Here is a 55,294-nt window from a genome sequence, read left to right on the forward strand (position 1 = left end):
ATGCATATATTAATAAATATTTCCTGATACTGAACAATAAATACACCATACCCACAAAACCCCACTGTATTAGGTTCAGCTATGAAACACAAACATATAAGGATCATGTTCCCAAAGGTTTTAAATACACTACACAAGCCACACCAGATCTTAGTTATCATCTACATCTCCCAGAAACAATTCTAAATCAACAAGTAGAACTTGATACTGACTGCACAGACACGCTTCTTGACCTTGCAATTTTACCCGGTTTAGTTCAATTCCAACATTTATTCAGATCATCTGCTGGTTAAGATTAAATAATTCCATGTAAATCCTACAAACATTTAAAAACCATTATCCAGGAGAGATCACAAAAGACATGCTCTCAGGCAGAAAACACACCAACACCACCTAGTGGTCTATTGTTAGGCTCACTTCATGTCAATGGAGGTGATTTTTTGACCAAGGCAAATCTACCAGTGAATCTCTACAAACCAGAAGATGAACCCAATGTGTTGTAACAAATTATCCACTCAATGCTACAAGTGAAGGAATTCAAGCCTCTCATTCACTTATATTCCAAACAAAAAGAAGGAATTCAAAAGCCATTTGATAGAATAAAATCTTTAGGTTTTTCATAGAATTAAGATTTTAGGGCAAGGGGAAAAAAGGCAGACAGACTAGATAGAAAATACAACAAAATTTTATTTTGCCTTACAAACGGTAAAGATTAGAGTAAAAGCATGCAAGTGACATGAAAGACAACCCACAAATCTACTCAAGGTTAAAATGAAAGCAAAATATAGGCATACAACTATTCATTCAGAGTTAGATAAGAGGGACAAACTGGAATAAAATAAGAAGCAAGCTCACCCAAGACTAATTCTTAAGAGGTAATTAAATATAAATGACACCGATACAATCTACTGCTTTAGTGTCTTGTGAGATAGTGTAGCCAATTTAGACTCCTTACATACACTGCTGGCAAAGATTAGCTCAAGAACATTATGCTAGTCTCCATGTTTCTTCTCAAACTTCTCAATTACTTGTATCTGCTAGGGAGTAATTCCATGGATCAAGTTAGCATGCTGGCACAGTCAAGAGTAGAAAAAAAAAAACTGGCCCAGTCTACATCACCTAATCAGTATTCAAAAGGAGAGAGAGAAAAAAAAAAAAAAAAGACACCAATAACAAATTTGACTCTAGACTGACACCTTATGGTGCACTGCATTTCAAAGAGTCCTTGAGTTTAAGAACCAGCAGTTTTATTATATCCAGCAACTTGCTCTTTAAAACTGATGATAATCAGCCTGGTTTTACCTTCAAATGTGTAAATTTAGTCTACATTCCATTATACACAAGACGTGACTGACTAAAAACTACAAAACTAGTATAAAATTATAACTTTTCTATAAAGAGACCCTTAAAATGCCATGTTTGAAGATCCACAAATTAAGGTAAGATCACAGCACCTGAAGGACTTGGTAATTATGCAAAAGCTGCCTACTTCTCACAGAGCTCTCAGTCTCACTACAGTCCTCCACTGATCGCTAGATTTTGGTTCATAGAAAGAAAGTTGTGAAGCATTTGTGAATTCACATATAAAATTGAAATAGAAATGTAGCAAAAAGGTTTACAATCCATTAAAACCAAAGAGAAATAAAAAAAAATTTAAAAAAAACTTCACTTGGTTTATTATACAGAAGTGATACAAAAATAGTTCTGAGGTGGTTGTAGAGTTGGCAGCTGAACCTGGCTGTAGTGGAAGAGTTGGGTGATGTGTAGTGTTACCGCTCTCACATGATCAAGCAGCCTCTCTTGGCACCCTCTCTTTGTGGTTCTCCCTGTCAAAGCATTAGTGCAAATCATCAGTACACTGAAGAGGAGGACCAACATTTCTTCAGATATGCAAAAATTTGAATCGATCCCGAATTCAAGAGGAAATTGTAGAATTGTGTGAATCTACACAACCAACCACAACTTTCCAAAGAAAGCTTCTTAAGTTAATTTCAGAACACCGAAAATAAGATTATTTTTTGCATTCAGGAGACAAGTTACAATACAAAAAAGGACAAACATACATAGAATCTAAATCATTTCAGGAAAGTACTAAACTAGGATTGCCCATCAAAAATCCTAATGGACTGCTCACATTTTCTTTCTACACAAATCATATTTTTGGCAAATAATTAATCGTTTTATAAATAATTATCTTTCAGGGAGTTATGAGAGTCAAGAATGTGAATACAAAGCCTATCCTGGGAACTCTGCACTGATAAGAATACACCCAGGACAGGCCACGATTTATACCCAGACACATTAAGAAACAGTAAAATGCAGAAGAAACAGATGGACATGAGAATACCGAAAACTCCACCATACTCAAAGGAAACGAAGTTACAAAAATGTTTGTGAACATGACCATGCTTTGCCATCATTCTAACATGTTATATATGGTCATAAAGCAAGACACTGCATCTTACGTGCTGAAGGAAGAGTTCTTCCTCAATGGCCTCCATTCCCTCATCATCCTCTTCCTCTGTTACTGTGGCAGTTTTGAACACTGTACTCCTTACAGCAACTTCCTGCAAACAGCATGACAGACTGGTTTGTAAAGTCTAATTCCAAGAGAAGACAATGTGGAGCCCATAACAGTGGCAGGCAAAGTGGTTTTTTGGGAATGTAATTTCTCACCTCTCCTTCTGGGTTGGTCAAGACAACCTTGATGTTCTCGCCAGTGCCCCACGAGTTCTGGTTCTTCCAGACGAGGTCATTGGGAGGGCTGGAGCTCACACCTGCATTAGATGCCCAAATCTACCACAGACAGTAATGCACTTTAACAGCAAGTCAATTCCATAAAATGACAACTGCATAAACTACAACAAACTACAAAATCATTACAAGAAAAATCTAGGAACTTACTGTGACTTTCTGTCCTGCCTTCAGGACATATTTGGGAGTAAACTTGTAGGTAGCAGAAGTTTCTCCAATAATTCTGGTCAGCTCAAACCCTACCATTGCCTGGTCCTACAAAACCCAAAATCTTACATTAGTATCACAAAATGTATGAATAATTATGAATAAATGTCCGTGTGGTCTCGGACCTGATCGGAGTTGTTGTGCAGACGGATGAACTTGCCATCCACATCCAGTTCATCGATGCTGACATTGCCAGTGGCAGAGGCTGAGTGGGCGATGCTGACACTGCTGCTGGCCTCTGACTCCTCCACATCCACACGCTTCCTCTTCCCACGTGTAGTGCGAACGCTACGGCTAGACGAGGCTCGAGACACGGTCACACGAGACGATGGGCTAGGAGAAAGCTTCAATCTAAAGAAAAGAGCATAAAAGGAAGGAAAATAATTATTCATGTTCAGTGGAGGTGAGCCTACCACACTCCATCAGCTCTGAAACATTCTGCATAAACAAAGGACATGAGAATTTTACCTCTCCTCCTCGCCCTCCAGTAGCTTCCTATAAGCATTGATCTCCATGTCCAAGGCCAGTTTGACATCCAGCAGCTGCTCATACTCTTCAAGCTGCTGCTGCATCTTGGCTCGGATCTCCGCGATCTCACGCTCTTTATCAGCCAGTATCTTGCGGCTCAGATCCTTCTCATGGGCCAGAGCAGCCTCCAGGTCATTGATGCGATCCTGCCAGCCACGTGTCTATTCGAATAAACACAGAAGACATGAGAGAAGAAAGGAGAAAGGAAAGAGAAACAGACAAGAAATTGTCAACTTAAATTCATACTCTAGGAGTAGTGATCACATGCAGCCTGCCTGTAAACACATTCACAACTTTTCCATCTATCATCTACCTCCCTTGTCCACACTGCTCTTCTTTCCACTCGTTTACCTGCTCCTGTTTCACTCCTCCTACTGTGCAGCTGCTGTCACTCCTGTCTCTCTTTCCTGGCTAATACAATAAGTCCTACACTGCTGAAGCACATTACAGACATCACAGTGATGTTCAAATATTTATCTACTCATGTGTCAATCAAGTTCTGAAAAACATTTAATAGAACCATTTAGCTTTTCTTCTTTATTCCCAGCAAGAATACAAATATTCTGTTGAATGGCTTGCAAGTTGATTTTTTATGAAAAAGAGGCAGCTCTGTTTTGCTCTGGTCAGCAAAAAGTATAAATGCAGACTAATTTAATATCTGATCCACTACATTAAAATATGATGGTAGTTTTCTTGTTTAGGCATCTTTAAACTGCCCAGTAACACTTATTTTGAAGGCCACACCTTTAAAACCGATCAAGCATAAAAAAAAAAAAACATTCTAAACATATCTGGAAATAAGAGAATAACACCAAATAAAAATATATTTTTTTGAAAACAATGAAGAATGATGTTAGACAGACCGCTCTTTGAAGACTAACAAACCTTTTTAAATCTTATGGTGCCTTGAAGCAGCTGTACATAAACAGGAAATTCATTCTAGCTGCAGAACACCGACACACTGTTTTGCACATTGCAACTTAAACCATCAGAACTTTCACAACCTTTGTTTTACCAATCAATAAAACATCATAAAAGGTTTTACAGCCCACTCCATCAATATAATGAAAGTATCCCAGCAGCAACAGCAGAAGTGCATTTAAATGAATATGTACCTCCTTCTGCAAGCTGGCCAGCTGAGCTGACAGACTCTCAACTCTCATAATAGATTCCTTCAGCTCTTCTCGTGCCATGCTTGCTGAACTGCTGTTCATCTCTGAAGACAGTCGTACGTTCTCCAGCTGAAAACACAAAGGATAGCTCAATACAACCAGCACATGGAAAGAAAGCTTAAACTTTAAGTAAAGAGGAACTAAAAACAGCATCTTATGAGAGGCTGGAAGGAAGTGCGACACATTCACAGGAGGTGTGAAGAAAAGGAAGAAAGAAAAAAAAAAAAGTGTGTATACACACACACAGTCACAGTTTACTGGCAAAAAAATTAAATAAATAAGACCCCCATAAATAGTCATCTTCAATACTTGCAGATATCTGCAATGTTTCCAGTAACTTTTGACTTTGTAAATTAGTCTTAAAGTATTTTAATCAATTATTTTAAGACATTATAACCATTCTAGCGTTTAATGATAATCACTGTAGGACCAGATTTAACACACGTTTGCAAAAATCAGGGGTTAGAGGGATGGCAAAAAACCTGAGTTGAGAAAGACTCTTGCAAGCTGAAATGCTTTAAGAACTCATCACTTCTACTACATGCGAGCACATTGCAACACAAGGTGTGACATCCTTTATTGCATTCAACAAATTAAAAAGTCATGATACTTGCTCTAATAATTCCTATACACAACTCTATACACAAAATTAAAAAATACTTATGAAAACAGTGACAGACATCCGTTCAGATTAATCGAGCGGATGAGTTATAAATTCATGAGAAATTATTGAGCCTCACCTTGGCCACATAAGTCTGCTCCATCTCTTCCTTGTACAGTTTTACTTGATCATCATGCTGCTGCCTCATGTCTGCCAGGGCCTGAGCAAGCTTGAACTCGTACTCACTCTGGCGACCGGAGTCCACTTCAACCAGACGGGTCTCATGCCTGCGCCGGGTGTCCTTAATTTCCTGTGAGCCAGGCAAGGAACACAGTGCAGCATATTTTACAATAGCCATACATGTCCATATATGACTAATCCTTTATTTTGTCAGAACATGATCAACTGTTTTTGGAAACATGCATACACCTTATATGAGTAATAGTCTATTGGGCAAGGATTTGAGCTTGATTTCTCAGGTTGTGTTGCTGGAACATTTCATTGAAAACAAATTCACTTTTGCTTCATTGAAACTTCTTCTAAAGGATGCGAGACCGTATTTCCTATGTATTCCGACTAGATGACTACCCAAGGAAAGGAATTTATCCCACCCAAGGAAGGAAACCGTATCTTCAACGTTTTTAAAATCATCCAACACTTTTCACTAGTGTAAGCTCATCTCCGGCAGCAAAAAAAGAAACCGTGTCTAGTGGTGTTTTTATTGCTGCAGCTCTGTGGTTATGGTTAGCCAGTACCATCATTCAACCTGCTTTATTAGGTAGCTTTTCAACACCTGGGTGTGTGGGCAGTTACAATCTGTTAACTCCTTTCAATGCATTTAATTGATGTTATCTGTCTGCAGCATAGCACATTTTCAGGACCATGAGCATCCTGTTGGCTGTGAATTTATTCATACTGCTAAGGCAAGATGGCATCAGCAATACCATTTGAACCAATTGCATGTCAGACTGAGCCAATTAAAAAAAAATGCAACAAAAGTCTAAGTCATTATGATTCTTGATCAGGTTCTGAGTTGTTAATTAAAAATAAACGACTAGACAAAAATCACCAAAATATTAAAGTATTGAAAAGTATGCTAATGGGGAAAGGCCAGAGTAGAAAGGGGATCTTGGGTTCAAAAACTAAAACCTTGTTTACCTCTTCAAACATGTTTTTGCGGAACTCAAGTTCCTCCACCAGGCTCTGGTAGCGGTTCTCCACATCCACCCTCTGCAGAGTCTCATCTCCCAGCTGCTTCTTAGCTGAAATCAGTCCGGCCTCCAGCTAAACACAACAGACGTGAAAGTGACATTAGCTAGGAGCTCACATGCCAGCATTAACACAAGCGCAAAAATTAATTAATTAAATAAATAAAGTAAAAGGAAAAGTGTACCTCCTGGATCTGGGCTTGCAGATCTGCTAGCATGGCCTCAAGGCCTTTCTTCTCAGAATAGGCGGTGGCCAGACTGGCCTCCTTAGTGTTCAATAATGCCTCCAAATCCTTCAGCCGGGCCTGACATCCAGCCAGGTCTGCATCCTTTTTAGAATAGCTACAACCAAAGACACAGCATATCAGTAACTGAAGACATGAGGGCACTTTTTTTTTTTTAAACAAAATGTATAATAAAATAATAACAACAATAATATCTATATAATATATAATAATAATAATAATAATAATAATAATAATAATATCTAATTCCAAATATTTCTGATGTACTAATAACAAACCATTTTAAGTAGGTCCTCAAACCAAATTATAGTTTGGTTTGAAAACAAATTCCATTCCTTCTACACAAACGTTATGTCTTTCTTCATTAGGAAAATATCTCTGACTCAAAGATGATATGTCCAGTCTGACTGTTACGAATCGAAGCCTGACATTTTATTCATTCCAGAGGATGAATGAAAAGAATGCACACACAAAATGCTACTCATACACTGACAGGAAATAGATTCTTGTTGACATTTTGTGGCAGTCCTTCCCTTAAACCTACCATTTGAGTAGATGCATACCAAAAATGGAGAAAAGAAACAGATTTTGCAGGTGTTCTGTACATGTGGGTAATGTGCAAGAAACCATACAGTGACACTGAAAAAAGGGATCCAACATCATTCATTTTTTGAAATATGAGCTGCTGATTTCTGTGAACATGAATGACTATGACCAGCTAGATGTGGGCATGTCAAGCAACATGACAAAGTTAAGAAAGGTTTAACATTACTTTCTTCACTCCCATTATTTACTTTATTGCTCCATATTTGCAAGAAAGTGTGAATTATCCATTCCCTGTTATGTGGACCCAGACAAAGAACACAGCACTTCATATTTCTCCCATATGCCATGATTCATATATACAAATCACAGACACAAGTTAGATGTGGAATGCTAATCGTATTAGCCATAGTAGTAGGAATACAATACAGTACATTTTCCATAGATTTGGTACAAGAGTCAAAATCCTGTTTCTAACATGATAACCATAGAAAGAAATTACAGCTCTCAGGCAACAATCCCTTCTCAAAGACCTCATGAATGCTTGACAATCACCACAGATTATGACAGGCTTATGACAGAAAGTGCAAATACCAGCACGACTAGTAATTGCTCTCACTGAACTGCCAGCATTTTAGACGACTGACCCGAGGAGCTAATGGGCGTTAACCTTGGTGTGACCGTGTGCATGCGTGAGCTTTTAGGCATGAGGTACAAATAGGTAACGAAGCACAAGCTTAGTAATTCTGAACACAGCTGAAAGCATTCAAACACCAATCACTAGTAGACCTAGTTACTGTGCCATGTGATCAAGCTGAATTTGACCACAGAACACTGATTAGCAAGACTGTGCTGTTAGGTCAATGAATTTTAATTTTAGGGTCCAGGATGCACGTTCCTTCCCCCCTTTCAGTGATCACCTGCAGGATTTCATTGCCTAAAACTAGTGACCTGGTTTAATTCACTCATTAATTCATACCTCATGAAAGGAATCATCATATACCCACTTCATAAACACATACACTCACACACACACGCCACAAATGACCAAAGCAAATGGTCATTCTCTAGTCAGAACATTTGGGCCAGAAGAAAACAGGCTGAATTGTCAATTTCAATATGCTTCTTATGAAATTTAAAATTATAACATTCACAGCTTGCATATCGGCTAAAACAAGGTCCATCTTTTACTACATGGGTCACTTAGAACAGCCTTACCAACAATTACAGCCCTGATTATTAACTCCATAAAGCTTTCAGTAGCAAATGCATCCTCCCAGTTCAACCTGGACAAAAGGACACTTCTCAGTAGGAAATAGACAGCTGGTAGACATCTGTCATGTCACTCAAACCTCGGTGACGTAAAGGCACGAAAAGCCTTGCTCGTTAGACCATATGGAAAATCTCTGCTAATGCAAAACATGCTGATTTTCTACATTCTGCACTTGATTTCAGAGAGTTCCCCAAATCCGTTTACCATTATTTTAGCACGCTAAAGCAGAGATGATTTATTCAGAGACTGCAACACACACACACACACACTTAAGAGTACGTTGCACACGTGCAGAGGCGAGTTGCAGATAAAGGGACTCTAACTTTCTTAGGAACAGATGGTAAGAGGGTTCTTTATGTTTCAGTCAATCAACTTAACCTCTCAAATCAGTCCATATTATTCATTCAACACACTTTCTTGGTCTCAAAAGGTTTATTAAAAAAAATACATAGCTTTCCCCTTTCCAGAATCGCCCAAAAAACAACTTTTAATAAAAATAGCTTTATAAAAACAGTCAGGATTTAACCGCTGATGTAATACAGACTATGGTGCGAGTTATCTTTGTCGTTTAAGAAATTTATCCAGTGTCTGAATCAGGGTTTTAAAATATTTAGGCAGATGTAAAAGACAGTTGAATTTCCCAGCACCAAAACCCTGCACTATACTCTTTACAACATGCTGTAGGACAGTCCAATATTACAAATTACACTCAGCTGATTTGAGAATTCAGCTTTGCATCCAAAAGCTTGGGCTTCAAATTTCAGATTAAGCCAAAATAAAATCACAAGATAACACCCACAGAAAGAAGACTACTGCCATCTTCCTCTAATTCAGGATCACATTTCTGGGATAAGGTTAAAGCTTGGGCTGATAAATGGAGTTTCCTAATGGTGGAGAAAGCTGCATGGGGCTTTGACTCTGTGGGTGTTCAATGACTGACGACTATTCAAACAAAAGCAAACTGACCTTCATCACGAGAGTTGAATCGCTTTGCTGAGGTGATGCATAAATGACAAATGACTAGGTGTGTGTCCATATGCATTAAACAAAGTATCTAAGTGCCTTAGTGTCATACTGGACTTGTATACCATATGCACCACAGATCAATTCTAATTCAATTCAAATTAAGTTCAATTTCAGAAATTCAGTTCACTGACCAACATTTCTCACTTCACTTGTAGACTTATTTGACAGTGAAGCAGAAAATGAACATGTTTTCTAAAGCAATAATTACATTGCCGAAATGATAAAAGAAAATTACAAACATTACTCAACATGTACTGATGTGATTTGATATGCAAAATAGATCCATGGATGTGTGATGCCATTTGAATATACCACAAGCTGTGTGTTTTGATATGGTAATAGAATACGTTGCAAATCGTAGGTGCTAATGCAGTGCCACTTGGTTTTTCCCAATTATAAATATTCTTCACTTTCAGAGTTAATGTAAAAGGTCTGCTGTAAGAGGGTTATGGGTTTTTCACCTACTATACTCAAACTTTCATGGAATACATTTTTTAAAATTCACCATGTTCCCTAATACTTGTACTTCTGTGTAGTGTATTTTTGGTGTGATTATAGAAATATATACATTTAAGAAAATAAAAAAAAAATAAAAATCACTTGTACAAGTCGAAACAATGCTTACAAACAACCAGTGCAAACGAGATGATTGTTTACCAAGGCAATGAATCAGTTCAGATAAAAGCAGAAAGGAGTGTCTGTGCATGGTTGTGTGTATGGCTTTTATTCTAATAGTAAAAACTTACCACTTACACCGGTGGACATAAAGCTAAATAAAGCACTATCAAGAATGACTAGAATCCTTAGATTTTATACATAGTGATTACTGTTCTTAACATTAATAATGATCTGAGATTTTTGACTGCTCTTTTCGAAAAGGTCACCAAGCACCATCAAAATATAAAGTTGTTATTTTTTTCCGACTGATAGTGTTTGTTTTTTGGATACTGTTGTTGAACAGAAAGGAACAAGACATTCAGAATCAAGCACTCAGCAACAAGACACTTTGCTTCCCTCTAATTTGCAACAGACTCCAGTGTGAAGTGTGTGATAAACTTCCAACACACTAGAGGAAACGTTTGTACTACTAGATATAGTACTATAAGCCCTGCCTTCTACTGACACCAACCCATGACTAACCATGCCACATGAAGTGTTAAAGGAAAAGGAAGACACACAAACCCCAATCACATGCCGACAAAATGAAACAGTCCAGCTGTGTCCACTTCAACCACAATAGCACACAAAGCATAAAAACAGATTAAAACTGGAAATTCGCAATCCTTCAGTAGGTCATATTAACTAATCAGCTAGGACAGAAACTTCTTGAATACATCTGTTTTCAGGGCACAGTAAATACACAAAACCTGTTTTCATGCCTGAGGATGCTCATAGCAGCAGGTGTAAGACATCATGGGTAAAAAAAAAAAGGTCATGTAAAAGCAAGTAAATTCACCTATTTGCATTGTTGAGGGTTGACCATTAGTTTTACAACACTATTTCTGGGACAAAATGACTTGAACTACAGCAAAAAGTGGGCTAAATTTCGTGCCAGATTGAGCATCACACAGAAACTCGGTACATTCGCTTAGCTGAGCGTCCATATTCCTAATGAGTTACAAATGGCGGGCGGTTTTGAAACAATGTCTTAAGCACGAGGAGGAAATTGAATTCATTGATTTGGTAAGAAAGAAATAAATATAAAAAAAAACTCATGCACAAGCGAGTTGACTCACTTCTGCAGGAGTTGATCATGCTCGGTTCGGAGTTTTCCCAGCTCGATCTGAAGCCTGGCTCGTTCTTTAGCGGTGTCGTCTAAAGAGCGTCGCGCGTCTGCGAGCTCGTTCTCATACAGAGACTTGAGGCCGGTCAGCTCCCGGCTCCTCACCTCTTCCTTTTCAGAAATCTGTAGGTGAAGAACACTGTTCTCTGACTCGAGACTCCTGACTTTGTCGATATAAGTGGCCAAGCGGTCGTTGAGGTTGCAGAGATCCTCTTTCTCCTGCAGTCTGCTGATCCTGGTGGGGCTCAGAGGGGTCCCGCTGCTGGATCGGGTGCTTATTCTCTGGCCGGCCGGGGTGGAAGTGGCGGTCGCCATTGTAAACTAAAAAGCTGGAATACAAGTAAATAAATGTTTAGGTTTTATTCGGACTATAAGAATTCGTACGACGCTGAAAAACCGGTCTTAGAAATGCTAACTCCAGCTAGCACCGCGACGGTTAGAAAAACGGTTATATTTAGCCGATAGCTAACGACCGAATAAATTAGCTTAAATATTCATACAGAAACGCCAAGTTAACATTAAGTCATCATGCATTTCACACAGCACCTGTAAGACGGGAAAAACAGTGATAATTTAAAGAAAAATAAATCAACAAAGCTAATAGAAATATCTTACTTTGTGCTGCAAACGAATGAAAGAATGGGCTTGACAAATATGGCCGCTTATCAGAAAGGGGCGGTCACGTGGCCCGGGCGGTCCAATCACGGATCCCGGTGCAGCTCAACGTTTTTTCACTGAGAGCTCGAGACAAAATTCAAATGATATCAAATGCAGTGTTCGTAACGCTGGGGCTACAGCACGTGGTACATAGACCGGGAAAACGCACACGTTACACGTGGTCTGGTTTATTATGGGATATCCGTTTGACTTGTAATGCTTGTTCATTAAAGAAGAACATTTTGTCTTATTTTGTTTTCTTCTCATTTTTACTTCACTTTTACGCAAAAGTGATGCAAAACCATGAAAAAACATTTACTTTTATGTGGTATATGATAAACGTAGTATAAATATATTTTATATTCGAATGCATTTTCATAAAAAAAAAACAATGTGTGTATACAAAAAGTTTTTAAACACGATGAATCTGTTATGTCCTGTTCAAGTAACCATGATAAAAACTAACAGGACAGGTTTTTACACAGAGATTAAACCTGAGATTAGGCTAAAATGTAATTCACACTAATCATGTTGATTCTTCTTCAGAAATCCCTTCTGATATAAAAGCAGAGAGATAAATCTCTAGTGCATGTTGCTGTAATAAGATTAAGCTGTCTACTTATACTAGACAAGCCACATACTGTGAAAATGGTTTGATTATTAAGCATGAAACAATTCTGCTAAAATTGACTTTAACAGATATGCAGCTTTTTATATTTAGAGGTTTAGCCCCAGATTATTATTATTATTACTATTATTATTATTATTATTATTTTTATTATTATTTCCAGAAGGTTTTGTCTGTGAAAAATATGCTTTGAAAGACAGTTCAGTTTAAGTCAAGTCAAGAAGCTTTTGTTGTCATTTCAAACATATATAGCTGTTGCTGTAGACAGTGAAATGAGACGTTTCTCCAGGATCATGGTGCTACATAAAACAAAGACAGAGCTAAGGACTTAGTAAGTTAGTCCTAGATACATAAAGTGCATCTGTGCAACCTGGTGCAAACAGTGCAAGACAAGACAGAAACACAGTGCAGGACAAAAGACAATAATACAAGACAATACACAAAAGACAATAAACAAACAAAACTGATCAGTGTAAATACTGTATGTTAAGGGTAATGTTAAGGGATAATCAATGGATGCATTCACAATGATGACAATTAAGCAAATATTAGTCTATAATATGAGAAACTAGTATCCATTTCTCTTTCTCTCTCTCAGAGTTCAACTGTTTTTCTCATCACCATGTGGTCCACTTGCCTCCAAACTTACTCCTAACATACCAAACAATCCTGGGTAATTACTACCTATGACAGCACACTGTGTTTACATTCATTTTTGGTGAGTTGCTGCTATGTGCTTCTATGTCAGAAAAAGGTAATCTTTAATCACTGAAATATGAATAGTGTTTTTTCAGTGCAAAAATATCCCATGTGTAGACAACAATATTCACACAAACATGCTATGTTCAGTATGAGTTTAGTACCCAAGGTCATGAATCAATTTCATGCACTCGTGACCTTTCAAACAGTATTCTAATATCTTAACCACTGAGCTGCCAATGTAAATAAAATTCAAACACAGGTCTCACAAGTCAGACTTCTACTTTCGTTATAGCTTCATCTGCTGTGTTTTGTCAATAAACATAGCCAAGCACCAATTACTTTCACAATACTCAGAAGTGTACAAAGGAAATCAGAAGCTCAATGTTCCCTGGGCAGAGCTTGTGAGCCTCAGGCAAATATTACTATAGCACACAACCAGAGGGAAAAAAGTCGAGAGTACAGAATGTCTCAAGATTGCATTGCAGTTAAGTCATTCAAAAATCTTCACCAGCTGTAAAAAAAAAAAAAGAAATAAAATCACCACCTCCATGTGATATGACAAAACCAAATAGCATTTTTTTTTGTTAAAGGGGGGAAGTCGTGGCCTAATGGTTAGAGAGTTTGACTCCTAACCCTAAGGTTGTGGCTTCGAGTCTTGGGCCAGCCACGACTGAGGTGCCCTTGAGCAAGGCACCGAACCCCCCCAACTGCTCCCCGGGCTCTGCAGCATAAATGGCTGCCCACTGCTCCGGGTGTGTGTTCACGGTGTGTGTGTGTGTTCACGGTGTGTGTGTGTTTTTCACTAAAGAAAAATCCAGACATAGATTTAGTAAAGCTTGTGATGCTTTAACTTGTTTATTTCACAATGGTCAGTGGATAAACTGGGATTTCCTTCTGACTAGGGCCTAGGATTATCTCCTTGGGAAGTTTGAACCGGGGTAACATATGTCATCTCCAACTTTTTCAAATGGACATAAAAAGTCTTTTAATGTTGAGTAGGCAGTAACTGCGGAGTGTTTCACGTTACTAAAACGTTAAAAAATGTCACGTGTTAAAATTGTATCTGCTGGATGTTCAGAGAAGCCACTGCAGTATTTTTTTTTTTTATGGTTAAAAAAAAGCAGTGTGAAGCAGGCCTTATTAATGACACCTTTGCATCTTGAGAGCTTTTATGCAGTATGTTGTTAGTGCATCCGATATTACAATAATGCGCTTTACTTGCCAACTCGTTTTCTAATTCTTTTAATATTAAATGACTGTGCAGATAAGATAAAGCTTGATTAAGTTAATGTGTAATCAACTATGTCTATGACATAGTATTATATTTTATGATGACCTTCATAACAGCAGTCTTTTCTGTTATTTTTTGTCATTGATTTTATTTGTCTTGAAGAATCCATTGAAACCTAATTTTATAATTGGCTTCTCGTGATCTGTTGTTCAGAATTCAAATAAGAATGAAGTATATACCCATAATGAGCTAAATCTAGACCCAAATCATGAATAGATACTTATGTTAGTACAATCACATAACACAGCTATTTTTGGCACAAGAATTTGTGTAACTTATTTTGGCTCCTCTTGTGATGTCAGTGTGTGGAAGTGTCCTCAAATGGTAATACCACTTTACAGCATTGTTCTGGTAAACGCTATCGATTGGTTAGTTTCTGCATGACAGATTCAGTTGTGTGGGTGTTTACAGCAGATTTATAACAGTGAAGGAGAGCATCGAGGGCAGACAAGACCACTCAGGCTCTGAGGGCTGTTATTAAACATTTTCACGCTGACACAAATTTGAAGAATACTGCTGCCAATTGCACTGAAACGCCAAAGCTGACGACAAAATGGACAGGACTAAAAAGTAAGCTCTGTTGTTTTATACTTTATTCTTTTTGCTGGTGAACTATTTTTTTCTCATTCGTGTATACCCGTTAATTTTGCCCTCCTCAGATATTTCTCTACGCCGAATGAAAACGACGAAGATATAGACCTTGATGACTGGATACCTCCGGATGCTGATCTAATAGAAAAGATGGTCTCTCAGATTGAATATTATCTCTCTGATGAGAATCTGGTCAAGGATGCTTTCCTTTTAAAGCATGTCAGGAGAAATAAGATGGGTTATGTCAATATCAAGTTGCTGACCTCTTTTAAAAAGGTAAGCTGGTGCCTCTTTCCTGTAATAGTGTTATAAAGTTTTACCTTGGTTGGTCTTTAATTTTTAGCATGATTTCTTGGTATATACTGTATAGCTAAGTGTTTACATACTTTCACTTTGATTTCAGATGAAGCAGTTGACAAAAGATTGGTGGGTCACAGCATATGCCCTCCGGCATTCGTTAATACTAGAGGTGAACAAAGAGGGAAATAAAGTGCGCAGAATTGAGCCGGTGCCCGAGTCTGTCCTCTTTCAGGTACCGAGCAGACTGCTGCTGGTCTGGAACATCACAGAATCAAATCTGACAGAGAACATGGCACACGGCACATCAACACCTTGCAAGAGCACCATGGAAACTGCTATTGCAATTCTGGAGCCGTTTGGTACCATTACCATGGCTCGGGTCAACAGGCCTGGCAGAGAGCTCCTGCCTGAGCTTCAGAAATACAGCTACAGATACCCAGAGCTGTTCACTAAGGAGAGCGTACTGGTGGAATATGAAGATCTGGAAGGAGCTGGACGTGCTTACCACCAACTGTCACAGTCTGAAGGTAACATGAGAGTACTCCTGATAGGGAAAGCTTCCAAGAAGAAAGCCGTAGATGTGGGTTTGGAGGACAGGAGTAATGGGAAGGGGATCTCCATCCTGAACCAACGCATGTTGCAACTTCAGACTTGTGGTGAAGACTCATCAGCATATAGCTCCTCAGAATCTGAGTTCACCTCTTCATCGCCTTTGAGCATACCTCGTGTTTGTTCTGGCCAGGTGTGTAGCAGCCCCTTAAATAGCCCACGTTCAAGCCCTAGAGGTATACATGCACCCCTTCCAGGCCCTCGCATTTCTCCACTGTTAGCCTCAGAGGTCTGGGGAAGTCCAGACACAAGTCCAGAGTTGCGAGAGAAACGAAAGTTGTGCGGCAACCAAAACAAACACTGTCAGACGAGTGATAAAAAGCTACTAAATGGAGACACGGCACCTCCTGGAGTCCTACGCCTGCCTTACGGTCCTGACGGGAGTAGAGGTTTTCACGCAATCTTAGTTAGAAGACGACTTCATTATTCATTTAAAGTATAAGGAACCAATTATTCCATCACTGTAATCACCTGTTTGCTACTTGTTACTTATATATTACTTGTGTTATGTTTCTTGTCATTTGATTTACTGACTTCTAAATGTAAATGTGTGTAATGCTTCTGTGCCTGTAGCTTAATATACAATTCATCCTTTACTGACATTTCAGCTGTACAAAGTACAAATCAATGACCTTTTATTCACATTACAGAAATGAAATTATTCCTAAATCTTTTTTTTCCTGAAATCCTAGCTTTTAAATCAGCCTCTAAAACACCCCTTACATCAATCTGCACTGTTACCAACCACAACTCAACTGAAGCACTGAGAAAGTATTGTTTTTTTTAGTGTAAAGTGCTGTGTCAACACATTTTAACCCCAACACTAATCACTAACCAAACACTTCATTATTCAAATTATACATCCAGAGTTAATAATACTGGGGGATAAGCAGCGATATATCACGGACAGGATGCCAAATCTTCACAGCTTATCACTTTCCCCCCTTATATATGAGGTTTATGAGCAATTTGAAGTCACTAGTCCACTGTAATGTGTCTGTCTGTGTTTTCCCCTTGTTTCTGTCTGCCGTCTCTCCCTGATGTTAATTGTTGACCCCGCCCACCTATCTGTTACCAGGGACACTAATTACATTCAATCTCTTCCCCAGGTGTTTTGTCTTAGTCCTTGTCTGTCTCTGTTTTGTGATTGGTTTCCGTTCACCATATATACTCTGTCTGTTCACTTCAATGTTGTTGGTCGTTGTTGGTGTTGGTATGTAGTGTGTTTCTGTTCGATGTTCCCATTGCCTGTTCGTTCAGTGTTCTGCCTTGTGTTGCCTGCCTGACTGTTTTTCTGTTTCGTGTATTGGCCGATTAAAACTCTAAAAACTGCATTTGGATCCTCACTCGCCTGTTGTCTCACCGTGTCATCGTGACAGAACGACCAACCTCCAATGGATCCAGCAGAACTCCTGTTTTGCCTACGTCAGGAGGACGCCCCAGTTGAGGAGTACACGGAGGTATTCTTGGACCTGTGCAGCGAGGTCAACTTCGATGAAAAGGCGCTCAAAGACATTTTTAAGCATGGACTAAGGGAGATCCTGCGGTATTTGATGCCGTCTACCAGAGAAATAAAGACATTCTCGGAGTTCGTCAACTTGGCGTTGCTCCTGGACGGGTCCACGCTGAGCGTGAGCACCGTAGAGACGGAAGCCGGCCGTAAGTATTTTTTGGGGGGGGGCAGCAAGCATCGGGATCCGTGGGCCACAGAGTGGAATCAGCCACGGACGCCCGAATGCTCCACAGTGCCTCCGCCCAGACCAGTCCCGTGCACATCCGTGATTGAGCCAGTTCCCATGGCTACCGTACCGGCGAGCTCGGCTGAGGTCCGTGCTAACCGGCTGGTCTCCAAACTGGCGGATACCCCGATGAGGTCGGCTCGGGCGGCCGGCATCCCTAAGCCGCCAGCTGGACCAGCCGGGTCGCCGGAACCAGCCGGGTCGCCGGAACCGACCGGGTCGATGGAATCTGCCGAACCGACCGGGTCGACGGAACCGACCGGGTCGACGGAACCTGCCGAACCGTCCGGGTCGACGGAACCTGCCGGGTCGATGGAACCTACCGGACCGACCGGGTCGACGGAACCGACCGGGTCGACGGAACCTGCCGAACCGTCCGGGTCGACGGAACCTGCCGGGTCGATGGAACCTACCGGACCGACCGGGTCGACGGAACCGACCGGGTCGAAGGAACCTGCAGAACCGTCCGGGTCGACGGAACCGACCGGGTCGATGGAACCTGCTGAACCTGCCGAGCCGACCGGGTCGACGGAACCGACCGGGTCGATGGAACCTGCCGGACCGACCGGACCGACCGGGTCGACGGAACCGACCGGGTCGAAGGAACCTGCAGGACCGACCGGGTCGACGGAACCGACCGGGTCGAAGGAACCTGCAGGACCGACCGGGTCGACGGAACCGACCGGGTCGAAGGAACCTGCAGGACCGACCGGGTCGACGGAACCGACCGGGTCGAAGGAACCTGCAGAACCGTCCGGGTCGACGGAACCGACCGGGCCGAAGGAACCTGCCGAACCGACCGGGTCGACGGAACCGGCCGAGCTGACGGAACCAGCCGAATCGGCCGGGTCGACCGAAATGACTGAGTCAGAGGACGCCATCATGACACCCAAACTACCTGAACTCTCTGCCTGGCCTGAACCTATGCATGTTTCTGTTTTCCTGTGTTTTGCTTCGCTGGACTTGCCAGCCCTTCTACCTCCTGTCCCTGTTCATAGGCCCAAAGCACCACCCTGGCTGCCAACTCCGTTCCGGTCTCTGGCTCCGCCTCCAGCACCACCCTGGTCCCCGGTCCTGCTCTGGTCTCTGGCTCCGCCTCCAGCACCACCCTGGTCTCCGGTCCTACTCTGGTCTCTGGCTCCGCCTCCAGCACCACCCTGGTCTCCGGTCCTACTCTGGTCTCTGGCTCCGCCTCCAGCACCACCCTGGTCTCCGGTCCTGCTCTGGTCTCTGGCTCTGCCTCCGGCGCCGCCCTGGCCTCCTGTTCTCCCGGCGCCGCCCTGGCCTCCTGTTCTCCCGGCGCCGCCCTGGCCTCCTGTTCTCCCGGCGCCGCCCTGGCCTCCTGTTCTCCCGGCGCCGCCCTGGCCTCCTGCTCTGCCGGCGCCGCCCTGGCCTCCTGCTCTGCCGGCGCCGCCCTGGCCTCCTGCTCTGCCGGCGCCGCCCTGGCCTCCGGCTCTGCCGGCGCCGCCCTGGCCTCCGGCTCTGCCGGCGCAACCCCGGCCTCCTGCTCGGCGGGTGCCACCACTATACGAACCCGACCCGCCCTCCCACCCTGGTTGCGCCTTCGCGCCACCCGCCTGAACTGGGTTTTGTGGACTTGGGAGCGTCTGGAAGCCGCTCGTAGGGGGGGGGCTCTGTAATGTGTCTGTCTGTGTTTTCCCCTTGTTTCTGTCTGCCGTCTCTCCCTGATGTTAATTGTTGACCCCGCCCACCTATCTGTTACCAGGGACACTAATTACATTCAATCTCTTCCCCAGGTGTTTTGTCTTAGTCCTTGTCTGTCTCTGTTTTGTGATTGGTTTCCGTTCACCATATATACTCTGTCTGTTCACTTCAATGTTGTTGGTCGTTGTTGGTGTTGGTATGTAGTGTGTTTCTGTTCGATGTTCCCATTGCCTGTTCGTTCAGTGTTCTGCCTTGTGTTGCCTGCCTGACTGTTTTTCTGTTTCGTGTATTGGCCGATTAAAACTCTAAAAACTGCATTTGGATCCTCACTCGCCTGTTGTCTCACCGTGTCATCGTGACATCCACGATCATGTTTCTGGATAGTGGAAGAAACTAAAGAACCAAGAAGAACACAAAGGCACAAGCGATTTCCACCTTATCTCTACAATAATACGTAACTGTCAAATTAATATAATAAAATAACACAAATTCACACCATCGTTTTGGGCGATCATATAATACACTCTTTGAATAAAGGTGACTAACTTTACTTCCTGGGGTGCAACCATCATGTGTAGTGCAGATTATTTCTATAATGTTTGAGAGTAAAGGTTTAGATGCATCTGTGGTTCATCATGTCAAATTATGTACCTTACATTATTTTATGTAAAAAAAACAAATGTACATATTAAATGTAAAAGAAAAAAAAAGTGCTCTAAATAATACCACCCAAGTAACAAAGAAGACGTGTAGTGACTGCGTTCCTGCATCAAACGCCTTGGGATTCTGTAACTGTGGCATAATTTATACGACATAGGAGCTGACATAACAACTCATCACAATTTGGACAGTCACCAGGACAACTTTTCAGAGTTGAGCCTGCACAGCTCTATGGATCTACGCCAGCAGTGAAGAGGTTCTGTCACATCCCACAGACCTCTTAGAGACAGTTTTATCAGTAAACGCAGGGGAGACCGGGGTTGGTTGTCACAATATTTACTCATGCATGAATTGCTCATCTTCAAAAAATCTTTCAGCAGTAATTCCTACATGAAATGAAAACTTGGGTTCTTGGCTTTAAATGTGTATACTTTTTACTTTTAGAATTTATTGTAACATGAAGTAATTTACCATCAAAGACACTCTGACACAATGTGACAACCAACAGTTACGGGGTTGGTTGTCACGAGGTATGGGGTTGGTTGTCCCTATAGAGGTTCAATAGGATTTCAGTGATAAATTGGGATCTAAAAAGATAATGTGTAACTTTTTAGTTTTTTAAGCTAGAAACTGCAAATAAGTTTTAATGTGAATAGCACCCCTATGATAGTTGTCATCAATGCCTCTTATGTTTAAACAATGGGACTAAAGTGGGTGATCAGTTACTTGAATTGTCTGCTGTGCTTCATTCAGAGTCACAAGAATCACAGTTGTGACAAATGTATGCCCCTGCAAACAACAGCAAACAAAAACAAACAGGGATAGTTCAGTCAGATAGACAGTCTTAAAGGGATAGTTCACCCAAAAATGAAAATTCTGTCATCATTCACTCACTCTCATGTTGTTACAACTCCGTATACATTTATTGTTCTAATGAGCACAAAGGAAGATATTTTAAGAAATGTTTGTAACCAAACCGTTCGTGGACCCCATTTACTTCTATAGTATTATTTTTTCCTTTTGTAACGGTTTGGTTACAAACATTTCTCAAAATATCTTCCTTTGTGTTCATTAGAACAAAGAACATTATGAATACAGATTCATAACATGAGGGTGAGTAAATAATGCCAGAATTTTCATTTTTGGGTGAACTATCCCTTTAAAAGGTCTACATGTACAATATTTTTAACAATCTACTGAACTAAAGTAGGAAACACTGCAAAGCACAGGCTGTGCTTCATTCAGAGTCACAAGAATCACAGTTGTGAGAAATGTATGCCCCTGGATTGCCAGGGGTACAATCTTTGTGTGCCCACATTTGCAGCGAACACATCTGAGCCATACTTTCCTGGACTTGCTATTGGTGTATGACCATTCTACCAACAAAGACACAATATATCACTGTCTGCACATTCTCAGTTGAAAAAAAAAACAAAAAAATTTCTAATACCTGAGGGGTTGGTTGTCACATGTGACAACCAACCCTTCAAGCTATGAGACAACCATCCCTAACTGACTTCTTGACAAACATGCTAAGCTAACTGCCACATGGCTTTTACTTGATAGCTAAAATATGACTCAAAATAAAGCTACTACTTTTGGCTTTTTAATGAGTGTTTTGTTTTTGAATGACAAGAGCACAGAGCGACCACTCTCCGCTGAACATCGACGGATCATCTGTAGAGATCGTCAAGAGCACCAAATTTCTGGGTGTTCATCTAGCGGAGAACCTCACCTGGTCATTCAACACCAGCGCCATCACCAAGAAAGCCCAGCAGCGTCTCTACTTCCTCCGAAGGCTGAGAAAGGCACATCTCCCTCCCCCAACCCTGACCATGTTCTACAGAGGGACCATTGAGAGCATCCTGAGCAGCTGCATCACTGTCTGGTTTGGGAACTGTACGATCTCGGATCGCAAAACCCTGCAGCGGATAGTGAGGACAGCGGAGAAGATCATTGGGGTCTCTCTTCCCTCTATCATGGACACTTACACCACACGCTGCGTCCGCAAAGGCAACAGCATTGTGGATGACCCCACACACCCCTCACACACACTCTTCACCCTCCTGCCGTCTGGAAAAAGGTACCGAAGCATTCGGGCCCTCACGACCAGACTGCGTAACAGTTTCTTCCCACAAGCTATCAGACTTCTCAATAACCGAACTGTACTATACTGAGCACAACATACACACACATCATCTGTATGGACTGCACAGACCCTCACAAAACACACACACTGTTTTGCACACTTTTCTGCTGTTTTTGCACATATTGGACAATATCTCAGTCATCTGCTGTTTTTTGCACAACTCCATATATAATCCAAAGGACCTGCTGCTAAGAACCTGCTGCTGTTCATTCTTTTACTGCACAAAATACTGTTTGAACATTCAGTATTTACACCGGTCGGTCGGCGCTGTTTCTGTTACTGTTTATTGTCTTTTGTGTATTGCATTTTTTTGTACTTTTTGTATTGTCTTGTAACTTAATGTCTGCACTGTTTTTTGTCCTGCACTGTCTTTTGTCCTGCACTGTCTTGCTTGTCTTGTCCTGCACTGTTTGCACCAGGTTGCACAGTTGCACTTTATGTGGCTAAGACTACTTACATGTCCTTAGCCCTGTCTTTGTTTTATGTAGCACCTTGATCCTGGAGAAACGTTGTCTCATTTCACTGTGTACTGCAACAGATATATATGGTTGAAATGACAATAAAAAGCTTCTTGACTTGACTTGACTTGACTTGACTAATATCCTACAAGCTCTCAACACAAAAACAACATCAACATGAAAATTTACTCTGACCCATGAAAATAAAAAATTGTCTCCTCACCTCAATGTTTTGTGTCTACTCAGCAAAATTACGAGTGAAAAAAATGAGTAAGCTATCAAAGGCTGACAGATTGATATCAAAATTTTACCACAGCGCCACCTAGTGTGTCTGGAATAAGCAATGTGACAACCAGCCCGTGAGACAACCAGCCCCGGTCTCCCCTACTAAATTTCATCTAAAAATGCTCTTTCACAGCAATGTCAAGTGACACAGTAATTAAGCTGTTTTCTTCTCGTCCTACATAATGCAGACATTATTTTGTGATAAACTATGACGCGGTAGAGAAAAAACCTACTGAACTAAAAGATGAATCGTCATCATCATCATCATCATCATCATCATCATCATCATCATCATCATCATCGATCGTCTGAGCTGCGAAAGGACATTTTAATGATTTCAGTGAGAGAGACAGCGAGAGTGAGAGAAATAGCTGTGGGTCAACTGAGTCAAAAGACAGGAAACCGTTGACTATCACTGAGGTACTTTTAGCTATAGAGCAAGCATATAGTAATATAAAAGCAGGCTGTTACTTCGTGACTTGTTGTGACAGCAGACAAAAGAAGAATAAAAATGGATTCTAAATAAAGCTCTATTTTAAAATTAAGGATTCAGTAGCGGGGGGGGGGGGCGCTGTGGAGTCGTGGACCGGATAGGGACCGCCGAAGATGACATAGAAAGAGTGAAACTGCAGCTGACTGATGCTGTAAAACGCTTTGCTTATTTGGAGTCAAAGACGGAGGACTTGGAGAATCGCGGGAGACGCAAGAATCTGATGCTTGTGGGACTACCAGAGTCAGCGGAGAAAACTCGACCCATGGTGGAGTTCATTCAACACATGTTACCGATCTGGCTGGGTCTTGATACCTCTAGGGCATCACCAAATGGCGGACCGCGGTCCGGATCCTGACCGAGTGACGGGTCCGCCCGGACCCGTTAAAATTCTAATATTATCATATTAAGCATCTCCTTATTATAATCTAATATTATAAGATTTTATAAGCTCTTTGATATTAATAAAAAGATAAATCTTTCGTTCATGCGCAGTTAATCTAGTTATTACGACAGGAGCGTCATCAAAAGCCAAGCCAAAAACAGATTGTTTCTGTTCTATACTCCAGAGCAGAAGTGAAAGTGACGTGACATACGGCTAAGTATGGTGAACCATACTCGTTTTCTGCATTTGACCCATCCAAAGTGCACACACACCGTGAACACACACCCGGAGCAGTGGGCAGCTATTTATGCTGCGGCGCCCTGGGAGCAGTTGGGGGGTTCGGTGCCTTGCTCAAGGGCACCTCAGTCGTGGCCGGCCCGAGATTCGAAGCCACAATCTTACTATTACGAGTCAGACTCTCTAACCATTAGGCCACGGCTTGCCCCAGAAGGTGGCAGTAATGAACCTAATTACGCTGGCAGGACAATTAAGATTCAAACTGCTGGCAGGACAGTTACATGCCCATTTCTCTCACTAGTAACGGAGGATGGAAAGGGAGTAAGGACAGGTGGAAAGGAGAGAGGAAAAAGGGAGCTGCTCAAAGCTCTGCACTTTTCTTTTATTCAGTAAATTCTGCCCTGTTCTATTTTACTTGAAATGTTCTTTTGCCCAAGGTTCCTGTGTTATTAATGTAGTTAATGTTTAAAAAGGGGGCAGCTCAAAAGTCTTTTGTTTAATTTTTTTTCTTAAAGATTAAAATCACTTTTATTTTATTTGAAAGATTCTGAATGTTTTACATTACTTGAAATATAGGCCCTAAGTTCAGGCTGCACAAAGCTGCTTGCACTTTTTATTTATTTTATTCAGAAGAAATTCTGTGTCTGTTGTCTGTTACTTGACATGTAGTAAAGTATTACAATACTACAGTATTGTTTTCCATTCAAGTGCCATACAAGTTCAGACTTTGAAAACACTTGAAATTTAACAATAAATTATATAGAAATGTATGTGCGTTATTGATTTTATTAACATGAGGGTACACTATTTTAAGTGACAATATAAGATTCGGACCTTTGCTGGGAGGAAATTTTAGTAACTGGACCTCTTTGAAATTTAATTGAATACCCCTGCTCTAGACCCTTCGTCTTGGAAAGGGCACACCGTACTTTGGCAAAACCGAGGCCGGGTTAGAGCAGAGCATTAATCATTCGTTTTCACTATTTCAAGATCGGGAGTTTGTGTTTCAAACAGCCAAAAAGTGTGAGATCACCCATGAGAATCACAAGATCTTTTTTGCACAAGACTTCTCAGCGGAAACCATGAAGACACGGAGTCCATTCAACGTAGTGAAGAAAAAGTTAATTGAAGCTGGATCCTTTAGGGGATTTCAATTACATCCTTGCAAGATGAGGATTCTTCACGAGGGGAAGGTAATTATTTTCTCTACACCCGAAGAAGCTGAGAATTTCCTATCGAACTAGGTTTGTAATTTAAACACGGCCACGGAATATAGTCGTAGACTTGAGGACAAAAAGGTGCTATATATATATAATTATTATTTTTTTAATTTTATTTTTCTTTATATAATATTTGCACTTTATATATATGTTTTTTTTCTTCTTTCTTTTTTCTATATGCGGACTCTAATTACCATATCAGGTAGACATTTTTTGTTATGCACCCAGTAGGCTCGTGTAATTTAATTTTTGTATTTTTATATGGCTAAGTCGTTTGGCATTAGAGATGGTGAAATGCAGAGTTGCGGGGACGAGCTGGGTGGGCTGTCTGAGGAGTGTACCTATACAGTTTTTGCCACTCCTCGTTGGTGTGGATTGGCACTGCCCTTAAATAGTTTGTTTAAGTAAGGGAAGGGAATGGGATGTCAAGGATTAAGGGGATTTATTTTAATGGGTTTATTTTTTTTATTGTTTCACTTGTTTTAATTTGTATGTCACACTCAATATGAATATGTATTATGTTCTTAAAGTGTTATGGAAAATTCTAATTTGTCGGATTTGAGATTTATAAGTTGGAATGTCTGGGGACTCAATAAGTTAACTAAATTAAAGCAGGTTATGAACAGGCTTAAAAACTTGCATTTCTAAAATATTTTTTCTTTAGTAAGTCCATCTTGCAATTTCGAAAATTAAACATGTGCGACTGAGATGGCCTGGTCAAGTGATACATGCAACGTATAATAATTATGCTCGAGGGGTTCTAATTCTTATTCATAAGACGATTCCTTTTCAACTTACTAATATTGTTCAAGACCCTCAAGAAAGGTTTGTCATTGTTCAGGGTAATATATTTTCTATTGCAATAAATCTGGCTATCATCTACGGACCTAATGAAGACAAACCCAAATTCTTTGTAAATTTCTTTTTTTACTTTATCGTCTTTACACGGCCTAAATATAATAGGTGGGGACTTTAATTGTACTTTGGACCCTCTGTTAGATCGATCAACAAAAACGGACCCCCAAAAATCTCAATTTAGGAAAACCATAATACAATATATGACTGACTTGAATTTGACAGAGATATGGAGGAAACTTAACCCAGGTAAGTTGGAATATTCTTGTTATTCAGGGATACATAAATCTAGATCACGTATTGATTATTTTTTAGTATCTCAAGAATTGGTGTCAAAAATCAAAAACTGTTGGTATGATTGTATAGTTATAAATGACCATTCGCCCATCTCCTTATCTATATTTTTTGACAAGCTTAAAATATCTCCCACTAACTGGCGTCTGCAGGTGGGTAGTTGACGTGACATGGCTTTTTCACTGTCACAGAAGATAAAACATAATTTATTTCACATTTTCATAATTTAGAATACTGTAAATGGTTAAACATTTTCTTGTTTTATATGAATTTGTTGTTTTAATACCCAAGTTATTGTTAGTTTTTTAGAACTTTGAGCCAAATCTCAAAATTGTCCTATGGTGTGATGGTAGACAACATTATTTCATAAATATTACATTTTATAAATAAAGAAAATAATGTTTAAAAATCTTAATGAACACTTCTGGCATAATTGTGCAAGTGTCTATTTCAATAAGTGGCCATCACTTTTCATATACATACATTTCTAAAAGTGTAGGAATTTCATAAAGTTTGTCACAGAAAAAAATGTCCTTTGGTGTTATGCAAAAACCTCATTTTAATTTGGGCAATATCATGGACAACTACATTTAATTGAAAGACCCCACTCAAGGTCATGTGCCTGAAGACCCGTATGAAGGCCATGAGAAGTGCACATGGTAAGTATTTCTGTCAGAATTGTTTAAATATTTAACTATGTTTTAAGACAACTGAAGTTGTTAAGTTTTTTTGTCCTTTGGTGTGACACCAAAAAAAAGTTTTATTGACATTCGTAGGGAAAAGTTTGTCAACTTCATCTATTCATGGTGAAAATGATTCTAATTAGTACTTTCATGTAAAATAAATATCACTTTAAGAAAATAATGTTTTAATAATGTGAACAATTCTGTCTCAAGTATTTATTTTATGTTATTTAATATAATTTCTTAGTACTTTTTAAATGTCACACCATAGGACACATTTACAGTATTGTTGAGTGAAAAAGTGAAAAAATATGTGAACTCATTGACAAAATGAGTGACCAGTACTATTTTCTGAAACTGCAGTTTTCATACTCCACAAATATATGTATTTTTTCTTAAAAAGTTATGCTTTCCAAAAAAAGTACTTTTACATTTGTCAACTACCCAGGTATGGTGGCTCCAAAATCCGAAGTTTGTTGAATATGTTGGAAAGAGGATTGACAATTATTTGAAAGTAATACTGATCAAACTAATGCATCAATTAGATGGGAAGCGTTTAAAGCATACATTAGAGGGGAAATTATCAGTTTCACAAGCACTAGAAGCAAGGAACAAAAGTCAGAAATGGTTAAATTAGAGAAACAAATAAAATCATTAGAAATAGACATAAATAAGCATGAGGATTATGGCAAACAAAAACAATTATTAGCTCTAATAACACAATACAACAAACAAGCTTACATGTGATAAGGCAGCAAAAAGTCTACTGTGGTTGAACCAAGCTTTTATGAACAGGGGGAAAAGGCTGGTAAATTGTTAGCATGGAGAATTAAAAAAATAGAGTCTGAAAGAGCCATTAATGGCAAAACCACACAATCAGGTGGTATCACGAATGATCCACAAGACAGCAATAATGCATTCAAAGACTTTTATCAATCATTGTATAGATCAGACACTTCTGCCGACTTTGTTGACCGAGATGCTTTTCTTGACCATCTTCAATTTCAAGTACTCACTGAGGAGGCCAGGATAGAATTGGATAATGATATAACTAAACAAGAATTATTCCAAGCCATAAAAAACGTAAATTCAGGTAAAGTTCCCGGGCCAGACGGCTTGCCTATAGAATTTTACAAAACTTTTCAGAAGCAGTTGTTAACTCCGCTTCTGAATTTGTTTAATAAATCATTTGATATTGGTAGCCTACCTCCAACTTTAAGACTTGCTACAATAACTCTTATTTTAAAACCTGGTAAAGCATCAACTGATTGCTCATCATACAGGCCAATTTTGTGGCCAATATTTGGACACAAAAATATTATGTAAGGTTCTTGCTAAAAGACTAGATCCATATGTCCCTTTTTTAGTGCATAATGATCAGAATGGATTTGTAAAGAGCCATCAGGGCTTTCATAACATCATTTGTGTCCTTAATATAATTCACTGTAATAATAATGCCAGAGACAATGCACTATTGTCTTTAGATGCAAGACAGGCATTTGATAGAATAGAATGGACCTATTTGTTCAATGTACTGCCGAGATATGGAATTGGGGGAAAGTTTTTAAAATGGATTCAGTTACTATACACTGAACCTGTGGCATGTATAAGGACTAATAGTAATCTATCAAGCCAAATAACCCTAGAAAGATCAACCTGTCAGGGATGCCCTTTATTGTTTGTTTTGGCCATTGAGCCATTTATTGTGATCCCCATTATTGTTTGTTTTGGCCATTGAGCCGTTAGCCATATCTATTCGAAATGAAGCAAATCTGTCAGGAATTACTATCGGAGACCAAGAACATAGAATATCGCTATATGCAGATGATGTGATACTTTTCTTGTCCAAGTTATCAACTAGCATTCCAGCAATATTACAATTAATTAATAGGTTTGGTAAGTTTTCGGGATATAATATTAATGACACAAAATCTTCCATACTCTTCCTAAACCAGGAGGAAAGAAGTAATCCAGTCATAGGATCGCCATTTTTTAATGCAAGAGAAGGATTTACGTATCTTGGAGTTAAGATTACCCCTCAAATTGATAAATTTGTTAAAGCAAATTACGATCCGTTAATGTGCGAAGTATGTGAATCAATTGAAAAATGGACAACAATGCCCATATCAATGATTGGCCGAATTAATTTGATTAAGTGGTAATTCTGCCGAAATTTTTATACTTGTTTCAATCACTCCCACATCATTTTTTAAAGGAAATGAACAAGATTCTTTGTATGTTTATCTGGAACAATAGAAAGCCTAGACTTAGGCTTAGATTATTGTATCTTCCATATGACGGGGTGGTTTACAGACACCGAGTTTAGAGTGGTATTACTGGGCCGCTCAGCTCCGATGTGCTGTTTTACTTCCTCACACAGTCTCCTCCAGCCTGGGTTTCTATTGAACAAACAATATCTAAGCTCCCATTAAGATTATACTTATATTCATCAGACCCAAAGACTTTGAAAAAACAAACAATAAATCCTTTCCTAAAGAATACCATTGATATATGGTTCAAAGCTCACAAACATATTGGCGATACACCTTCTATTTCTCAGTTCTCTCCTATTTGGAGTAATGCAAAGTTCATTCCGGGCAGGGCAGACGGCGGTTTTAAGGCTTGGGCTGGTAGAGGCATGCACTGGGGATTTATATGACAAAGGCATTCTGTTAACATTTAATGACCTGAGTCTGAAATATTCAATACCTCAAAAGCATTTTTTTAAGTATTTACAATTGAAACATTTTATTTCATCAAAATATTGTGATGCCCATCGGGAACCACTGCTGTCCTGTCTGGAGAATATTATGATTAAACATGGACATGGGAAGCAGCAAATTTCTATATTATATGCTACACTTTATCTCATATGATAAGGAATCTGGTAAAGATAGAATGAGGGCTTGGAGTTTGGACATTAAAGAGGATATCTAGGAAACTGAGTGGTCAAGAGCCTGCTTAAGAGCTCAAATACAGACCATTAACACAAGAATGAAGTTATTGCAACATAAATGGTTGATGAGGACATAAATAACCCCTGAAATGCTTAACAAATGGTCCCCGGACATTCCAGACGTGTGTGAAATGTTTAATTGAGAAGGGAACTTTAATTCATTGTGTATGGGAGTGCCCTAAATTGGTCAATTTTTGGAAAATGGTTGTCAGTACCCTAAGTAACATCATAAAAACTCAAATACCGTGCATTGCAAAACTTTGTATTCTGGGGATATGCCCAGATCATCTTTCTGTCAATAACAATCAGAGGAATCTTTTCGACATTGGCCTTCTGCAGGCAAGGAGGATGATTGCTTTGAGCTGGAAAGAGACTGAAATATCTTCTGCATACTCTTGGATCAAGGAGATAGCAATGTGTGTTACTTTAGAGAAGTTAACATACATTGCAAGGGGAAAGTACAGCAATTTGAGGAGATGTGGGCACCTTTAATTGATTTCCTTAGGAAATATGATGATGCATGTAACAAGGTTCTGAGTGTGACAAATTTTTAATTTATTGTTATTTTCTATTTTTATTTATTATTATTATTTTCTGTTTTGTTTTATTTTAATTGCTGCTATTTTGATCAACATGTTTGGAGGGTTTTTGTATTTTGTTTTCTTTTTGGTGATACAGTTTTTGTTGTTTGGTGATGGCTAGTATTATAGAAAAATCAATACAAAACATTGTTGAAGGATTCAGTAGCAAACATATAATTTGACACATTTTATTCATCGCCAAAACACTCACGATACGATGAGTATTCTGAATCCTTAGTGTATCTGAACACAGTCATTTTTCACAAATACAAATTTGACAATGTGTTTAGTCACCGGCAAGCAGAACAAACGCAAGATGATGAAGCACCATTACTACTAGATTGGAACAGATGCTTATACACAAGACGTGACTGACTAAAAACTACAAAACTAGTATAAAATTATAACTTTTCTATAAAGAGACCCTTAAAATACCATGTTTGAAGATCCACAAATTAAGGTAAGATCACAGCACCTGAAGGAATTTTGAAGTAATTTTGCAAAAGCTGCCTACTTTCCACAGAGCTCTCAGTCTCACTACAGTCCTCCACTGATCGCTAGATTTTGGTTCATAGAAAGAAAGTTGTGAAACATTTATGAATTCACATATAAAATTGAAATAGAAATGTAGCAAAAAGGTTTACAATCCATTAAAACCAAAGAGAAATGAAAAAAAAAAAAAAAAAAACTTGGTTTATTATACAGAAGTGATACAAAAATAGTTCTGACGTGGTTGTAGAGTTGGCAGCTGAACCTGGCTGTAGTGGAAAAGTTGGGTGATGTGTAGTGTTACCGCTCTCACATGATCAAGCAGCCTCTCTTGGCACCCTCTCTTTGTGGTTCTCCCTGTCAAAGCATTAGTGCAAATCAGTACACTGAAGAGGAGGACCAACATTTCTTCAGATATGCAAAAACTAGAATCGATCCCGAATTCAAGAGGAAAGTGTAGAATTGTGTGAATTTACACAACCAACCACAACTTTCCAAAGAAAGCTTCTTAAGTTAATTTCAGAACACCGAAAATAAGATTATTTTTTGCATTCAGGACAACACAAAACACAACACAAAAAAAAGGACAAACGTAAAAAAAAGGGACAAACACATAGAATCTGATTCATTTCAGGAAAGCACTAAACTAGGACTGCCCATCAAAAATCCTAATGGACTGCTCACATTTTCTTTTTATAAAAATCATCATATTTTTAGCAAATAATTAAACAAACTTTCAGGGAGTTATGAGAGTCAAGATTGTGAATACAAAGCCTATCCTGGGAACTCTGCACTGATAATAAGAATACACCCAGGACCGGCCACGATTTATACCCAGACACATTAAGAAACAGTAAAATGCAGATGAAACAGATGGACATGAGGAGAATACCGAAAACTCCACCAAGACTGTAGCACACTCAAAGGAAGCAAAGTTACAAAAATGTTCTCGTGAACACGACCATGCTTTGCCATCATTCTAACAGGTTATATATGGTCATAAGGCTAGACACTGCATCTTACGTGCTGAGGGAAGAGTTCTCTTACATAAGTATCATGAAATGTATGAATAATTATGAATAAATGTCCTTGTGGTCTCTGACCTGATCCGAGGAGTTGTGCAGACGGATGAACTTGCCATTTACATCCAGTCTGATGGAGACGATGACCGTGACGAAAGTGGAGAAACCTTCAATCTAAAGAAAAGAGCATAAAAGAAAGGAAAATAATTATACATGTTCAGTGGAGGTGAGCCTACCACACTCCATCAGCTCTGAAACATTCTGCATAAACATAAGGGCATGAGAATTTTACCTCTCCTCCTCGCCCTCCAGTAGATATCTGTAAGCATTGATCTCCATGTCCAAGGCCAGTTTGACATCCAGCAGCTGCTCATACTCTTCAAGCCTCTGCCCCATCTTGGCTCGGATCTCCGCGATCTCTTGCTCTTTATCAGCCAGTATCTTGCGGCTCAGAACCTTCTCATCGGCCAGAGCAGCCTCCAGGTCATTGATGCGATCCTGCCAGCCACGTGTCTATTCGAATAAACACAGAAGACATGAGAGAAGAAAGGAGAAAGGAAAGAGAAGACAGACAAGAAATAACTGAAATTCATACCCTAGGAGTAGTGATCACATGCAGCCTGCCTGTAAAAACATTCACAACTTTTCCATCTATCATCTACCTCCCTTGTCCACACTGCTCTTCTTTCCACTCGTTTACCTGCTCCTGTTTCACTCCTCCTACTGTGCAGCTGCTGTCACTCCTGTCTCTCTTTCCTGGCTAATACAATAAGCCCTACACTGCTGAAGCACATTACAGACATCACAGTGATGTTCAAGTATTTATCTACTCATGTGTCAATGAAGTTCTGAAAAACATTTAACAGAACCATTTAGCTTTTCTTTTTTATTCCCAGCAAGAATACAAGGAATATTCTGTTGATACAAACACATGGCCTGCTTCTTTTTCATAAAAAGCAACTTGCAGCTCTGTTTTGCTCTGGTCAGCAAAAAGTGTAAATGCAGACTAATTTAATATCTGATCCACTACATTAAAATATGATGGTAGTTTTCTTGTTTAGGCATCTTTAAACTGCCCAGTAACACATATTTTGAAGCCCACACCTTTAAAACTGATCAAGCATAAAATAAAAATACCAAAACATCTCTGGAAATAAGAGAAAATAACACCAAATAAAAAAAAAATCACCAAACTTGAAAAATGATGCTAGACAGACCGCTCTTTTGAAGACTAACAAACCTTTGTAAATCTTATGGAGTCTTGAAGCAGCTGTACATAATAAACAGGAAATTCATTCTAGCTGCAGAACACCGACACACTGTTTTGCACATTGAACTTAAACCATGTCAGAATTTTTACAACCTTTGTTTTACCAATCAATAAAACATACATCATTTACAGCCCACCCCATCAATATAATGAAAGTATCATAAGTGCGTTTAAAGGAATATGTACCTCCTTCTGCAAGCTGGCCAGCTGAGCTGACAGACTCTCAACTCTCATAATAGATTCCTTCAGCTCTTCTCGTGCCAAGCTTGCTGCACTGCTGTACATATCTGAAGACAGTTGTATGTTCTTCAGCTGAAAACACACAAAGGATAGCTCAATACAACCAGCACATGGAAAGAAAGCTTAAGCTTAATGTAAAGAGGATCTAAAAACAGCATCTTATGAGAGGCTGGAAAAAAGTGGGACACATTCACAGGAGGTGTGAAGAAAAAAAAAAAAAAAGTGTTGCATGTATACACACACACTGTCACAGTTCACTGACAAAAAATTAAATACATAAATAAAAACCCCATAAATAGTCATATTCAATATTTGCAAATATCTGCAATATTTACAGTAAATTTTGACTTTGTAAATTAGTCTTAAAGTATTTTTAAATCAATTATTTTAAGACATTATAACCACTCTAGTGTTTATTGATGATCACTGTAGGACCAGATTTAACACACGTTTGCAAAATCAGGGGTTAGAGGCAGGTCCGGCTCCAGATATGAAATGAAAGGTGGGCCAAGTGATATTCCAGGTGGGCCGGTCAGATTATTATAATTTTTTTTTTTTTAATTTATTTTTTTTGGGGGGGGGGGGGGGGGGGGGGGGCACTAATGCTTTAATCTCTCATGTCTATAGTTTTAATACCATATATTTAAGACAATTGTTAGGGTTGTTTGTTGTTGTTGTGTTTTCTTCATTTTAAATTTTTTTTGTACATATTTTGGAACTATTTAGTAACTATATATATAAGGGTTAACATGTATATTTTTAAATTCTCTCTTTTTGCATTTGTAATTTTTTTTGACCCTTTAACAGATCTTGTATCAATTAAGTAACTTTAGATTTTATAAATGGGGCAATTCTTTTAACATAACTATTTACATCAACTAAAATCATTTGTAAATGAGCTTGGCTGAACGCATGTTTTTGAAGACCGCGGTCACGTTGTAATGCTGCTTTCCAGTTTTGAAAACCTGTCGAAACGAACGTGTTATTTTCAGAGAAAGCAACACCGAACACACGACACGGAAAACAAAAGCATGCATCGCGATTTACAGAATATTCAAGCCACAACCATGACTGATACCAAGTGCTAATCAAGTTCACTAACAGTTCTAATAAAGTTACTGTGACTGTCGTTTATTGCTTTATAAGCACGTCCGTTTACCTCAAAGGTTGCGTGAATGTGAATGAATGAGCTAAGTCTGTCTGTGAAAAAGGGGGTTGGGCAGAAATGAGAAAATAACGTATCTCGAGCTGAATTGAATATCGCACCAATTTTGTGATTGGCTGTTATGTGGTGTGGAGCGAGTTTTGGCCAAGCCTCTGATTGGGTGGGCCAGGCCCACTCTGGGCCCCCCCGTGGAGCCGGGCCTGGTTAGAGGGATGGCAAAAAACCTGAGTTGAGCAAGACTCTTGGTGCAAACTGAAATGCTTTTAGAACTCATCACTTCTACTACATGCGAGCACATTGCAACACAAGGTGTGACATCCCTTATTGCATTCAACAAATTAAAAAGTCATGATACGTGCTCTAATAATTCCTATACACATCTATACACAAAATCAAAAAATACTTATGAAAACAGTGACAGACATCCGTTCAGATTAACCGAGTGGATGAGTTATAAATTCATGAAAAATTACTGAGCCTCACCTTGTCAAGATGAATCCGCTCCATCTCTTCCTTGTAGAGTTTTACATGATCATCATGCTGCTGCCTCATGTCTGCCAGGGCCTGAGCAAGCTTGAACTCGTACTCACTCTGGCGACCGGAGTCCACTTCAACCAGAAGGGTCTCATGCCTGCGCTGGGTCTCCTTAATTTCCTGTGAGCCAGGCAAGGAACACAGTGCAGCATATTTTACAATAGCCATACATGTCCATATACGACTAATCCTTTATTTTGTCAGAACACGATCAACTGTTTTTGGAAACATGCATACACCTTATATGAGTAATAGTCTATACTCATATACTTGGGCAAGGATTTGAGCTTGATTTCTCAGGTTGTGTTGCTGGAACATTTTATTGAAAACAAATTCACATTTGCTTCATTGAAACTTCTAGTCGGAATACATAGGAAATACAGTCACAAAATCTTGTGAAGATGACTACTCAAGGAAAGGAATTTATCCTGTTGTGAAAAATCCCTGAACCCAGGAATGCCTTAAAAGCAGAGTGATATGCATTAAGGGAATTATGATTGGAGTCATATGACACATGGGAATAAACCCCAAATGTTGTAATAATCTTAAAATAATATATAACTAGAGAATAAAATAACCACACTTGAGTCAGAGGGCCAGAATCGGAGGATGAAGATGCCACGGTGGGAGAGAGAAGACCATGGGTCCCAGACCTTAGCTCATAAATTGTTATGTAGAATGGAGAAGACCATGGTTCCCAGACCTTAGCTCATAACTTATGTAGAATGAAGAAGACCTTGGTTCCCAGACCTTATCTCATAAATTGTTACGTAGAATGAAGAAGACCCTGGTTCTCAGACCTAGGTCCTGGGAACTAGGGGGAGGAAAATCCATAAATGAGCATATGGGTAAAAGGAAATAAGGGAAATAAGGGGAAATTAGTGAACAGGATGTTAGTGTATTTAGAAAACATAGGAGGTGATGCCGGTAAATAAGGTGATATGAGGAAGGTGGAACTTCACCGTGGGACTCTATGCCAAGGAGCGATGTATAATGAAGTAATTATAAAGTTATCAGTTAAGTCTAACTAAAACAGTCTTCATTAACCAAAAGTCTAAGTGTGGCGGTCACCCTGCGATGTGTCCACTTGGAGGCGGGCTCTATGTCCCGACAATCCCACCCAAGAAAGGAAACCGTATCGTCAACGTTTTTAAATCGGCGGACACTTTTCTAATTCTTTACACTGGTGTAAGCTCATCTCCAGCAGCAAAAAAAGAAACCGTGTCTAGTGGTGTTTTTATTGCTGCAGCTCTGTGGTAATGGTTAGCCAGTACCATCATTCAACCTGCTTTATTAGGTAGCTTTTCAACACCTGGGTGTGTGGGCAGTTACAATCTGTTAACTCCTTTCAATGCATTTAGTTCATGTTATCTGTCTGCAGCATAGCACATTTTCAGGACCATGAACATCCTGTTGGCTGTGAATTTATTCATACTGCTAAGGCATCAAGATGCCATTTGAACCAATTGCATGTCAGACTGAGCCAAGTCAAAAAAATGCAACAAATGTCTGAGTCATTATGATTCTTGGATCCGGTTCATAATAAAGTTTTTAATGAAAAATAAACGACTAGACAAAAAAAATCATCAAAATATTAAAGTAATGAAAAGTATGCTAATGGGGAAAGGGAAAAGTAGAAATGGGAAATTGGGTTCAAAAACTAAAACCTTGTTTACCACTTCGAACATGTGTTTGTGGAACTCAAGTTCCTCCACCAGGCTCTGGTAGCGGTTCTCCACATCCACCCTCTGCAGAGTCTCATCTCCCAGCTGCTTCTTAGCTGAAATCAGTCCGGCCTCCAGCTAAACACAACAGATGTGAAAGTGACATTAACTAGGAGCTCACATGTCAGAATTAATACAATTGCAAAAAAAAAAGAAAAGAAAGGAAATATAAGGTAAAAGGAAAAGTGTACCTCCTGGATCTGGGCATGCAGATCTGCTAGCATGACCTCAAGGCTTTCCTTCTCAGAATAGGCTGTGGCCAGACTGGCCTCCTTAGTTTTCAATGATGCCTCCATATCCTTCAGCCGGGCCTGACATCCAGCCAGGTCTGCATCCTTTTTAGAATAGCTACAACCAAAGACACAGCATATCAGTAAATAAAGACATGAGGGCACTTTTTTTTAAACAAAATCACTAGCTGCAGAAATGGAATGGTTTTAAATGTTAATGATAAGCGAGAACATCAGGTCAAAGGTGAAGGTCGGAACCTAAACTAACAAGGCACTCCATGATAACTAACAATCATGTTTCAAGAGCACCCATAACTCACAAAAAAACCTTAAGACAAAAACCTGACCTTACAAGTACTTAATTCTCTGTTGGCCAAGGTGGTAAAAAGGGCAATAATATCTAAATCCAAATATTTCTCTGATGTACTAATAATGAAAAATTTTAAGTAGGTCTTCAAGCCAAATTATAGTAATTCCATTCCTTCCACACAAATGTTGTTATGTCTTTATTCATTAGGAAAATATCTGTTAATGTAAAAGTTAATGTTATGGTTTTTTTTCATTAGGAAAATATCTGACTCAAAAGGTGATATGTCCAGAGTGACAGGCTTCGATTCGTAACAGACATTTTATTCATTCCAGAGGATGAATGAAAAGAATTCACACAGGCAGGAAATAGATTCTTGTCAACATTATGCATTAAACACCTTAGCGCCTTAGTGTCATACTGGACTTGTATATCATATGCACCACAGATCAATTCTAATTCAATTCAAATTAAGTTCAATTTCAGAAATTCAGTTCACTGACCAACATTTCTCACTTCACTTGTAGACTTATTTGACAGTGAAGCAGAAAATGAACATGTTTTCTTTCTAAAGCAATAATTATATTGCCAAAATGATAAAAGAAAATTACAAGCAAGTGTTAAAGGAAAAGGAAGACACACAAACCCCAATCACATGCCGACAAAATGAAACACTCTCGCTGTGTCCACTTCAACCACAATAGAACACAAAGCATAAAAACTGCACTAATTAAAACTGGAAATTCGCAATCCTTCTGCAGGACATATTAACTAATCAGCTAGGACAGAAACTTCTTGAATACATCTGTTTTCAGGGCACAGTAAAAATACACAAAACCTGTTTTCATGCCTGAGGATGCTCATAGCAGCAGGTGTAAGACATCATGGGTTAAAAAAAAAAAAAAAAAAACAAAACTCATGCACAAGCGAGTTGACTCACTTCTGCAGGAGTTGATCATGCTCGGTTCGGAGTTGTCCCAGCTCGCTCTGAAGCCTGGCTCGTTCTTTAGTGGTGTCGTCTAAAGAGCGTCGCGCGTCTGTGAGCTTGTCCTCATACAGAGACTTGAAGACGGTCAGCTCCTGGCTCACCTCTTCCTTTTCAGAAATCTGTAGGCGAAGAACACTGTTCTCTGACTCGAGACTCCTGACTTTGTCGATATATTTGGCCAGGCGGTCGTTGAGGTTGCAGAGATCATCTTTCTCCTGCAGTCTGGTGATCCTGGTGGTGCTCAGAGGGGTCCCGCTGCTCGCTCTGCGGTTTGGCGGGGTGGGCGTCGCCATTGTAAACTAAAAAGCTGGAATACAAGTAAATAAATATTTAGGTTTTATTCGCACTATAAGAATTCGTACGACGTAGAAAACCCGGTCTTAAAAATGCTAACTCCAGCTAGCACCGCAACGGTTAGAAAAGCGGTTATACCGAACGACCGAATAAATTACATGGTTGCCAACTTTTGAGTTCACCTTAGAGTGAGATTTATGGGGAGGGGCTTATGGAGGGGCGTGGCTTGGTGTGGAAAAAATACAAACACAAAATCCTTTCATTAGCAGAATTTTATTATATATATATATATATATATATATATATATATATATATATATATATTCACATTTTGCTAAACAAAATCACTAGATGCAGAAATGGAATGGTTTTAAAAGTTAATGATAAGCGAGAGCATCAGGTCAAAGGTGAAGGTCGGAATCTAAACTAACAAGGCACTCCATGATAACTAACAATCATGTTTCAAGAGCACCCATAACTCACAAAAAACCTTAAGACAAAAACCTGACCTTACAAGTACTTAATTCTCTGTTGGCCAAGGTGGTAAAAAGGGTAAATATTTCTCTGATGTACTAATAACGAACAATTTTAAGTAGGTCTTCAAGCCAAATTATAGTAATTCCATTCCTTCCACACAAAGGTTATGTCTTTATTCATTAGGAAAATATCTGACTCAAAGGTGATATGTCCAGAGTGACAGGCTTCGATTCGTAACAGACATTTTATTCATTCCAGAGGATGAATGAAAAGAATTCACACACTGACAGGAAATAGATTCTTGTCAACATATTTGTGGCACACTTTCCCTTAAACCTTCCATTTGAGTAGATGCATACCAAAAATGGAGAAAAGAAACAGGTTTTGCAGGTTTTCTGTATATGAGGGTAATGTGCAAAAAAACATATAGTAACACTCCCTGCTGAAAAATCCAGCATAAACCAGCATGAATTCCATGCTGGTCCAGGCTGGTTTTTACTGGTTCATGCTGGTATAGTGATGGTATAATGCTGGTATAGATAGGTGGCCAGCATAGTCATGGTGTTATCAAGCAAAACGGGGCTGGTGTAGCTGGTTAACCAGTATGATCTTGCTGGAATGAGCTTCATGGGAACAACCTTTGTTTTTGCTTGTGTATGTTTCTATGTAACACATTAATATAAGATAACACAATATATGTTTGAATCTATTTCATTACAAGTGTGTTATTTCTTTTTCTCCCTCTTTTGGTATATATATAATCCATTTGTCTCAATTAAGAAGTAGTTAAGTTGTTTGTCTGTTTTTTTAGTAAAGCGTGAAGAGATATTTCCCAGCATCAGCGTGGCTATGCAACCTTTAATGCAACTATGTTCACGAAGGTAAATGAAGTTCCTGCACTTTCCAAAAATAAATCTCGCAATGTTTTCGACTACATTATATACCTTACAGTGTTTATCGAAATTAGTATAAGTGCACGTGTTCCAGATCATCATGTTTTTGCCACCGTAATTAGGATTTTGTTTTGGGGTAAATAAAAAGCTTCTGCTTCTACACGACGAATCTGCTGATCACTGGGAATCAGAATGTTTGCATACGTGAGGTACCTGGATGACGGCTGCACGGCAGTTGTTTTAACTATCGAAATTAAGGACTTTAACTATGACATGTTTGACCAAACTCAGGTTTATTGGGTACGATGGAAGCAAGACTTCTTCAGGGCATACATACTAATGCTTAAAGGTATGTAACTTAAGCAGTAGCTGTTTTATCGTAACTCGTTCACTACACAATATAAACAAATGAGTGATATATAGTTTTTTTTTCTTATTTTGTTTCTATAATTTTTCAGAGAATAAAGAAGACATAGAGCAGGAATTGACTCCGGGTAGCACCTCTTAAAAAACATGGTCATCGGCACCACATACTACTTGTTACTCGCGAAAAGAGAGAGCGGAAGCTAAGACCAAAAATGTGTGTTGTAAAGGTTATATTATGTTATTTGAGCACGTGTGTATATTACAGTGTGATGGCAAATGTCATTGTCCAATAAATATTTTAAACAAACTTATATAATGCGTGTATGTGTATGTGTGTGTGTATATATATATATATATATATATATATATATATATATATATATATATATATATATATATATATATAAGAAAGGCATGTAAATGATAGGAATATCCAGAATGTTTTTCTTTATTAAAAACTGATTTGCAATTGTCTAGAAAATTGTCTTGGTATTTATTTAACTATGAATATGCACTAAGAAATGTGATATGTAACAAATGGGTTTTGTTGTGGTCTTGCTGGGATTATACTAGCATCATAGACAACATATGTTGACCAGCACACCAGCATCCCAGGCTGGTCGGCCAGCACACCAGCAACCAGCACCTAAGTCTGGACCAGCATACCACCATCCCAAGCTGGTTGGCCAGCACACCAGCATCCCAGGCTGGTCGGCCAGCACACCAGCAACCAGCACCTAATGCTAGACCAGCATACCACCATCCCAAGCTGGTCCCAGCATGCAAAACATACCTTATGCTGGACCAGCAATGCTGTTTTTTTTAGCAGGGCTGAAAAAAGGGCTCCATCATCACTCGTTTTTCCAATAAGAGCTGCTGATTTCTGGGAACATGAGTGACTTTGACCACTCGATTCGTAACAGACATTTTATTCTTTCCCGAGGATGAATGAAAAGAATTCACACAGACAGGAAATAGATTCTTGTCAACATATTTGTGGCACACCTTCCCTTAAACCTTCCATTTGAGTAGATGCATACCAAAAATGGAGAAAAGAAACAGGTTTTGCAGGTGTTCTGTATATGACGGGTAATGTGCAAGAAACCATACAGTGACACTGAAAAAAGGGATCCATCATCATTCGTTTTTCCAATAAGAGCTGCTGATTTCTGGGAACATGAGTGACTTTGACCATTGCCAGCTAGATGTGGGCATGTCAAGCAACATGACAAAGTTAAGAAAGGTTTAACATTAAATTTTTCACTCCCATTTTTCACTTTATTGCTCCATATTTGCAAGAAAGCGTGAATTATCCACTTCCTGTTTTGTGGACTGTGGAGGAAATTCTATTCTAATAATCAGAAATAATAGTTCAAGTAAACTTTTCCTAAGTTGCAGAGAAGAACGTAGCAGAATCCTGTGGAGTATCAAACATATTTATTCAATACATTTGCAAGTGTGAAGTCAGTCTGTCCCGACCTAAGTCTGAACAGAGTGAGTTAGTTTGCTTGTAAAGCAGTTCTCTATTTATACAAGATGCTGGACCCAAGGTTCATAATAATGTGTCCGTGTGGCCTCTTCCACTGGTCTTGTCATCCTCTAATCTTGTCATTTCACAGGCAGGGCAAGGGTCACACTGTCATTTCCCATACATCTGCAAAGTGCTTATCTTTTAGGCTTAGGGTGCAGTTTGGAAAACAGTTCAGTCCCCCTTTGTTACCCTTGCTGTTCCTAATTTCAGGTGTGTGTGTATTGGTAAAGAATGTTCAATGTTCATTTTTGTTATTCACAAACTTTTTCTATTACAGGACCCAGACAGAAAGAACACACACAGCACTTCATATTTCTCATATGCTATGATTCATATTTACAAATCACAGAGACAAGTTAGATGTGGAATGCTAATTGCATTACCCATAGTACTATGGCCATTTTCATTTACATTTCATTTACATTTTCCATAGATTTGGTACAAGAGTCAAAATCCTGTTTCTAACATGAGAACCATAGAAAGAATTTACAGCTCTCAGGCAACAATCCCTTCTCAAAGACCTCATGAATGCTTGACAATCACCACAGATTATGGCAGGCTTATGACAGAAAGAGCAAATACCAGCACATGACTAGTAATTGCTCTCACTGAACTGTCGGCACTTTAGACCAGTGGTCCCCAACCTTTTTTTCGCCGCGGACCGGTCAATGTTTGATAATTTTACTGCGGCCCGCTGGGGTGGTGGTGGGGGCTATACAATTAAATTAAAATTAATAATTTTAATTTAATTCTATTTAAACATGCCTTTTTAACTCATTACAACGCTTAATCAATGAGAACCCTGAGCTTGTTTCTTTGCCACGAGACGGTTCCATTTGGGGTAATAAGAGACAATGACACCCGAAGTGTGTTGCTCATGTCCAGTTTATTCTGTTGTTTTGTTTTGGTTGCCGTCACTGCAGAAAACCCCGCTTCAACACAGATAGCATGTTGGAAATGACAATAGGGATTTAAGTGCTGTGGTGGCAAACTCAGGGTATTCCGCCATGACTTTAATCCAGAACACCGGCAGAGTTTCTAACTTTCTAACAACGTCTGTTTCATACTCATTTCTGCTAATTTGTGGGTTAAATTTGAGCAAACACTATATACACGTACACCAAGCACTGTTAAACATGACAAAGTACAGGTGAACAGAGAGAAGAGCGATACACACCTTCTATCCACCAAAGCTACAACGCCACTGCCACTTGCAGCCACTTAGCCCCAGACGTCACCTAAAACTGCCCCGATATCACGGTATTTTGCGCATGTGCGGTATTGGTGCGGCTTTAGGTGACGTCTCCCGGTTAACCTCTCGTCCATGGAAAGTCGCACAAACCCGAGAGAAATACACCACAGTAAATAACATGGAAATCATTTAATGTTCCTTGGGCGTCCCAGTACTATTTGGTCCACGGACCAGGTATCGGTCTGCGGCCCGGGGGTTGGGGACCACTGCTTTAGACGACTGACCCGAGGAGCTAATGGGCGTTAACCTTGGTGTGACCATGTGCATGTGTGAGCTTTGAGGTGAGCTTTTAGGTACGAGGTACAAATAGGTAATTAAGCACAAGCTTAGTGAAACAAAATGCATGGTATGTCAGGAATTCTGAACACAGCTGAAAGCATTCAAACACCAATCACTAGTAGAACTAGTTCTTTTTCTAACTTCGCTCCGTGTTTCACTATGGGAATCGCTTTGGGCGTGACCAACTACGGAAGCTCTTATGACACCATGTCTGTCTTTGACAGACAGGTCGACCTGCGACCAGACTCCGCCCTGTCTTTATCAGCCAGGTCGACCCCTGTCTACGTCATTCGCGCTTTCTTCCTATGTGCATTGTGTGTATGGGCCCGAAGCACGTTCAGACGTCGCTAGCGGACCCGCAGACATGCGCTCACTGTGCGTCATTGCCGGTGAAAATCTTGGAAAGGAGGCTGAAAGTGTCGGTGGCTAACCAGCAGGACCCTTGCCTGTCTGAAGCTGCCTCGACAGATATGGCCCATCCGCCGCGAGCTAGCAAGAGCTGGGCGGACATGATGGAAGCCGAGTCCCCGGACATGCCTCCGCGGTTCGATGGCCTGCTCATGCAGGTGGATGACGAACTGGGGGACGAGGACGCAGATGGCAATGATAACTCTGACCTCCTTGATCTAGGCATGGACGACGAAGAGGAGGAAGACATTTCCCCCTTCCCAGTTCAACAGTCTAGACCGCCTAGCACGACCGATTCAGCCCCCCCTGCTGACAGCAGCCTGCACGAAGTGTGCAAACGGGCCGCGACGAAGCTGGGCCTGACCTGGCCAGCCGCCAAAGCTGCTGAGGGTGCTGTGAGAGACCTCTACGATGGGAAAAGGCTGCCGCCGACCCACTCTGCAGCGAGACAGCTCTTGCCTGCCATGCCTGCGTGCATGAAAGAGGTGTCTCGGTATTGGTCTAGCCCCTTTAAGAGTAAGCTCCCCACCAAGGGACACTCGATGTTGGAAATTCAGGGGATGGAGGAGCTGGGGTTGGCCGGACACCCAGCAGTGGAGCCTTTGGTGGCGTATCACCTCCACCCGAATCGACCATCTGTTTCCTCCTCATCGCAGTTTTCACTGCCGAGCAAGACGGACCGTTTGACCGCTGCGACTTTTCAGAGGATGTACAAGTACGTGGGGCAGTCCGTATGTTCGCTGAATGCTGTGACTTTACTGTCGGCATATCAAGCGGAGATTTTGGAGGAGATTTTGGAGCCCCTTACGACCCGATTAAGGGCTTATTCGGGCCCGCTCTCGAGAAAATGAGAGAAACCAGCACCCTCAGGAAACAGGAGGATGAGGCTTTTCACCTCTGTTTGCCACGCAAGAAGGCGGAGCGACCGCCCTCTCAGCCTACGCGGCAGGGCTTCGCATCAGCCCCAGCATCGAGAGAGAGGCCGATGACCGCGAGAGCTGTGAGAGCTGCTCACGGCGGACAGGTCGGTCAGCGAACGCGTCCGGATGGCTCTGGACCTTGAGGAAAGCATTCTTTTGCGGCCACGGCAGCTAGGAACCGTCCGCCCCACCCCGAGGAAAGGAAGAAGAAGCGTGCGACCTGGCGCACAGTTTTTCCCCGGTCCTTCTCTCTCCGCCGGTGAAGATAAGAAGGCGGGAGTTCAGCCCTTCTGTTCTGAGTTTGTTAGGGGCTCATTATGTTCGCTCTCCTCCAGTTCAGCGAAGAGAGGGAGGTCAGAGCCATGTGCAGTGTCACCAAGCACTCACACACACAGGGGAATTGACATTAAAACATGCTCCCCAAGTTCAAGACACATGACAATAAATGTCGCACTATCGCAGCCAGGCAAACAGCCGAGGGCGATATGTTTAAAAAATCCCGGAAAATGCAAAGACATGAAAGTTACTCCCCCAGTTCCACTGCTGGGGGCAGTGCTCACTTCCCCGTCAGTGGGAGCCCGCTCAGCGCATGTGATGACGTCATCACTGCACGACGATGGCGGGGCGGAAGTGTACGGGGGCCTTCTCTCGACCCGCGTAGCCAGCTGGCACGCATGCGTGGTTCACCCGTGGGTTTTAGCAACAGTTTCACGGGGATACAGGCTCCAATTTGCCATGAAACCGCCTCATTTCAACGGGCTGGTCATGTCGGTGGCTGAGGGAGAATTGGCCCATGTGTTGACGGCCGAAATCGAAACCCTCCTGCACAAGCAGGCAATCAGAGTGGTACGGGGGGGCGTCAGGGCTTCTATTCCCGTTATTTCGTAGTTTCAAAGAAGGGCGGCGCAGCCCTCCGTCCCATTTTGGATCTGCGTGTATTAAACAGGCACCTCAGAAAGTATTCATTCAAGATGCTGACACACAAGGTGCTGTGTCGATCGATTCGTCCGGGCGATTGGTTTGTGACGATAGATCTGGCGGACGCGTATTTTCACATAGATATTTATCCCTCTCACAGGAAATTCCTCAGGTTTCCATACCGGGGCACAGCATACGAATTTCAGACTATACCGTTCGGGCTGTCATTAGCTCCGAGGGTTTTTACCAAATGTGTGGAGGCAGCCCTGTTCCCGTTGAGGGACAAGGGCATAAGGATATTGTCTTACATAGACGATTACATAGACGGTTTCAGGATAAATATGGTGAAGAGCCGGCTGGTGCCCTCTCAACATACAGAGTATTTAGGGCTCAACTTGGACTCCCTGTCGTATCGAGTCACATTGACGGAAGAGAGAGTAGCGTCTTTCACACAATGTCTCGCTCGTTTTCAGAGGGGACGAGTGGTCCCGTATAAGCTGTGCTTACGAATGCTGGGGCTTATGGCTTCGGTGGTCGTGGTGGTTCGTTTGGGGCTACTCAAAATGAGGGATTTTCAGCGCTGGATCACGCGCTTGCGTCTGTGCTCTCGCCGGCATCTCAGCCGACCGGTGAGAGTCAATCATGCGTGCGTCGAAGTGCTCAGACACTGGAAAGCCCCTGTGACGCTCAGATCGGGGATTCCCTTGGGGGCGGTGTCATCGAGAGTAACTATGACAACGGACGCGTCCTTAAAGGTTTGGGGAGCAACCCTAATGGGCAGGGCTGTGAACGGCACGTGGCTGCCACAGCTGATGCACGAACATATAAATTATTTGGAGCTATTGGCGGTGTGGCTGGCACTGAAACATTTTCTGAGTTTCCTCAGTGGTCGGCATGTTTTAGTGAAAACAGACAACACCACAGTGGTTGCTTACATCAACCGTCAGGGGGGCACACGCTCCCTTCGGCTGCATCGGTTGGCGACAAAGCTGATCGTGTATAGCGACACACGGCTTCTGTCTTTCCGGGCGACTCACGTTCCCGGGGATCTTGAACAGAGGGGCAGACTTACTGTCCAGGGGAAATCCCCTTTACGGGGAGTGGAAACTCCATCCTCAAGTGGTGAGCCAGGTATGGCAGAGGTACGGTCAGGCTGCCGTCGATCTCTTCGCCTCGCAAGAAAACGCTCATTGCCCTCTGTATTTCTCTCTGGTGGACGAAAATGCACCGTTGGGTGTGGATGCTCTGGCCCATCGGTGGCCGGACGTGCTTCTGTATGCATTTCACCCTCTGAGCTTAATCTCCCCCACTTTAGCCAGAGTGAGGGAGCAGTGCCTGTCATTGATTCTGATAGCCCCACGCTGGCCATCCCGACATTGGGTGGCGGAGATAGTCCAACTATTGTCGGGCAGCCATGGCCCCTCCCCACATGGAGGGACCTTCTGTCTCAGGCGGGAGGGGAAATTTACCATCCTCATCCGGACATGTTAGCCCTCTGGCCTTGGCCCGTGAGAGGTGGAATCTGAATGCGGCGGGCTTGCCCTTGTCAGTTATACATACTATACAGAGTGCGAGAGCCTCCTCTACCCGCGCTCTTTATAGCAATATATGGCGTGTGATTGAAGAATGGTGTGGGCGGAGAGTGATTATCCCTTTTCAGTGCTCTGTTAGGGATATATTATGCTTCCTCCAAGATCTGCTTGATAAAAGGAAGGCTTTCTCCACCATTAAGGTGTACCTGGCAGCTATTTCAGCCTGCCATGTAGGTTTTGGTGACAAGTCGGCAGGCCAGCACCCTTTAATAAGTCGTTTTATGAAGGGGGCGTGCCGCTTACGGCCGGTGTCTAGGCGGTTGGTTCCTTTGTGGGATTTGCCCATCATCTTAGAAGCCTTGTCTCGACATCCTTTCGAGCCAATAGAGGCAGTGAGTCTTAAGTATCTCTCTCTTAAGAAGGCACTGCTCCTGGCTTTGGTGACAGCCAAGCGTGTGAGTGATTTACATGCTTTGTCGGTTAGCCCGTCTTGCTTAAAATTCGTTCCGGGGCTCACTAAAGTCACTTTTCTTCCTAACCCTGCTTTTGTGCCCAAGGTTTTGGAGTCGACATATAGGTGTCCGTCTACCGAACTGGCGGCTTTTCAGCCTCCACCGTTTTCTTCTCCGGAGGAGCGAAGACTTCATACATTATGCCCGGTGCGGACTCTTCATGTGTATGTGGACAGGACAGCTGGTTTCAGAACTTGTGAACAGCTGTTTGTGTCCTGGGCTACTCCTCACACAGGGAAGCCGTTATCTCGACAGCGGCTATTCCACTAGATTGTGGAGGCGATATCTGTGGCTTATGGTTGCAGGGGTCTTCAGGATCACATTTCTGGGATAAGGTTAAAAAAGCTTGGGCTGATAAATGGAGTTTCCTAATGGTGGAGAAAGCTGCATGGGGCCTTGACACTGCGGGTGTTCATTGACTGAGGACCATTCAAACAAAAGCAAACTGGCCTTCATCACGAGAGTTGAATCGCTTTGCTGAGGTGATTCACAAATGACAAATGACTAGCTGTGTGTCCATATGCATTAAACTAAGTAGCTAAGCACCTTAGTGTCATACTGGACTTGTATACCATATGCACCACAGATCAATTCTAATTCAATTCAAATTAAGTTCAATTTCAGAAATTCAGTTCACTGACCAACATTTCTCACTTCACTTGTAGACTTATTTGACAGTGAAGCAGAAAATGAACATGGTTTCTAAAACAATAATTATATTGCCAAAATGATAAAAGAAAATTACAAGCAAGTGTTAAAGGAAAAGGAAGAGACAGAAAACCCAATCACATGCCGACAAAATGAAACAGTCCAGCTGTGTCCACTTCAACCACAATAGAACACAAAGCATAAAAACTGCACTAATTAAAACTGGAAATTCGCAATCCTTCAGGAGGACATTAACTAATCAGCTAGGACAGAAACTTCTTGAATACATCTGTTTTCAGGGCACAGTAAAAATACACAAAACCTGTTCTCTTTCATCATCTCGTGTTCGAGATCCACCTATGGGAAGGGCATCCGTTCCTGACCTCTACAGAAGCATCCAATTGCACCAAGTCTGGCTTGACAGACAGGAGCGCGTGCCAAAGGCAGGTAAGGTAACCCAAATGCATAATGCACCTGCATGCGCTGCCTTTCCTCAGTTCACTTTTGCTTCTCGCGACTTGGTTTTTTTGGACTGCACTTTCTGTCTTCAGGAGGACATATCGCTTTATCAGCCTCCGCCAGACGTGCTCGTCCTCAGCCAGGTTAGCTCTGCGAGCCGCCCACGCTCGCAACCCCCCTTTTTTTTCTGTAGGCTGCCCGCCTGCTTTTTTGCCTTTTTTTCCCTTCCTATGGCGCTCTCCAAAGCGGCTCCGACTACACCGGTGGACAACCTATCGCGAGCCTGCCCAGCCGCGTGTGGTGCGCTTATCGCCGCGAGGGATTCCCATCCCTTCTGCATTGTCTGCACGGGTCTCAAGCATGCGCAAGAGGCTATTGATCTGCCGGATAACTGTAGCCATTGCCTGGTGCTCCCGAAAAAGCTCCTGCGTTGCAGGCTCAAGACGGCCACTTCCCAGTGTGTCGACTTCGAGCTGTCCGACTCGGAGGGGGAAAAAGGCGCCGCCGCCGCGCTCCCGGGGGCCTCCCGCGGTGCGGTTTCCTCTGACTGGGCCGACATGTGTCCTTCCCTGTTTGAGGATTTATTACCGGCCGACGACCGCTTCCACCGGCAGGTTCCGGGGATGAGGCTGAGGCGGGCCTTCTCGAGGGCTCGGATGACGAGGAAGCCATCCCGTCTTCCGCGGCCCCTCAGGCTCCCCCCGCCCCACCTCAATCGGTGCTGTTGGAGCTTTGCGAACACGCTGCCGCGCGCCTCAACATTGAATGGCCGGCTCTCCTGAACGCTTCAGATCAGGAGAGGGATGTGTTTGATGGTAAGCTTTGTTGATGGTAAGTTTGATGGCATGGGCGATCCCCCCGTGATCGAGCCTTCCATCACCAGACACCTTAACCCATCCCAGGGCAGGATGCTCACCCCACCCAAGCCCGTCCTCCACGGCAAGATGGATCATTTCTCCGCATCAATCCATCAGGCATCATATAAAGCCTCAGCTCCTTCCATTCGAGCTCTCAATGTCTCCCTGCTGTTGTCTGCCTCCTGCTGCTGGATGCCAGTCCCACTACGCTGGCAGGTCCAACAAACCCCGTGGGAAACATCGACCTGATGTTTGGCCTCTGGGGGTCTTCAGTCCACGTTCATGCGCGGCCAGCCCTCCGGACACCTGTTCTACCCTCCAGGTTCACCCGTCCAATAGACAGAGGGTCTCCTTTAGTGAGGTCAGCCCCCCCTCGCTGGCGAGGGTCATCCTTTGTTCCACACAGGCTTCACCATTCCCCGTGTCGACTAGAGTGCATTCCCCGGTCCCAGTGGGGACGTTGTGGGATTGAGTGCAGAAGCAGTGTCACCAAACACCCCCCCTTCTCACACCTCTCACATGTTCAATAAAGGCTACGGCCCCAGTTTTTCACAAAAAAATTCTGAAAACGTCTCTGTTTTGGCCACTGGAGGGCGCCGTCGCGGCATCAATGAATGGTCCGGCCAGACCGGCCCCCGACGTCCCGCCTACCCGTGTAGGGACGCTCGGGAGTGACAGCCTAACTGTCTGTCTCGGCCCCTGTTTGGGTGATTCACACAGTCACGAGGGGTTACAGACTTCAGTTTGTCCAATCACCCCCGCGGTTCAACGCACCAGGGCTCCGCCCACATTCTGAAAGACGAGATCTCATTTCTTCTCGAGAAGGGAGCGATTCGAGTTGTGCTCGCGCATCTAAGCAATCAAGGGTTTTATTCTCGTTATTTTCTGGTCCAAAAGAAGGACGGATCTCTCCGTCCTATTCTGGATTTCAGAGTGTTGAACAGACCTTTACGGAAATACAACTTCAGAAAGTTAACACACGGCTCTCTCATACGTTCGATAAAGCGGAACGATTGGTTTTGCTCGATCGAACTGAGCGATGCTTTTTTCGACATAAGCATCTATCCTCCACACACAAAATTCCTTTGTTTCACCTACCAAGGCATATGTTACGAATTCACAGTCCTTCCGTTCGGGCTCGCGCTGAGTCCGCAAACGTTCTGTCTGTGGGTGGAGGCGGGACTTGTGCCGCTGAGAGTAGCGGGTCTCAGGATCCTGACTTACATAGACGATTGGCTTATTATAGCTGATTCGAAAGAGAATCTGATTCAAATTACTGCCCGTGTGCTCTCACACATCGCTGTGCTCGGTTTCAGAGTCAATGTGTTAAAGAGCAATTTCACTCCCACTCAGGAAGTCATATTCTTGGGTCTGGAGCTGAATTCCGCCACGACGCGTGTGCGCCTCGTGCGGGGGCGCGTCTCTTCACTCATGAACTGTCTATCGCGGTTCAGGGAAGGGGCGCGGATACAGTATCGCACATCTCAGATTACAGGGTCTTATGGCTTCGGCTGTCCATGTCTTCCCTCTAGGTCTTCTGAGAATGAGGGCTTTCATGGAGTGGATTTTGTCCCTTCATCTCAGCCCGTTACGCGATCTTTGCTGCTTTGTCTCTGTGACACGCGCGTGCATGGCCGCACTGCGCCACTGGAGAGCTGCGGAGTTTTACGCACATGGGACCCCTATCGGGGCAGTCATGATGCGGAAAGTGGTCACGATGGATGCCTCCTTGACAGGGTGGGGAGCCACACAAGAGGGCAGATCAGTGAACGGTGTGTGGCCGATCTCACTTCGCTCAGCCCATATAAACTACTTGGAGCTCCTCACTGTGTGGAAAGCTCTGATGCATTTCTCACCCTGCCTGCGGGGACATCATGTGCTGGTACGCTGCGACAATATGACAGCTGTAGTATATATCAATCGTCAAGGTGGCATGCGCTCCTCCAGGCTTCACGCTCTGGCTCACAAACTGTTGGTGTGGAGCGCGCGTTGTTTTCTGTTGTTACGGGCGACTCACGTCCCGGGCCTTTTGAACAGGGGTGCAGACCTCCTGTCGAGGGGGAACCCTCTGTACGGAGAGTGGAGGCTCCACCCCCAGATAGTGGGGCTGCTCTGGGAGAGGTTTGACCAGGCTGTCATTGATCTCTTCGCAACGCGTGAAAACGCCCACTGTCCTATGTTCTTCTCACTTTGGGCGAGGACGCCCCCCTCAGCGTGGACGCTCTGGCTCATCCATGGCCCAGCACGCTGCTCTACCCTTTCCCTCCGCTCTGCCTGATATCCCCGACCTTGGCCAGGGTCACGGTGCAGGGTTTATCTCTGATCCTCATAGCTCCCAGGTGGCCCGAGGCACCTTGGCTAGCGGAGATAATTCCTCTTCTGTATGCAGAGCCGTGGCCCCTCCCATTGCATACGGACCTCCTGGCCCAGGCGAACGGGGAGATTTTTCATCCTCACCTGGGCAGGGTGGCTCTCTGGGCCTGGCCCGTGAGAGAGCTAATTTGAGCATGCTGGGGCTTCCCCCCTGTGTTATCGCCACAATTCAGAGTGCCAGGGCCCCTTCCACACGATCTCTCTATGATTGCAAAGGGCGTGTGTTTGAGGCGTGGTGCGAGGAGCACCAGCTCGTCTCATATCTCTGCTCAGTCACTGATATTCTGGGTTTTTTACAGGGCCTTGTCGATCGTGGCAGGACCTTTTTGACGATTAAGGTCTATTTGGTCTCTGCAAATGATCCAAAATGCAGCTGCCCGGCTTGTTTTCAACCTGCCAAAGTTCTCGCATACCACCCCGCTACTGCGATCCCTCCACTGGCTTCCGGTAGCTGCATGCATCCGGTTCAAAACACTGATGCTGGCCTACAAAGCCAAAAATGGACCAGCCCCCTCTTACCTCAAAGCCCTCATCATTCCTCGCACTGCACCCCGTAACCTCCGATCTACCAGCACTGCTCGACTGGTTCCACCATCTCTCAGGGTAAGAGGCAAGTATACTACAAGACTCTTCTCTGTACTGGCACCAAGGTGGTGGAATGAACTTCCCATAGAGCTCCGGACAGCCGAGTCACTGGCTATTTTCAAGCGGCGGTTGAAGACCTACTTATTCAGGAAGCACTTCAACTAGCACTTCTTTCCTTATCCTTTGCATTTAAAAAAAAAAAAAAAAAAAAACACTTTCATTGTAACTTTGAACAAATGTTTTAAACTCATGGTATCTTAAGTATGTAACCTAGTGAACCAGCATTAATGTATTCAGTGTTAGAGATTTAAGCACTTATGTACGTCGCTCTGGATAAGGGCGTCTGCCAAATGCTGTAAATGTAAATGTAAATGTATTTGGCGGCTATCGCTGCATGTCACGGCAGTTTCGGCGATGCTACGGTGGGGCAGCACCCCCTTATCCGTAGATTTATAAGGGGCGCACGCCGCTCCCTGCCGGTCACCAGGAGTATGGTCCCGGATTGGGATCTCTCCATGGTGCTGGAGATGTTGGCCCAACAGTCTTTTGAGCCCCTGGAGGATATCTCCCTCAGGTTGCTGTCCTTCAAGATGGCGCTGCTCCTGGCTTTGGCTTCCGCCAAGCATGTCAGTGATTTGCATGTGCTCTCGGTTCATTCCTCATGCACCACATTCTTGCTCAGCGGGGATAAGTTTTGGCTTAAACCTAACCCGGCCTTCATGCCTAAGTGCTTTTAAGCCTTCACTGGTGGTGTGATTGAGCTCTCCGCTTTTAACCCTCCTCCTTTTTCCTTTGCGGAGGACCAGAGGTTGAATGCTTTGTGCCCTGTGCCCTCAGGGCTCACTCCAGTAGAGGCTTGGCTGCTTTGTGGGCTCTGTTTAGGGGAGTTCTCTTGCAGGACATTTGTGCTGCGGCGACCTGGTCTTCTCCGCACACCTTTGTCAGGCACTACCGGCTTGATGTTACCTGTACCACGGTGGCTCCTGCGGTCTTGAGTGTGGGCTCTTCGTAACCATGTGCTACGAGGCCCGTACTCTTGTCAGCCCTGTCTGCCCGGCCTGGCTGTGCATGTTTTCAGGCATATGGACTTCTCCCCGCCGTACGCCCGGGTTGGTCCATTCACATGGTTATTTACATGTTCTTTTCCTGCAGGCGGCCTGCTTGTTGGACATCAGCAGGGTTTTGACATGCATGTTGCCACATGCTTTGTTTCCCTTTGGCTGAGCTTTTTGCCCCGCGCAGTATGTTATGTCTGCTGCTTTGTGATGTGCCGAGCACCACCTTTTTGGCCGTCCTCTGGCTTACAGGGCCTCGCTGTGAGTGTCTTGGGCAACTGGGGAATTGTCTATCTCCCATAGGTGGATCTCGAACATGAGATGATGAAAGAGAACATTAGGTTACTGTCGTAACCCCGGTTCTCTGAAACATCGAGTGAAGAGATCCACCAAGTTTGCCCTGCTTGCTGCACGAGAAGCGAATATGTACACTGAGGAAAGGCAGCACTGTCAAGCCAGACTTGGTGCAATTGGATGCTTCTGTAGAGGTCAGGAACGGATGCCCGTCCCATAGGTGGATCTCTCCACTCACTTTTGCAGGAGTTCATCATGCTCTGAGTTTTCCCAGCTCGATCTGAAGCCTGGCTCGTCCTTTAGTGCTGTCATCTAAAGAGCTCGTTCTCATACAGAGACTTGAGGCCGGTCAGCTCCCGGCTCCTCACCTCTTCCTTTTCAGAAATCTGTAGGTGAACAACACTGTTCTCTGACTCGATATATACTTTGTCAATATAAGTGGCCAGGCGGTCGTTGAGTTTGCTGAGCCCCTCTTTCTCCTGCAGTCTGGTGATCCTGGTCGGGCTCAGAGGGGTCCCGCTGCTCGCTCCTTTGCTTATTCTCTGGCTGGCCGGGGTGGAAGTGGCGGTCACCATTGTAAACTAAAAAGCTGGAATACATGTAAATAAATATTTAGGTTTTATTCACACCATAAGAATTTGTACGACGTAGAAAAAACGGTCTTAAAAGTGCTAACTCCAGCTAGCACCGCAACGGTTAGAAAAACGGTTATATTTAGCCGCTAGCTAACGATCGAATAAATTACATGGCTGCCAACTAGTGATGGCCGGTTCGTGAACAAATCATTCTATTGAACCAGTTCTTTTTAGTGAACTGGATGACCCGGTTCACCAAATCGGACTGATTCGTTCTAAACAGTTCGCGTCTCGAGTCAGCGCTGATCCACAAGTTACTAAA

General features: G+C 42.2%; 3 protein-coding genes and 1 pseudogene across 6 annotated transcripts; 2 read left to right on the forward strand and 2 right to left on the reverse strand.

Moving 5' to 3' along the window:
• Positions 1-669: 669 nt before the first annotated feature.
• lmnb1 (lamin B1) lies at positions 670-12,114 on the reverse strand. 3 transcript variants are annotated; one of them, XM_027173632.2, is made up of 13 exons: positions 11,956-12,113; positions 11,294-11,669; positions 6,656-6,812; positions 6,421-6,546; positions 5,402-5,572; positions 4,605-4,730; positions 3,841-3,900; positions 3,430-3,650; positions 3,087-3,312; positions 2,905-3,009; positions 2,677-2,796; positions 2,466-2,567; positions 670-1,826 (listed from the first exon to the last, which is right to left on the reverse strand). In XM_027173632.2, the coding sequence occupies exons 2-13, from the start codon at positions 11,653-11,655 to the stop codon at positions 1,779-1,781; spliced, it is 1,824 nt and encodes a 607-aa protein (XP_027029433.2). In that variant the 5' UTR covers positions 11,656-11,669; positions 11,956-12,113; the 3' UTR covers positions 670-1,778. The 3 variants fall into 3 exon arrangements, with proteins under 3 accessions (XP_027029433.2, XP_027029434.2, XP_047660582.1); XM_027173633.2 differs by lacking the exon at positions 3,841-3,900; XM_047804626.1 differs by lacking the exons at positions 2,466-2,567; positions 2,677-2,796; positions 2,905-3,009 and having other exon boundaries at positions 11,956-12,114.
• Positions 12,115-14,727: 2,613 nt separating this feature from the next.
• LOC113660289 (la-related protein 6-like) lies at positions 14,728-17,099 on the forward strand. Its single transcript, XM_027173649.2, has 3 exons — positions 14,728-15,188; positions 15,278-15,485; positions 15,613-17,099. Exons 1-3 carry the CDS (start codon positions 15,172-15,174, stop codon positions 16,558-16,560), a joined length of 1,173 nt encoding a protein of 390 aa, XP_027029450.2. The 5' UTR covers positions 14,728-15,171; the 3' UTR covers positions 16,561-17,099.
• Positions 17,100-30,949: 13,850 nt separating this feature from the next.
• LOC113660276 (lamin-B1-like) lies at positions 30,950-39,215 on the reverse strand. Of its 2 annotated transcripts, XM_047805293.1 has the most exons (9): positions 38,697-39,215; positions 37,411-37,567; positions 37,172-37,297; positions 35,445-35,615; positions 33,743-33,868; positions 32,987-33,046; positions 32,579-32,799; positions 32,368-32,460; positions 30,950-31,621 (listed from the first exon to the last, which is right to left on the reverse strand). In XM_047805293.1, the coding sequence occupies exons 1-8, from the start codon at positions 39,035-39,037 to the stop codon at positions 32,406-32,408; spliced, it is 1,257 nt and encodes a 418-aa protein (XP_047661249.1). In that variant the 5' UTR covers positions 39,038-39,215; the 3' UTR covers positions 30,950-31,621; positions 32,368-32,405. The 2 variants fall into 2 exon arrangements, with proteins under 2 accessions (XP_047661249.1, XP_047661250.1); XM_047805294.1 differs by lacking the exon at positions 32,987-33,046.
• Positions 39,216-45,091: 5,876 nt separating this feature from the next.
• Positions 45,092-50,015, forward strand: LOC113660290 (annotated as a pseudogene).
• The last annotated feature ends 5,279 nt before the right edge of the window (positions 50,016-55,294 follow it).

Source organism: Tachysurus fulvidraco, chromosome 20 (assembly GCF_022655615.1).
Source record: "Tachysurus fulvidraco isolate hzauxx_2018 chromosome 20, HZAU_PFXX_2.0, whole genome shotgun sequence".
In the NCBI taxonomy this organism is placed as follows: Eukaryota; Metazoa; Chordata; class Actinopteri; order Siluriformes; family Bagridae; genus Tachysurus; species Tachysurus fulvidraco.

What these genes read in the sequence shown, in the direction of transcription:
- lmnb1 (XM_027173632.2), bottom strand. Translation starts at nt 11,655, where the DNA reads ATGGCGACCGCCACTTCCACCCCGGCCGGCCAGAGAATAAGCACCCGA. An exon ending in TGCAAGCCCAGATCCAGGAG is followed by an intron (nt 6,547 to 6,655) that starts GTACACTTTTCC and finishes TGTTGTGTTTAG; the next exon opens with CTGGAGGCCGGACTGATTTC. An exon ending in AGCAGACTTATGTGGCCAAG is followed by an intron (nt 4,731 to 5,401) that starts GTGAGGCTCAAT and finishes TTGTGTTTTCAG; the next exon opens with CTGGAGAACGTACGACTGTC.
- LOC113660276 (XM_047805293.1), bottom strand. Translation starts at nt 39,037, where the DNA reads ATGGCGACGCCCACCCCGCCAAACCGCAGAGCGAGCAGCGGGACCCCT. An exon ending in CATGATCAACTCCTGCAGAA is followed by an intron (nt 37,568 to 38,696) that starts GTGAGTCAACTC and finishes CTTTGGTTGTAG; the next exon opens with CTATTCTAAAAAGGATGCAG. An exon ending in TGCATGCCCAGATCCAGGAG is followed by an intron (nt 37,298 to 37,410) that starts GTACACTTTTCC and finishes TGTTGTGTTTAG; the next exon opens with CTGGAGGCCGGACTGATTTC.
- LOC113660289 (XM_027173649.2), top strand. An exon ending in TGCTGACCTCTTTTAAAAAG is followed by an intron (nt 15,486 to 15,612) that starts GTAAGCTGGTGC and finishes CTTTGATTTCAG; the next exon opens with ATGAAGCAGTTGACAAAAGA.